At 38.1% G+C, this 72,089-nt stretch overlaps 1 pseudogene; it reads left to right on the top strand.

Annotated features, from left to right (window-relative positions):
* Window positions 1–36,859: 36,859 nt before the first annotated feature.
* Window positions 36,860–37,763, top strand: LOC101969727 (L-aminoadipate-semialdehyde dehydrogenase-phosphopantetheinyl transferase pseudogene; annotated as a pseudogene).
* The last annotated feature ends 34,326 nt before the right edge of the window (window positions 37,764–72,089 follow it).

Consider the following 72,089-nt stretch of genomic DNA (forward strand, 5'->3'; position numbering starts at 1 on the left):
ATCTGTATTTCATTAATTATGTTGTGATGTTTCCTTTTTCAGTGCAAATTTTAATAATTTGAGTTTTCTCTTTTTATTTATAAGCTTGCCTAAGGGCTTATCAATTTTATTTATTTTTTAAAATAACAAACTTTGTTTTTTCAATTTTTTGATTGTTTCTTTTGTTTCAATTTCATTTATTTCAGTTCTGATTTTAATTATTTTCTGCCTTCTTCTGCTTTTGGTGTTGATTTGTTCTTCTTTTTCTAGGGTTTTAAGATGTAATGTCATGTTGTTGACTTTTTTTTTTTTAAGGAATGAGTTCAATGAACGTTCCTCTTAGCACTGTCTTCATAATATCCCAGAGATTTGATAAGTTATATTGGTGTTCTCATTTACCCCTAAGTTGTTTGTTTGTTTTTTTTCATCTCTAATTTTTTCTGCTATCCATTGGTCATTTAATAGCATATTATTTAGTCTCCAGGTGTTAGAGTTGCTTGAATTCTTTTATTTTACTGTTGTTTTCTAATTTCATTCCATTATAATCTGATAGAATGCAGGATATTAACTCCATTACTTTTGTTTTTGTTAAGAATTGCTTTGTGACCTAAAATATGGTCTATTGGTGAAGGATCTGTGTTCTGCTGAGAAGAAAGTGTATTGAGTCTTTGATCAATAGAATATTCTATATATGTCTCTTAAGCCTAAATTATTAATTGTATTTTTTAGTTCTATAGCTTCTTTATTTAGTTTTTGTTTGGAGGATCTATCCATTGGTGAGAGAGGTGTGTTAAAGTCACCCAGTATAATTATGTTGTGGTCGATTTCATTCTTGAAGTTCAGAAGGGTTTGTTCGATGTACATAGATGCCCTATTGTCTGAGGGTATAATTATTTACAATTGTTATGTCTTGTTTATATTTAATTCTCTAAGCAGTATGAATTTGTGCCTTCTGGTTAACTTTGGCTTGAAGTCTATTTTATCTGATTTGAGGATAGAACCCCCAGTTTGTTTACAAAATCCATGTGAATAATATGTTTTTTCCCATCCTTTTACTTTCAATCTGTGAATGTCTTTGCATGTGAGGTGATTCTCTTGGAGATAGCATATTGTTGGGTTGTTTTTAAATTCAATCTGTCAGGCTATGTATTCTGATTGAGGAGTTTAGGCCATTATAATCACTGTTATTACTAAGATATGATTTTTATTCCCTGTTATTTTGATTTATTTCTGGTTTTTAATTTGAATTTTTTCTCTTTTGTTTAACTATTTGTTTAGTGTAGTTCCTCCCTTTGCTGTTTTTCACTTTTACTTTTCATTTCTTCTTCATGAAATAACTTATTGAGTATGTTTTGTGGTGCAGCCTTTATAGTTGTGAATTCTTTTAAGTTGTTTATCATGAAAGGTTTTTATTTCATCATCAATTCTGAAGCTTAATTTTGCTGTGTATAGTATTTTTGGTAGGCTTCCATTTTCTTTCAGAGCTTGGCATATATTATTTCAAGACCTGCCAGCTTTGAGGATCTGGTTTGAGAAATCAGCTGAGATCTGGATTAATTTTTCCCCTCTAAATGTTACCTGTCATTTTTCTCAGGCAGGCTTTAAAATTCTATTCTTATTCTATATGTAGGCATTTTAGTAAAAATGTACCTTGGTGTGGGTATGTTGTACTATTGTGTTTTTGGTGTCTTGTAAGCCTCCCATATTTGATTTTCCATTTTATTCTTTAAGTTTGGGGAATTATTTCATTGAAAAGATTGTGCCTTCCTTTTGTTTTATCTCCAAGCCTTCATGTATCCTGTAAATCTTAAATGTGGTCTTTTCAGGTTATCCCATATTTCTTAGCAGTTCTGTTTATGGTCTCTTAATGTCTTTTCTTCATAATCAACTTTGTTTTCTTTTTGTATATTTTTTAAAAAATGTTTTAATTGACTTTTTAAAAATAAATGACAGTGGAATGGATTACAATTCTTATTACACATATACAGCACAATTTTTCATATATCTGCTTGTATATAAAGTATGATCACACCAATTCGTATATTCATAGATGTACTTTGGATTATGATGTTCATCACATTCCACTATCCTTCCTAACCCTCCCCATTCCATCCCTTTGACCTATCTAGAGTTCGTCTATTCCTCCCATGCTCCCCTTCCCTATCCCACTATGAATCAGCCTCCTTATATCAGAGAAAACTTTCGGCATTTGGTTTTGGGGGATTGGTTAACTTCATTTAGCATTATCTTCTCTAACTCCATCCATTTACCTGCAAATGCCATGATTTTATTATTCTCTTTTATAGCTGAGTAATATTTCATTGTGTATATATGTCATATTTTTTTAATGTATTCATCTACTGAAGGGTATCTAGGTTGGTTCCACAGTTTAGCTATTGTGAATTGTGTGGCTATAAACATTGATGAGGCTGCATCCCTGTGGTATGTTGTTTTTAAGTCCTTTGTGTATAGATCAAGGAGAGGGATAGCTAGGTCAAATGATGGTTCCATTCCCAGTTTTCCAAGGGATCTCCATACTGTTTTCCACATTGGCTGCATCAATTTGCAGTTCTACCAGCAATGTATGAGAGTACCTTTTCCCCACATTCAACTTTGTTTTTAAGATTATATGTTTTTTCTTAATTGCCTGAAACTCTGTCTTCCAAGTGATCAGTTCTGTTGGTGATGCTTTTGATTGAATTTTTAATTTGGTTTATTGATTGCTTCCTTTTGAGGATTTCTGCTTGAATTTTTTTTTCAGAATCTCTCTTTATCAAAGTGATTTTTCACTGCCTGTATTTTTTCTTTGATTTTATTCCTTATATAATACTTTATTTCACAGATCAGTTCAACTCTGTACATTCTAAATTCCTTCTCTGACGTTTTTTCCACTGTGGTGTCAGTGGATTCTATTATTGGAGTATCTTGCGTCATTCAAGTCAATTTATTCCCTTGCTTTTTCATGTCGTTTTTGTGTCTATCCATTTTACTATACAGATTTGAGGCAGTAGAGTTTCTACCTTGTGGATTTATAGTGTCTCTGAAGGTTTCCAGTGCCTTGCTGTTTAAGGGGAGATGAATAAGCTCAACAACTAATGCAAACAATATATAGCATTAAACCAAATAGTTCCTGCTCAGATGTCTATAATGTTAATTGTCACAATAAATAGAAATTATATGATCAGTTATTGCCTACAATAAAAATAGTAAATTTTCAAAAACAATTACATTTTTGAATGGTGAAAGAAGAGATAACAGAAGTGACATAGGATGGTGATGATGATTATAAGGGAGGAGGAAAGAAGATAGAAGTAAAAAATTAAAGGAAGAGTGAAAGAGAACAATAGAGATCAGCTGTCAGCAGAAAAAAAAAGAGAGAAAGGGAATTGAGGAAATAGGGGAGTGAAAAAAAAAAACCAAAATAACAAAAACAAAAAAAAAACTCAATAAAAAAGAATTATTTCCATTGGAGTTCAAAAGATTCTCAACAGTGTTAGGTGGAATCTTCTGGAGTGTGATCCACTCTCTGGATTTCTGGAATAAGAGAGGCAATCCCATAGGCAGAATTCCTGGAGGAGGGGGTTTAGGAGTAGGTGGGCTCTTCACTGATTGCCAATTGGTCTAGAGATTTTAAATAAGCACACCTTCAGGATTCAGCAATTGTTGATCCATTCTGAAAGTGCACTCTAGGGGTCTCCCCTGGGTTCTACTCATGTGGTAGAGGAGCCAATTCTTCATCCACTATGTCACCTGTGGTGTGGACTCCACATTTACTGGTCTTGGGTTCAGTCTGTAAACTCAATTTCTCCTGCCCCCACCTTTTCAAATTCCTGGCCAGGGGCATCTCTCCCAGCCAATCCTGAAAGCAGCTGTATTGCAGGGGGAGGAGGAGAACCTGGTGGGTTTCCACAGTGAGTTGTCCCCTGTGTAAACCTTTGTCCAAGTTGGATTTTCTGCTGGCCACTTAGGCATACTGTATGTTGTGCAGTGTGGGTTTTCCAGGCCTATATTCTAGGCCAGACTTGGGTTTGCCAGGAGTCAGCTCCCTCAGTTTCTGCTCCCTGTGCTGCTGCAAATTGGTTTCTTCCCTGTCCTCTGCATGCAGCCTGAAGAGGTGGCAGCTTATTTCCTGCACATGGATATTGTGTGGCATGTCTTTCCATTTATTTGGGCAGTGTCTTTGATCTTTAAACTCTCCATACCCAGACATGCCTCAGTCTTCCTAAGAATCTGGGTTTTCTTTAATTCCCTTATTCCTTCACTGTGCTCGTGGAAGGACCACTCTGGCTGGTGCCTATGGCCACAGCAGTGGCTGTGGTGCTCGAGATTTCTTCCTCATTTTATTATATTCAACCTCCAGACTTCCCGATCTGCTTTGAGTGTCCAGTATTAAATTCCAGTAAAGTCCCTTTCTTTCTTTTTTCATTCACTCATCTTAGTGAGAAGCTGCCTGTCTGCTTTCTTGGCTTCACGCCACAGAGCAGCCAGGAAAGCATCCTGCTCTATTCTGCCATCTTGAAACGTCCTAAATTTATTTTTTATTTAAATACAGGTTCTCACCAAATTGCCCAGTCTGTCCTTGAACTTGCAATCCTCCTGTCTCATCCTCGCGAGTAGCTGAGATTACAGGTGTATGCCACCACACCTACCTCAAATCCAGCTCTATTTAAGAGCACTCCTCAAATTTAAGAGCAAAAGTTGCTGTTAACAACCATCAAGGGCATTTTGCATTTCGGTTTGAATTTTTATATATACCTGACATTTCACCTGTATGAATTTGTGCATGCCCTGATTTAAAATGTAGACTTCTCTACAATCTCTTTTCTCCTTTCTAGAAGAGCAAGAATTCTTGAGCTGGTGTTGCCACCTAGTGGTCAAAATGGGGGAATTGGCAAAGGCAATACTTCCTTCCTCTCATGGAAGTGGAGAACTTGTTCACACAGTCTCAGTCCTGCAAAATCTACTGAAGGTCATTTCTTTCCTACACATTGTGGGCAGATGCAGATACTACCAGCACATATATACTCACACACTCACTCAGCCCTCTTTTCTCCCAGTCATTTTTAATCTTTTCGATCTTGTGGTCCCACACATGGCAATTCAGTCATTTTCATTCTCCTCCGTGTGTGTGTGTGTGTGTGTGTGTGTGTGTGTGTGTGTGTGTGTGTGGAGAGTGTACTGGGGATAGAACCCAACCACTGAGCCACATTCTCAGCCCTTTTTATTTTTTTTTATTTTGAGACAGGGTCTTGTAAAAGTTGCTTAGTTGCTGAGGTTGGCCTTGAACTTGCAATCCTCCTGCGTCAGCCTCCTGAGTTGCTGGGATTACAGGAGTGTGCCACCACACCTGGCTCTCCTCCTCCTTCTTGTTCTTAATTTGTAAGCCTCCCCCCCACACACACTTTTAAGCAATGTATTTGCAGGAGTAGTTAGGCATACTGAAGCCAATGTTATAAATTTTACAACTCTTGTGGAGTTAGGCAGTAGAATTGTCCTTTCAAAATTTATAAAAGTTTTAAAGAGAATTTTTTTCTTATCTCTCAATTACAGCTGGTTTTTCTTAATCACCAGCAATTAAGGCAAAATTAAAGTGATTTAATTTTTTTCCTAGTGTTACTGGGGATTAAATCCAGGGGTTCTCTACTGTTGAGCCACATCCCCAACACTTTTTAATCTTTATTTTCAGCATAGGGCTTGCCAAAGTTATTGAGGCTGCCATCCAACTTTGATCCTCCTGCCTCAGTCTCCTTAATTGCTCAAATTATATGTGTTTGCCACAGCATCTGGCTTCAAGTGATGTAATTTTAATGAAGATGTTTATACACACACATACAAACACGTGTGTGTATTTACTTAGATTTGCCAAAGGAAACTGTTAGGATACACACAAAAAAACTGATAAAATCATCTTCTGTAGGGTATGGGAAAAATACAGGGTTTGGGGCAGGATTGAAAGAGTAATAACCATATTTTTTAAAAGCAGCTTACTAAAATTTATTCATTTAAAGCATACAGTTCAGATATTCTTTTATTAGTAGAATGACAGAGTTATAGATCAGTACAATCTAATTTTAGAGCATTTTCATCAGGCCATAAAGAAACTTTGCCCTCCTGTGGCAACTTCCCACTCCTCAGCCCCAGGCAACCCCTAATCTACTTCTGTCTCGAAAAATTTACCTTTTCTGGAAATTTCATAAGTGGTTGTAAAATAACTGGTTTTCTTTGTTTCTTTCTTTCTTCCTCCTTTCTGGGGATTGAACTCAGGGCCTCTTCTATACCAGGCAAGCAAGCAGTTTACTACTGAGCTACATCCCAGCCCATGGAAATGTCATAAGTACCAACATATAACATGTGGTTTTCTGTGTCTGGCTTCTTTCATTTAGCATGCTATATTTGAAATTCATCTATGTTTTTGCATATTTCAGTACTTCATTTTTTTCTCCCTTCCTTTTTCTTCATACTTTTTTCCTCTCTCTTTCTCAAATTAAACTGTAGGGTATGAAAAGCAGAGTAAATTTACAAGCTGGGTATGTGGTTCCACCTGTAATCCCAGCTATTTGGAAGGCTGGGTTCAGTCTGTAACTCAAACTTGTGAGGCTAGCCTCAGAAACTTAGCTTGACCCTTAAAATAAAAAGGATTGAATGTGCAGTTCAGTAGAATGTGCAGTGTGTGTGTGTGTGTGTGTGTGTGTGTGTGTTACTAGGGATTGGACCCAGAGCTTTTAAGTTTACTCTCTCTCTCTCTCTCTCTCTCTCTCTCTCTCTCTCTGTGTGTGTGTGTGTGGTACTTTATGAAATTCTGGGTTCAATCCCTAGTACCATACACATACACACACACACACACACACACACACACACAGAGAGAGAGAGAGAGAGAGTAAACTTAAAGAGGAGAAATCTGACAAATGGTATCTCAACCCCAATGCAATTAAGGTTTACATAAATAATGGTGTCATATTGAGAGTATGTACCCTTCATATGTTATGATCAAGATGGTACTTAACCTCTTTTGCTTTCTCCACCAAACTCATAATCCTTACACATTCATGAGGAAAAACATCAGGTAAATCCAGTTGAAGGACACTCTTCAAAGTACCTTAGCACTACTCCTCAAATAATGTTATTAAAAAAAAAAAAGCATGAGGACTGGTGCTGTGGCTCAGTGGAGAATGCTTGCTTCGCATTTGTGAGGCACTGGGTTTGAACCTCAGTGCCACATAAAAATAAATAAACAAAATTAAGGAATTGTATCCCTTTACAACGAAAAATATTTTTAAAAAAGCACAAGAAATTTTCATAGCCAAGAGGAACTTAAGGAAACACAACCTCTGTGTGTAATGTGATATTCTGAATGGAAGGTTGGAACAGAAAAAAAAAAAGATGCTAGCAAAAATCTAAGAAACTCAGAACAAACTATGGACTTCAGTTAATAATAATATATTCACATTGGTACATTAATTGTAAGACATGTACCACACTAATCTTAGATATTAATAATGAAGATTGGCATGACATAGAAACTTCTTGCTGTATTTTCAATTTTTTTCTATAACTCTAAAACTGAAAATATAAAAAGTTTACCTAAAAAAAAAGCTATCTTTTTTTTCCCATTGAATTGCATTTCTGTCTTTGTTAAAAATCAACTGGGCATATCATGTAGGTCTGTTTCTGGATGACTTTGTCCTTTCCAACAATCTATGCATTTATACCTCTGCCATTACCATACAGCTACATAATAAATATTGAAATTATATAGACTGATTCTTCTTCCTTTATTTTTCTTATCTACATTGTTTTAGCTATTTCTTTCTTTTTTACTTATTTGTTTATACCAGGGATTAAACCCCAGGACATTCAACCACTGAGTCACATCCCCAGCTCTTCTTAGTATTTTATTTAGAAATAGGGTCTCATTCAGTTGCTTAGAATCTCACCAAGTTGCTGAGTCTGGCTTTGAATTTAAGATCCTCCTATCTCAGCTTCCCTAGCCACTGATATTACAGGCGTGTGCCACTACAGCTGGCCTATTCTTTTTATTTTATTTGTATTTTTTGCAATACTGGGGCATTGAACTCAGGGGCATTCTACCATGGGGCAATATTCCAGACCCTTTTATTTTTAATTTTGAGATAGTGTCTTGCTAAGCTGTCAAGGCTGACCTTGAACTTGTAATCTTCCTGCCTTTGGCTTCATAGTTACTGTGATTAAAGATATGTACCACTGTGCCTTGCATTTTAGCTATTCCAATTCCTTTGATTTTCTATAAATATGAAAATAATGTGCTATATATCAAATACACACATACGTATACATATGTGTATGTGTATGTATATCATATGTGTGTGTGTGTGTGTGTGTGTATAAAATAAGGCTTGGATTTTGGTAGGGTTTCCTCTTCGTATATCAATTTCATTACCTGTCTACTGGTTGCAGAGAATTGACACTTTTACTCTATTTAGTCTTTCAATACATGAATAGGGTATATTTTGTATTGGGTTGGTTACAATAGTGTTTTTCAAGAAATTGGTTCATCTTTATTTTCAAATTTCTGCATGTAGACTTGTCTGTAGTATTCCCTTCATACTCTTCTGATGTCTGTAGAGTCTGTATTCGTGTGTATTTCATTCCTGATATTGGTAATTTGCATCTTTTCTTTTTGATTCTTTGTTGGTCTTGTTAGAACCTTGTCATTTTTTTCTGAATTCTTTAAAAATCAGCTCTGTGTTTCATTGATTGACTTATAGTTACTAACATTTATACGAAATCTGAATCTCACAAATCAAAACTACATTGAGATGAAAATCTCACTCCAGTTAGCATGGTAATCATCAGGAATACAAGTAACAATAACCACTGGAAAGGATGAGGGTGTTGGAGACACTCACAGGCACTGTTGGTAGGAATATTAATTGAGTGCTGCCACAATGGAAATCAGTATGGAACTACCACATGATCCAGCTCTACTATTCCTATGTATTAATCCAAAGAATTGAAGTCAGCATACTTAAGAGATACATGCATACTCATGTTTTTTGCAGCACAATTTACAATAACCACATTATGAAATCAACCTAGGTTTCCATAATTTTGAGTGAAATAAGCCAGACTCAGAAAAGTATGTTTTCTCTCATATGTGAAAACTGGGAGAAAAAAAATGGGGGGCAGGGGGAGAAAGGAGGCTATGAAAGTAGAAGAGAGATCTTTAGGATAGAGGAAGTTGAAGAGGTATTAGGGAGTGAAATGCACCAAATTATGTTTTCATGTGTATATAAATATGAGACAATGAAACTCATCATTCTGAATAATTTATTTGTATCAAGAAAAACCCATTACTCCTACATTTTAATACATTGTATCTTATATGGAATGCTTTAGCTGCATATAACATTTAACTGATTAAAATGACTTAATCTAAAGTAATACTAGTGAATTATTGCACATTATAAGAATTTGGAGAAAGATGGTTTCAGTGGTTTTTTTTGGGGGGGGTATTGGGGATTGAACCCATGGGTGCTTAACCACTGAGCCACATTCCCAGTCCTTTTTTATATTTTATTTAGAGTCAGGATCTGCTGAGTTGCTTGGGGCCTAAGTTGCTGAGACTGGCTTTGAAATTGTGATTCTCCTACCTTAGCCTCCCAAGGTGCTGGGATTGCAGGCATGAGCCACCTTGCTCACTTCTGTGATTTCAGCTTTGATGCAGTGATTCAATGATCTCATCAAGTACCATTTTCTAGATTCCTGCTGTATTATACTGAGCATATTGGTATTTTGCTCTATGCTCCATTGCATCCTTAAAGAACCGTAGTCAAGATAGTAAGTGAAAGGAGCACTATGGGGCAAGAGCTTCTCCTTTATTTTCCCCCTTAACAAGGAGGGAGGTTTCCTAACAGCTCTCCAGAAGACTTCTTACAGCTCATTTTTCACCTTCTCTGAGATCAAGGGATTTCTGCTCTCTCCATGAACAAATGAACAAACAACAATAAAAAATCAGAGCTCTATATAAAAAAGGAATAATGAGAAGGAACAGATATTTTGTAGTTAAAAAACCACAATATCTGCCATAATAATTATATAAGTTTAAATCAGAAAATGTCAAATAGAAATGTTTGAAATAAAAAATAGGATATCAGGGCTGGGTGTGGTTGTGCATGCCTGTAATCCAAGTGGCTCAGAAGGATGAGGCAAGAGGATCACAAATTCAAAGCCATCCTCAGCAACTTAGCGAGGCTCTAAGCAACTTAGTGAGATCCTGACGCCAAAACAACAACAACAACAACAAAAAATGGGAGTGTAACTCAGTAGTGAAGTGCCCCGGGGTTTAATCTTTGGTTCCATCTCCACCCCCATCCCTGTCCCAAATAAAAAAGGGTTTTGGGAGCAGCTGGGAGCTTTGGTTGGTGGTACAGCTCATGTTTAACAGGAAAAGGCAGTGGATTCAATCTCTAGTGTGCATACGCACACACACTCACACAAACCCAGATATATGATATAAAAAATCGCTTTATATCAGTAGGTATGACAAAGTTGAAGAAATTATTAATGACTTTGAAGATAGTTCCGTAGAAATCAAAACACCCACATTAAAGAAAAAGAAAAGAAAACCAAAGAGAGGATCCAAGAACTGTGTGGTAATATTAAATGGTCTATATACGAAATTAGAATCCCAGGAGAAGTGGGAGGTCAAGGTGGAGGAAAGAGATCAGGAGATGTTTGAAAAGATAATAGCTGAGAACTTTCCCAAAATAATGATAGATATCAAACTACAGATGCAAGGAAATACAGATAACCACAAGCATGATAAATGTAAAATGAAAATAATAAAACCCAAAATGAAAAGGATACAGAAATTACATCTAGATAAAACATAGTTAAGCTACTGAACACCACAGATAACAAGGGATTCTTGAAAGCAGTGTGAAGTAAGATACATCACATATAGAGGAGCTATGGTAAAATGTACAGCTGTCATTTCATCAAAAATGAAGCAAACATAAAACTCAAGGTATCCTCTTTAGAATACAAAAAAAAAAATTCTACACTCAGTGAAAACATCTTTTAAAAATGAAAGCATTTTAAAAGTGGTACAAGCCTGTAATCCCAGGGACTAGGGAGACTGAAGCAGGAGGAATTGCAAGTTCAAGGCCAGCCTCAGCAACCTAGTGAGATTCTGTCTCAAAATAAATAAATAAAAATAAAACAAAATGAAATAAAAAGGGCTGGAGTGTAGTTCAGTGGTAAAGCCTCATTGGGTTCAACTCCCAGTACTTGAAGAAAAAGGAAGGAAGGAAGGAAGGAAGGAAGGAAGGAAGGGAGGGTGGGAGAGAGGGAGGGAGAGAGGAAAGAAGGAAGGAAGGAAGGAAGATTGATTTTCCAAACAAACCAAAGCTGGGAGAATTCATTACCACCTGACCTCTGCTACAAAATATTAAAGAAAATCTTCAGGCAGAAGAAATATAAATCCAGATGGAAGCTTTGAATCCAGAGAAGCAAATAAGCACCAGAAATAGCAGAAAAGAAGATAAAAACAAAAGACCTTTCCTTTTCTTTAGTAATTAGTAACACTGTGTAATTGAGTTTATAATGTATGCAAAAGTAAAATGCATGAAAATAGCACAAATGATTTGAAAGAGGAATTGGAGGGAATGAGTTGAAAGATTTCACTCTATACATGAAGTGGTAATATATTGTTTGAATGTAGACAGTGATGTTTAAAGGTTCAGAGTGCAGACACTAAAGAAACTATTTTATAAAGAGATGTAACTAATGAGCCTACAGTGGAGATAAGGTGGAATCATCATAAAACCAAATAGTTATAATTCTCCCGATTGGTCAACTTGACTACTCCATCATGTCTCTATGCATGGTCTCCCTCCTGGAGCTTCTGCCACCATGTTGCTGGGTGCACACTATCATCCTGCAGCAGGAGGACGCCTGAGCATAACTCCCCTACCTAAAAATCAGACCTCCTCAGTGTTCTTTTGTTTTATCTTATATCCCCCACTCCACAAAAATAGACCTTCAGAGCTGCAACAGAATTCACAATGAAGACCAGCTCTACCTTACAGTGCAGGGCAGCTGAGCAACTCCATTTCATCATCCAGAGCTGGACTTTGCCATTATTGTGTACACTCATAGATCTAATAGGTGTCTTTACCCAAAATAAAGAGGCAGTCAAGAAATAGGAACACTTCAGAAGATTTCCACCTTGCTAACCATCAAGGTTTCCAGTGCTGGTAGTTTAAACAAGCCCTAGGGTTATAATGATTAACCCTAAATTTGAGACCTACTGGCATCTGAGATCCACTGGCCTCAGAAGAGGAAGGGAAGATGGGTCCACTCTGTGAGACAGCATGATCAGAGAGTTTCCCCCTGGGCAAATTGGGCCTTTTAAATAAAAGCTCCGTAAGTTTTCCTGATTCACGTGTCTGTGAACAAAATGAGAACATTTTGCCTCGAGGATGGCAGTGGTTAAGCCTGAAGCTTTGGAATTGCATTCTGAGCACTATTGTTTATTACCTGTTCACGTTTGGCAAGTTGGTTACCCTCTCTTTGTCTCAGTTTGCTCATCTGAAAAATGGGGCTCATGTTCATAGTAACCACTCTGTAAGAATGTGGTAAAGATCAGATGGATTGATCCAATCCTCTCAACAACATGATAAACACTCAACACTTGAAAAAAAATAGAGCCTTATTTTAGTTAGAATCACAAAAGTAATTTAACGTGATAATTTTTTTAATTATTTATTTTAAATTTATTATTATTATTTGTACTAGGAATTGAACACAGGGGTGATTTACCATTGAACTCTATCCCCAGTCCTTTTTTATTTATTCATTTTGAGACAGGGTCTTGCTAAGCTGCTAAGACTGGCTTTAAACTTGCATTCCTCCTGTCTTATCTCTTGAGTTGCTGGGAATACAGCCAAATATGTATCACCATGCCTGGATAATAAATGTTTATTAAAATCTATTTATAAATTCATCTTAAGTCAATATATAATATCTAGATTCCTGTTTAAATCCAAAGAGTTCAAAACCATGAGACTTGCCCCATCCCCCTTCCCTCCAAGTAATGGGGATTGAACCCAGGGCCTTGCACTTGCTAGGCAACACCCCACCACTGAGCTACATCCCCATCCCTTCTGTTTTATTTGAAATTAGGTCTTGCTAAGTTTCCCAGGTTGGTCTGGAATTTGTGATCCTCCTGCTTCAGCCTTCTGAGTAGCTGAAATTACAGGCATACAACACAGTGCCCAGCACTTTGAGAGGTTTTTGAAGCAGGATGTGTGATTCTATTTTGGGGACTTTCTTATCTGTTACTAATTCACATGTCTATTTTTACTAGGAAGTCAAGTTTTAGGCATTCATTATATCCTCAGGATTGAAGTGCTAACATAAAGTTAGCTTTGTAAAGCATGCAGTTTGTAGCAGATGCATGACTAAGAAAATAACTAAATCTCTTAAGATAACGATTTTTGGATGATCCCATGTCCTCCAGAATTCTTATCTGATTTATGTTTCTTAGTAAATCAAAATATTTGTTCTAAGGTTGACAACAAGTTTTTAACAAATGGAATCTTAAATGACTTGAGCTATTTCAGATTATGAAACAAAACAAAACAAAATTAAAAAAAAACTATACTGTCCCTGGAGTTTTATAAAATTATAAAAGGAACTATTGTTTGTTCCATTATAGATTTCTATCAAGCCCTATTTACAAGAATACCTCTGAAACCAGCATTTATGACATGCTGAAACACTGTATGTATGATTCAAGTGTTATACCAAAAGCTATTGAGTGCAGTTTGTTTTATACCAAAAGCTATTGAATGCAGTTTGTTATCAGGAGTATGAGTGCTTTTTGATTTTGTGCAGTGATTGCTTTTGTTGATACCACCAAGGCTGCCACCTTCTTGATCTGCTCCTCCCCTTGATCAAATTGTACAGTGAGATGGAGATGAGAGGGAAAAAGCAAAGTATTATGCTGGCTCTCCCTAATAACAGCCTGGTGACAAACACAAGGGATCTCTATCCAAATGGATGTCTATGCTATTATTCCTCCTGTCTGTAATGCTCCACACAATCTATAAAAATATTCTTGATAAAGCTCAGGAACACTTCTTAGGCGCCCACATGTTTAATAATTAGCATTCTTCCTCTTCTCTACACCCTTATGACCAAGCAAGATTTTCAAATCACTTAAATTGAATAATTGATAATTTATGTGAGACATCCCTAAGTGCCTTAGGCGTGGGTTTGTTCTTCCACTGAGCTCTCAGGTAGGATCACAAGAGAAAGTGCCCTTTTAGAGCTTGTCTCAGTTTTTTGCTGCTGTAACAGAATATCACAGACTGGGTAATTTATGATAAATAGAAACATACTGGCTCACAATTCTGGAGACTGGAAAGTGTAAGATCAAGGGGCTGGCATCCAGCAAAGGCCTTCTTGCTGTATCATTTCCCCATGGTAGAAGGGGAGAAAGAGAGAGAAGGGGGCCAATTTCATCTATTTATAAAGAACTCTTTTCTCTGATAACAAACTCACTCCTGCAATACTGACTTTAATCCACTCATGGTGGCAGAACCCTCATGATCTAAATACCTCTTAAAGACCCCATTCCCCAAGACATCCATATTGGGAATCAAGTTTCCTATACATGAACTTTGGGGGACATTTTCAAACCATAACAAATCCTTATGACCTAGAGTGAAACTGGTCTTTAGGATTGGAGAATGAGCAGGCAAGATGAATAAGCAAGCAAAGTATTTGAACGGCCCTTAAAGATTGGCATTCATTAGGATTTCTTAGCTGCTTTCTCCTCCCCAGGGCTTTTATTCTTATAACTACAGTTTCTTTCTATATGTTGATGACTTTAAGTTCTACAATTTCAAGCAAAGCTCTCTGCTGAAATTCAGATATATATAATCAACTATTTGTCTTAGTCAGTTTTGGCTGCTGTTTAAGTCAGCTATTTTGCTGCTGTGACTAAAGGACCCAACCAGAACAATTTTAGGGGAGGAAAAGTTTATTTGAGGGCTCATGGTTTCAGAGGTCTTAGTCCATAGACAGTTGGCTCCATTCCTTGGGGCTCCAGGAGAGGCAGAACATCATGGTGGAAGAATGTGGCAGAGGGAAGCAGCTCACATGGTGATCATGAAACAGAGTTTCCACTCTCCAGATACAAAATATATACCCCATAGCCACACTTAATTCCCACCTCTGCCAGCCACACCCTACAACTTCAGTTGCCATTCATTTAATCCTTATCAGGGGATTGATTCATTGATTGGGTTAAGACTCTCACCACCCAATCATTTCTCCTCTGAACCTTCTTGCATTGTGTCATATATGAGCTTTTGGGGAACACCTCACATCCAAACCACAACATTGCTATAACAAAAATACCATTGCGAAGGTGACTTAAACATTAGAATTTTATTCCTCACAGTTCTGGATGCCAGTAAGTTCAAGATCAATTTGCCAGCCTATTCCGTTTTCTTGAGGTCTTACTTCATGGTGCACAGATGACCACCATCTTGTTATATCCTCATGTGGTAGAGAGAGATCATCTCTCTTGTGTCTTATTTTTTTTATAAGAGCAATAATCCCATTTATGAGGGCACTCCTCTTATGAGCTGATTATATTTGAAAGACCACACCTCTAAAAATACAAAGACATTGGAAATTATTCTTCTCCATAAGAAATTAGGGGAGGCATACATTCAGATCAGGGCATTATGGGACATATGATCTTATCACTTGGTAACTGTGGAATTCATCATTCTTTCCCTTCCCCCCTGAAGTGCTGATGATTTAGAAAGTATTTCTTTTCTTAGAAAATGACACAATGATCCACTGAATTTCTCAAAACAGAAGCCAGACTTGACTTTTCCTCCCCTTAACCATGCCCCCATTCATAAGTATACATCCATTCACTCCCTTCCTTAATGTATCCAGAATCCATATCACTCTGTTCCTGTCTGCTGCCACGGTCTTCATCTTCACTGCCCCTCTAAAGCCTTCCTCTACATCTCCTGGCCTCTAATTTGACCTTTTCTAATTCCCTCACTGTAATTAGAACTTTCTAAAACACACACTGCCTCTCCTGCTCTCTCTCTTCCCAGGGTTCTCTACTGCCTTCTAAATAAACACTAACTCTGGTCCCTGACGTTCCCACTGCCCTCCCACCCCACCTCACCCCACCCAGCCCCCTATCCACTTTCACCTGGTTCCCTGTTATTTAACTTTAGGGTTTGAATTTGTTACTTCCTTTGGGAAGTCATTCCGGAATTCCTGGACCAGGCTCAAGTATCCAAGGCTCTTCTGTTCCCACAGTTCCTTGCACTTATCCTTTATAGCATTACACAGTTTTACCTTTACTTCTTTTCTTCACTTGCTATAAGTTTCTAGACACAGAGAACTGTGCCTAGTTCAGCATTGTAATATGGCTGCTTAGAAAGTGTTCTGAAATCCTTATTGAATGAATGAATGCATCGATCCACCTGAATGAAATCATTAATTCTGATAAGTAGTTCGTATATGTGTGTATACACCACAGCCACTGAATAAAACATAAAGTGGAAAGCTTTATGAGTATGATTTTGGGACTGTGAAGAACAGAATTGTGAATCATAAATGGAAGCACATGATTCTTGCTCTAATCATAAAGACATGGAGTGAGGCATATGAAAAAGTAAGGTGATATATTCACTCATTAAGAAATAAGAAATGATGCTCCTATATGCCAAGAGTTGTGAGGGGCGTTGGAAATACAGAGGTGAACGAAGCTTGGCGGCAGTTCTGCAGGAGTTCAAAATTGAGTGGGTGAAAGATGTGCAGAATAGCACAAAGAAAATTCAATCCAGCCCCCTCATTTTATGATGATTTAGATGATTTCTACAATGCCTTCCAAATTACTCTATAATTGCATAAAAGAGGATGGTTTTCTCTTTACACACCCACACTTCCCCCATCTTCAATTAATTTACCTCCTTTAAAGAGGAAGACAGTATCAGTGAGCTCTGAGATCACAGCCAACATATGTTCAGCTTCGAAGGACAATTGTGTAGGATTCACCAAAGCTGCTCCACAAGGATGATTTCTACTGGCTTCATAAATGCTTTTTTTTTTTTTTAACACTCTGGAGGTTAAACAGATTGGCCATTGATGATGGTTGCTGCATGATTATACTATTGCATACATATGCATATGATTGTTAAATATATATATTATTATTACAAATATGTATATTACATATACATTATTACAGATCATTGTTATAACCACTGATAGCAGTTTTATAAGTAAGTCAGACTATTTCCTATCTGCATGAAAATGTTAAAAATGTTCATTAATTAAAAATCATTGAGCTAGGTTAGCAGGATATGGAAAGAAATTGATTTCATAATCCTTAGACTCAAGTATCTTGTTGACTAGAAACGACTTTTAAAAGAGATTGATCATGGTGGTCCTAGTATGCTTGAATTCGTTTTTCATGGGCATTTTAGAAGTTACAGTAAAGTGAACCATTTATGCACATTTTAATATGTTGATGTCAGTCAAAGATAGGACAATCAAGCCAGGTATAGTGGCTCACACCTGTAATTCCAGCAGCTAGGGAGGCTGAGACCCGAGGACTGCAAGTTTCAGACAAGCCTTAGCATTTAGTGAGGTCCTGAGCAACTTAGCAAGAACCCTGTCTCAAAATAAAAAACAAAAAAGGGTAGGTCAACTAGTTTGCCCCAGGTGAGATTGAGGAAGTGGACTGTCAGAGGCTGTTTTTCTTGGATGAAACAGGCCTTATTCACAGGGTGTGTGCTGCACCAGAGACACAGGAGTAAGGCAGCCTAGAATTAAATGGTTGAAAATATCCACATCTTCAAGTCAGCAAACCAAAAATGTTCACTTTATGGAGGACAATTGGTGCCTTAAATATCTTGATTTTACTCACATGCCACCTGTTTCCTGGAGCTCTGAAAAACCATAGGTGGGACTTCATATGTGCTATTTTTGCATTTAGAGGGTCACTGACCTTTAAAGACCTCCTATGTGCAAAAAGTTACACTGTGTAGGTTAAGCAGATTGGCCATTCATGATGGTTGTTACATGATTATACTATGGCATACATATGCATATGGCTGTTAAAAATATACATATTACTACCACACATATGTATATTACATATTCATTATTACAGATCATTATTATAACCACTGATAGCAGTTTTATAAATAAGTCAGACTATTCCTTAGTCAAACTTGGGAGCATGACTTTCCTGCCTTTTTGATTATATAGTCCATGGCCAGGAGGGAGAATTTTCTCTCTCTCTCTCTCTCTCTCTCTCTCTTTTTTTTTTTTTTTTTTACTAGAGTGAAAATGGTACTGTTTTCTCAAGTAGAAAAGTCAAAAGTTGCACCTCATCTCAGAGATCCAAACAGCTTTTAATTTATATGTTGATCTCAAATGATCCGAAATGCAATGGAATTTAAATTAGGCATGTTCACTGGAGAAAGAACAAAATACCCGGCATTTTGTAATTATATGCGCACTCCGGCTTGGATGATGGATGAGGGGGAAAAATCTCTAGGCAGAAATTGTGATGTGCTTTCTCATTGCTCACAGCACTTATTTCCTGTAATACATGTTTTAAAGCATTGCCTTCCTTGCTTCTGATGCTTCCCAGACCAGCTGTGATTCTGATCATTTGCCCTCTGTGGTTCTCTACTTGTCTCACGTGAGGCTATTTCCTTTTCCCACTTGTCAGCTTCTAGAGATGGGGACTAATATTATATATGGAAAAGGATAGAATGTTCTATTATTATGTCTTGCATTTGAGGCTGTATACTATGACATTTTGTGTTCTAACACACGTGGTGCGTATGTATGTGTGCGTGTGCATAAGATTAATGTGTTTACAAATACATCTGCCTCAGTTTTGGGTTCATTACCCCATTTTCACATTTTGGGGGACAGCTGTTTACAGCGCTTACATAATTTGCTGATTTGTTATGAGGCCAGGAAGCCAGACCCTGACTGCAGAGCTTGTGTCCTTTTTTTTCCTTTATGTTTGCTCTGAAGGCTCTACCCCTCCTGCAGTCCAACAGAGGACTCGACCTACAGTGATAACCTAGTAAGTACCTGTGGAATTGAGGTGCGCCTTGCTATAGATGGATGCTCTGTAGAAGGAAAGGCCTTCCCAATAAGTAGAAAGCAAGGCAAACAAGTGGACAAAGAAGCGCCACTTGGGACCTAAATACCACACAGGGCTTCATTCACCACTTTCAATCCAAAGGGAAAAGACTTGAAAATGACCCCAAATCAATTCTGCATAAGTGGGACCAAGAATGCAAAGCAAATATTGCCAACTCACTTGAGAGATGACTATGAAAGGATTTGGTTCCAACTGAGCAGAAATTCAATTTTGGCATCCACTCAGCTCAGAAATAAGGTCAGTTGTTTAAAATTGTGTCCCAAGGAAAACCTGAGTGTCAGAGGTGATTATCTTCAAACTTCCCCTGCATGCCAAGGGGACCCAAGATTAATTTTTGAGTGCTTTCCCTGAGAGTGTTTACATCATGGTCAACTGTCCTTGTTCCCAGCAGGGTTCTTATATTCACAGGGTTTACCACAGTGCACCATACCACCAGGTTTCCCTAGGTTATTTTAAAAAAATCTCATTTCCTTTCAGCAGCTGTTCTTTGTTTGTGTTCCTTTTGCATATCCTTCTTGGGGCAGACAAGCCATCATTCTTGTTGTTCTTGAGGAAGCAGTCAATTATGGATTTTTATAATTAGGATTCTAAAACATGGCATTTGAGACAGGACCACTTTCATCCAGAGATCCCTAGGGTATAATCTAATTACCAACAAGGTACAATGCCCACTGTTGGTCCAACAGTCTTGCTGAGAACTCAGGAGTATAAGGCTTTATATTGACCAGAATCATAAATAACGGACAATTAGCTCATGAGCCAGCATTTGCTGAGCACCAAAAAGTATCAGGCGTGCCACAGGATGGCAACACAGGGATGCAGCTTCTCAAATGATTTCCCCAGTGGCTGGGTGGGTGTTGTGAAGATATAAGGGACATTCCTGCTCACGTTCCAAGGAACACAAACAGACCTATTTACACCCTTTCACCAGAGGAGCAACAAGTTCCCTGAGGGGGTGGAGTTGAGAGGATGCCTGTTTTAAAGTACAGAAGAAAGGAGAAAAGGTCAGTTATGAGCTGCCCAGGATGGGAGTTTCCTGGATGGGAACTGGCTTGAAGGTCAGCTCTGTTGGGGGCCAAAGTCTTAACTTCATGCATCCTTCAAGAAGTTTCATGGAGGCTGTTTCTCCCTAGTCGGAGTTACTCAGCTCTTTACCTGGACCTTGCTCAGTACAAGGGCTTTGCCTATTCTTATCTTGGTTCCCCTTGGAATCCAAACGTGTAACCTTCCTGAATCTGGTTATCCCTGATATAGGAAAGGCACAGTGTGTTTGCCCTTTCCTAGAATAAATCTGGAATTAGCTCTCTGTTATGTGGGGTGGTATTGGTTTTTTTTAAAAAAATAAGGTCACTTTGAGCCTTGATAGTTCTGGTGTGATCCACTGAGATAGATGCTAAGTACTGTTGAAAACTGATCATTTTGTTGAGTACAGCTGTCAATCATTCATTCATTGAACCAGTATTTATAGAGTGCCTGTCATGTTGTTCTGTCCTAGGTGAGCAATGAGCAAAACAGACAGAAATCCCTGACCTCATGGAGACATAAAAGTTAAATAAAAAAATTAAATAGTGTGCTAGATAGTGTTATGTGCTAAAGAGATAAAAGGCAGGGAAAAGTGAATAGAAAATGTATGTGTGTATGAGGAGTAGGGCTGCAGTTTCAGAAAGGCTACCCAGGAAAGGACTCCTGAGAAGACAACATTGGAGTGCAGAACAGACGAGGTGAAGGAGTGGGTCAGGAAGGCCATGTGAGTGACGGGCATGCTGGGCAAATGAAGGTGCAAGAGCAGAGATCTGAAGGTGGGCATGACTGGAATAGTCCAAGAGCACCAAGGACGCCACAACAGCTCAGTTGAGTGAGGCAGGGGGAGCGGCAAGAAATAGAGAGGAAATTAAGGGGATGGAGAAGAAAGCAGTTGAGGAAGGGCTGAGTGGGCAGGACTTGTAGGCCATTGAAGGAATTTACTCTGAAGGAGGAAGATGGAAATCACAGGCTGATATGATACAGGTGTTCTTCATTAACACAGGCTTCCATGAACAGATATGAAGAACAATGCTGTAGTTAAGTATCTAAGAAATGAAAATGACCAGTGCCCGTTTCAGTACATATCCTTTTCTATAAATAGACCATGGTATTTATTGGTTTCGTATTCAAATCTTGCCTTTCCTTCTCAACTTAACATGACCCGTACATTTGATTTACTCTCATGTCACCTATTAAGAGAGGCCTTCTCCGAGATGACATGTCCCATTACCCTCTAGTTCTGCATCCTCTTTTCTTTGTGTCTTAATCTTGTTATTCTGTACATTTTTCCCCTAGGATTGTTTAAGAAAAGATAACACGTACACTTATAACAAACAACCTGGTATACACACTTAAATGGACAAACAATATTAACATGCATATAAGTTCTTCCAGATGAACTGCATCCTATTTTATTTTTCTTCAGAGTGCTTAGAATGAAGGTTGCTGTAGTACTGATGGGAGTCAGTGTGGGGTGGGATTTGAGCAGAGTGAAGTGGTTGGTTTTCTACTTTAACAGCATCATTCTGGTTGTGGTGTTGAGAACATATCTACAGGAAGTAAGGAAGAAACTGGGAGACTAGTTATTGCTGATCATTGTTTCCCATTGTTGCTATATATTTGACAGTTCATTTAGAAGAGCGTGTATGCATGTTAGTATTGTTTATCCACTTAAGCATATACACCAGGAGTTTGTTATATGTGTATGCATTGTCTTTTCTTAAACACTTCTAAAAAACTTGTACAGAACAACCAGATAACAAGATAAAGACACTAAGAAAAGACTAGCATCCTAATTGGAATAAGCTATCCTCCATGTATGTATAATATGTCAAAATATACTCTACTGTCATGTATATCTAAAAAGAACAAACAGAAATTTAAAAGACACTAAGAAAACATTCCTCTAAAGTGAGCAATAGCATTGTGCTAAGAATAGATACTTACAGATTTTGTAACAAAGATTAGAGAAGGACAGAATTTTTAGAGTCAATTCTTCTGCATTTCTTTCTTTTTCTTTCTTTCTTTTTTTTTTTTTTTTTTTTTGCAGCATTGGAGATTGAACCCAGGGACTTGTGCATGTTAGGCAAGCACTCCACCACTGAGCTATATCCCCAACCCTTTTATTGTTTTATTTTGATGCAGGGCCTTGCTAAGTTACTGAGGCTGGCTTTGAACTTGTGATCCTCCTGTCTCAGCCTCCTGAGCCACTGGGATTACAGGAGTGCACCACTGTGCTCAGTTGGCCTTGAACTTCTGATCTCCTTGCCTCATACTCTGGAGTAGCGGGGCTGATAGACATAAGCCACTATGCCATTCACACATCACTCATTTACTCAGTTTCTGGGACAGTTGACACTTTCGGCCCTGAGGACCTCCCTGAATTTGTCTTCCCTTTGTTGGGTAGAAGCAAAAAGGAAGACTCCCTTCATCAGATGGTTTAGCCCTGCCTGATCTAGAATGGGAAAGTAAAGCTTTGCACCATCAAAAAGTCTTGCATCTACCTGTCTCAAACACTGGAGGTGGGTATCATCAGTACCAGGTAGCGTAGTGGATGAAAACATAGATTTCAATTCTGCTCGATTGCTAACTAGTTCCTAATGATGGACAACTTAATTATCTCCCTGGCCCTTGATTTACCCAACTTTAATCAGGGGAAGTTAAGTTTTTTCATTTAATGAAAAAACCAGTTGCAGAATAATATGTCAAGTATAGTCTCAATTTTTTTATTTTAAGAACATAAAAGATAATTTTTTATAATTGTGTTACATGTCACACATTATGTATATATATATATATATCCAAATATATATCATATAGATATCCATAGAGGATATATATACATACACAGATACATAGGTGCATATATACCTACATTTACATGGAGATACAGATATACATATCTGGATAAAGACAAAGAAAGGTCTTAACATAAGTTACTCCAGAGATACAAGCAGAATGCCTGGATCTTTGACCCCTGAGTCTTACTTTGCAATGCTGTCAATAATGTGACTGGGCCATGGGCTACTCCTTCCCTGAGGTTGGTGGTGGAGGGTGAGCTTCACTCCTACACAATTTCTCACACATGCTAGCAAATAAGGGTCCTGGAATTCTATAAACAGCAGGCATCCAATTTACCCTTTTGGTACCTAAGCTCATACATGCTTCATTTTCTTTTCTTTTTTTTGGGGGGTGGAGGGGCTACTGGGGATTGAACTCAGGGACACTTGGCCACTGAGCCACATTCACAGCCCTATTTTGTATTTGATTTAGAGACAGGATCTCACTGAGTTGTTTAGTGCCTTGATTTTGTTGGGGCTGGCTTTGAACTCATGATCCTCAGGCCTCAGTGTCCCAAGCAGCTGGGATTACAGGCGAGCACTTCTGCACCTGGCCATGCTTCATTTTCAAAAGCATCTCAGTGCTTGCTCTGTAAATAGGAAGAGTCCCCTGGAGGTGCGGGTGGGGGCGTGGTGGACAACCTGTGATATGTCCTATTGTTCCTAACTCGAGTTTGTCCATGATCAGAAGAGAAGGGGCTCCTCTAGCTGCTTCCCTTCTGTCCTGGGTTCCAGATTGCATTAAATATCACCGGCTAGGACTTACGAGCTCTTGACACTCACGGTATTGATGTGAAAATGGAGGTGGGGAGTGTTTGCTGGGGAGTTCGAATGGAGGCGCTGAAAGGAGAGATTATTTTCTGTTATTTGTGTTAGAATGATTTTACTTGATAAAATGAGCATATGTCTATAATTTAAAAACCTAGCCAGTAGAGATAGACACTAAAAGCATCAGCATAGTTTCAAAATGCAAAATATGACCATAAAAAGTGGCACGCTGCCTGGCTGTGCAGGGTCTTCTTATCTATTAGCAGCGCTTGCTCAGGCACTTGCCTTTCACTACGCTGGCCCCATTGATGGTTATAAGATTTAGGCCATTTCTCCAGACTCACTATCAGATTCATAAATTAAATTGAATTTTTAAAGTCCCCCCAAATTGAAGTAATTTTAGAAGGAAATTAAAGTTTTGGGGTACCCTAACTGAGAATAAATCTGAACAATTTAAAAAGTTATTGGACTAAAAGCAGACTGTTTGGGCTAAGGGAAAAGAAAACAATATGACTGTGGAATATTCTGGAAAATGTCTGACCTTACAGTCCATCGATCACCCCTCCAGCTTCTTGTCCTTCTGCCTTGACTTTTCAGGATTACATAATTTACAAACCAGCTCTGACCTTGCAACTCTGCATTAAAGGGAGAAGAAAGCAAATGCCTTTCTTACATGCTCTGTGGACCAATCCCAGACATGAGAGAGCATGTGGCTTTTGTATTCCTAACATTCCATTCAGGCAAGCCTCTTTTCCTATTCTTAATGGCCTCTTGAGATATTAGGATAGTATTCTGAAAATGGACCGATTCTCTTCTTAATAAAAGGCGATTGGGTTATCACATCTCATTTTTTTTTTCTCACAAAGCAACATGCATAGCCATGTAGGGCATTGCTGACTTTCCAGATAGCTTTGGAATGAGATCAATTTTATTCTTGCCTCAAGTTGATTATAGAAAGTGCTTGCTTGAACTTTATTTATTTATTTATTTTTTGTACTGGGGATTGAACACAGGGACACTCAACCACTGAGTCACATCCCCATCCCACCCCCTTTTTTTGGTATTTTATTTAGAGACAGGGGCTCACTGAGTTGCTTAGTTCCTTGCTAATTTGCTGAGGCTGGCTTTGAACTTGCAGTCCTCCTCCCTCAGCCTCCCCAGCCACATGGATTGTAAACCACATGTGCACCATCATGCCTGGCTTTTTTTTTTTTTTTTAATGTGGTGCTGAGGATTAAATCCAGAGCCTCACATGTGCTAGGCAAGCATTCTACCATTGAGCCAAAACCCCAGCCCCTTGCTTGAACTTTAAAAACAAAGAATTTTAAAAAAAAAATTTTTTTTCAATACTAGGGATTGAACTCAGGCAAGTGCTCTACCACTGAGCTACCCCCAAACCAGAAATAAAAAATTTTGGAAGTGGAAGGAAGGAAGAAAGAAAAGAAAAGGAGGAAAGAATAAAAAAAGTAAGGGAGGGAGGGAGGGAGGAAAAGAGGGAGGGAAGGAGAAAGGAATAAAAGAGATCTTATTTGACCTATATACTTGGAGAACCAAAAGCACTCTGAAGTTTAAAAGACCTTTAGTGTAGCCTTCTCAGCACTTTTTTTTTTTTCCTTTTTTCTTCAGTACTGAGGCCTGAATCCAGGGACACTATATCACTGAGCTACATCCCCATCCTTTTTTATTTTTTGAGACTTTGTCTCACTAAGTTGCCTCGGCTGGCCTCAAACTTGAGATCCTCCTGCCTGAGGCTCCCAAGCCATAGGCATTACAACAGGTGTGCACCACCATACCTGGTGTCAGCTTTTTTTCAAATACTCATTTCTCTGAATTCAATTTCTTACTTTCTTTCTTTTTTTCCCAAACTGAAAAACACAATCATGATCACCACTTAAAAACATATTTTAATTTTTTTTTAAAGAGAGAGAGAAAGAGAGAGAGAGAGAGAGAGAGAGAGAGAGAGAGAGAGAGAGAGAGAGAGAGAGAATTTTAATATTTATTTTTTAGTTTTCGGCGGACACAACATATTTGTTTGTATGTGGTGCTGAGGATTGAACCCGGGCTGCATGCATACCAGGCGAGCTCGCTACCACTTGAGCCACATCCCCAGCCCTAAAAACATATTTTAAGACTGAGATAGTTACTGAGCTTTTCAGCTACTGAGATTGCGACCAGAGGCAGTCAGTTAACTTGATTCTGTCGCCAAGCTGCCCTTGAGACTTTGTGTAGGGAAATGCACTAACGCCATTGAATCGAAAGATGAGGGCATGACTCGAGAAATAGGACTGAACCAAAAAGGTCTGCATCTTGCATGGTCCCCACTGCTCGGGTAAAGTAAGTCAATAATTAATGTTGTTTTCATTTAGCAAGTCTTCTCAAGGGATTTTAAAAAGACTTGTCTTTAAAAATGTGTATATGTGAGTTTTAATTCAAATGCCAAGCAATCAACATGGGTTATGTAAGCACAGCCTTCCTGTAGTAGAAGTTCAGAAAATTAACATGATGTACTTAGATTGTTCCTAAGGACTCTTAAGAACAGCCTTATCTGTCCTCTCATCTTTCCCCTTATTATTTGAGACACATTTTGGTAAAAGTAAAGTTTCATTTTCTTATCTCTTTTGTATTTTTTTTCAAGTGACTGTTTTACATGTGACTTATTTATATTGGCTATCATGTTTCCCAAACATCACAAGGCTTATGTTTATGCATTTCAATCTTCTGGGACTTCAAGAAAGAAATTGCTTTCATTGCATTCAATATTCATCCTTTCCATACCAGTGAGTTTCTAGGAGACTTTTCACAAAGCTCTTGGAGCCAGTGTGTTTTCCTGCAATTTTATTTTGGAATGATTCAGGACTTGAAAATAGTTGTAAAAAAGAAGTAAGGTAGGCTGAGGTTATGGCTCAGTGGTAGAGTGTTCACCTTGCATGTACAAGGCCCTGGGTTCAATCCTCAGCACCACATAAAAATAAATAAAAGTTATGTACAGCTACAAATAAATAAATAAATAAATAGAGTAGGGGAATTGCGACCAACTACAACTAAAAAATAAATATTAAAAAAAGAAATAAAGTAAGAGAGATTAATCTATAGAATAATTTGAAATCATTAAAAATCAGATGGGCTTTAAAAGATAATGTTCATCCATAAACTTTCTGTAATTTTAAAAAAAATTAGAACACAGTATTTAAAGTTTTGTTATTTGTTGGATAGGTATTATATAGAGGGTACAAATGTGCTGTAAAGCAATGGCCAACTTTTCCAAATCACACCTCAGTTCACATACCTGGCAGAAATAGTTGGAGAAATCTGTCTTTTATGGGCTACACCTAAAATTATGAAATATCAAGTTTGTTTGTTTGTTTTTTAAAGTATGTGGTTACTGGGGATTGAACTCAGGGATTTGGGCAAGTACTCTACCACTAAATTATATTCTCAGCCCCCAGTGTCAGGATTTCAAGCTATTAAAGTGGTGGTTTGATTTCATCATACTAATTCCTTTCTTTAATGTCTCATTTAAAAATTCTTCTCTAAAATTTACTCTTCTTTCCTTACAGAGGGCTGAATTAAAACAATTAAATATCCATACATGTGGTCCTTTCAAAGACTTCAAATCCAAGGGTTGTTCACAACAAAAAAATAAGCTAAGTAGTATTTTAATAATCTATTCAAATATAAACCTATATATTTCTGCTTTCTCCAATAGAGAAAAATTACTGAAAACAAAAAAGCCTGGTTGAAATTTATGTTGAAAGACCTGAGGGGCTTGGGGTGTAGCAGAGAAAGGTACAAAGTTTCCATCTGCAAAGAGTTTTTGAGTGACCTTGACCAGCTAAATTCTACAAACTGAATAAGTTCTAGCAGGAATGAAGACAGTTGATGTCTGTCCCTCAAATAGTCACTCCCAAATTATTGAGTCTTAATAATAGGGTCTTTTAAAGATAGTGTTGCCATTTATAATTTGTGTCCTTGATTTGCATAAATATGTTCATGTTTCATGGATTCTATATACATAAATTTGCTTACTTAGCATAGTTTATGTGCAAGCCCCAAAGTATTCTTCATCATGCTTCTGAGGTTATTTGCAAATGTGCATAGAGTTGTGAAAATGCTGCCTGATATCCATGTTATCTGCTAAGGTTGAACGAGGCAATGCTGTGCCTTCCTATTCCTGCTCTTGAACTGTGAGTATCCTCTTCAGTATCTACCTAGTGCTACATCTTCCATAATAATTATGGTTTAGATAGGAGGTGTCTCCTAAAATCTCATGTGAAACAATGCAAGAAAGTTTAGAGGTGAAATATTGGTTTATGAGAGTTCTGACCTAAACAGTGCATTAATTGGGATTAATTGGTGGGAACTGTAGGCAGGTAGTGGGTGGCTGGAAGAGGTTGGGTATGACTTTGGGGTATATATTTGTCTTTGGTGAGAGAAGAACTCTCTGTGCTTCCCGGTGCCATGTCCTGAAGCCACTTTCCTCCACCATACTCTCTGCCATAATGTTCTGCTCCACCTTGAGCCCAAAGCAAAATGGAACTGGCCATCTATGAGCTGAAACCTCTAAAACTGTGAGACCCAAAATATAACAAAATAAACTTTTCCTTCTTTAATTGTTCTTGTCAGGTCTTTTGGTCACAGCAGTGAAAAAGCTAACGAAAACAATAGTTTTATCCTCTTATTTTTTTTTCTCTGTATTGGGGGATGGAAACCAGGGGTGCTTTATCACTAAGCTACACCCCCATCTCTTTTTGTTTTTTGTTTTGAGACAGGATTTTGCTAAGTTGCTGAGGCTAGCCTTGAACTTGCAATCCTCCTGCCTCAGCCTCTCCTTTTGCTAGGATTACAGGCATGCGCCACCACACTCAACAGTTTTACGCTTTGTCTCAGTGATTTTGCTCTTTCTGATGCTCCTCAGCAGAGGAAAGTTGTGATATGACTTTCAGAGAAAATATGTGCATTAATTATTTTTTATAAATTATAAAAATACTTACCCATCTAATGAGAAAATTAAAAGAGAAATCAGAAGTTCTGAGAATAGTAGCAAAAAAGTCTTATAGCTACCTCATAAAATTCTCAATTAACAAGATTTTGTTTTGTTTGTTTAATTTAATCTCTCTTTTCAAACATGATACTAAGAATTACAGATAAAGTGAAAATTCTTCTTATTCCATTACTTTCCTCCTTAGAGCAACAGCCATCATGAATTTATTGTGCGTCCTTTATCCTATACTTATGCATATTTATGCATCTATGAACTGGACATGCTCATAATTAACCTGAAAGTATTTTCTAACCACTTGCTATTTTCTACTTAGCCCTTTGTTTTTGGCATCTGAATAAACATCTGTCTTAGTCTTTTTAATGGCTTTATAGTATTCCACCATACAAATAATGAGTTTTTATCATTCTCCTATTGATGGGTTCTTCGGTTATTTGCAATTTTAAAAAACTATTTTAAGCAGGGCTGGAATGAGCATCTTTGAATTTTTCTCCTTGTATACACATGAAAAAATTACAGTGGCACACACTTGTAATCCCAGCAACACAGGAGGCTGAGGTAGGAGGATCACAAATTTGAGATTAGCCTCAGCAACTTAGTGAGGCCGTAAGCAACTTAGTGACACCATGTTTCAAAATTGAAAACATTGGGTTTGTGGCTCAGTGTTAAATACCTCTGGGTTCAATATCCAGTACCAAAAAAACAAAAAACAAACAAACAAACAAAAAAACAAACAAAAATTTTTTAAGCATATGTCAATGCTAGATAAGGGAATATTTTTATTCTCATACTCAGTCTCTGAGAACTTGGAATGAAATTGCAAAATATCTGCATTTGACTCTCTGGAGATGTTTGAGTAGAACCAGGCTGGAAATCCTTTGCCTTTTTTTTTTTTTTTGGCAGTGTCTAAATCATTATATTTTCTTTTTTAAAAAACATCAGAAATTTATTAGTTGCTCAAAACATTACATTGATCTTGACATATCATATATTTAAAGGTGGAGAGTGAGGCTCCTTGTCTGTCCCAGAGGCTTCTAGATTTTACCATATAAGGCTATGAGCTAGGTAGCCATTAAAATTGAATTTTAGACACTTTTAAGACGTGGAAGATGTTCATAGTGTAATGTAAAGTTTAAAAGGAGCAAGACAAAAATTTGTTTTATACCAGATCCCAATTTTGTTAATGTGTTCTTATTCAGGAAAGGACAGAAGAAATATTAACAGTAATAACCGTGATTATTCCTTCTTTATTATTTCATTTTCTAAATTTTCTTAGAAACTGATTTTTTGAGGAAGTGAAATGTTAAAATAAATCATGTTAAATAAATGATAAACTTCAAGTCTCTACAAAATTACCAAACTCCCATATTTAAATCAGTAGAATCATATAATTACCACCTCTGCTGTTTAGTTTGGAAAGAATACATGTTCAGAGGTGGGTCATTATTAGTTATCATTGGAGTCCCTTTTTCTACTCTTACTCCAGTGGTGGAAGGGGATGATCATATGAGTCTCAAGGATCTACCTTAATTCCATGTCACATTTCAAGGTTGAGTACCAAACTGATAACCAAGAACCCATTTTACCAGACTAGCACTGTGAGCTGTAAGACTGAAAATTTTTCTAGCAAAAACTAGGAATTGTCTATCACTAGAGGACTAACTAAATAAATGACAAACGACTATCAGATTAAAAAACATTATGTACTCCTAACACTGACATGCAAATATCTGTAAGTTATAATTTCAAAAGAAAAGCAAATTTGCAAAACATAATTTAAGAGTATGAAACTGTTTCAATCAATATCTATCTATCTACAAACCATGCACAGAAATGCACAGAAAATTTTGGTAAGATATTCTTCAATTAGTGACTAGTTTTCTGGAAGAGAAGCAAGATTTTTGACATGTATTGAAAGAAGATTTTAGCTGTGTGGTGACACACATCTGTAATCCTGGATATTTGGGAGGCTGGCAGGAAGATCACTAGTTTGAGGCCATTTTCTGCAACTTAGCAAGACTGTCACAAAAGTAAAATTTTAAAAAGGGCCTGAGAGTGTGGCTCAGTGGCAGAGAGCTTGCCTAGGATGCATGAGGTCCTGGGCTCAATCCCTAGTACCACACACAAAATCATTCCACCACCATAAAACAAATCAAAGAAAAAGAGGACTTTAACATTTTAATATACTTCTAAATTTTACAAAGTCATTTATAGTGAAATGTTTTAATTCATAATTATAATACTTTTACTTCTTCTTTTTTTTTTTTTGGTACTGGGGATTTAACCCAGGGCACCTTACCACTGAGCTATATCCCCAATCCTTTTTTAAATTTTGAGACAGGATCTCACTAAGTTCCTTCGGGTCTCATTAATTAGCTGAATCTGGTTTTCAACTTGTAATCCTCCTACCTCAGCCTCCTGAGTCACTGGGATGAGTCAGTGATATGGGCCACTGCACCTGTCTCTAAAAGCTTTTGAAAGAAAAGAAAAACACATTTAAAAATATAATAAAAGTACCTCAAAATCTCACAGAGAATTAGCAAGAGAAAAAGTTGGAAAAGTGTATGAGAGATGAGAAACCAGGCTTAAAATGAGACAGTACTCAGTTGTTCAAAATATTATTAGTGCCTTTATTTATTAAGACACTTGAAAGATGTCAAGATGACCCTACCTTGTCATTCCAATCTAAGTGATATCTCTCTAATAGGCTGCATAATTGCATAATTTACTTATCCCTCTCTTTGGAGTCTTTTGTGTTCTTTGCTCTGTACCATCTGCCTTTTAAGTGTTGTTTTCTGTTGTCAGAAATGTTCAATATTACTTGCATCTGGACCTCAATCTCTCCAAGTGTACTAGTTAAAACTGAAACGTAAAGTGGAATCTATTAACTGTATTTAGCTTTAAGCTGTAGCTACTAAAGAGATTAGTGAATTTCCCACATGTTAAGATTGTTCCTGACTTTTCCCTTTGTTCTGTGAGTTGCAGGAGACAGCTACCTACCTGGGAAAGGGCTACTACTTAACAAGCTTTTCCCTATGTCCCACTTTCTTCCTCTGAACTCTGAGCTGTCTCTGGTATTCAGCAACAGTAGAGGTAGTTGTAAAAGTTCCTGGGCCTTTTGGATTAGAAGAGTTTTTTCCAAGCTGAGTCTCAGACTCTGATTATTTGTTTCCCATAATAAAATTCTTCTGCAGCATTGGCTGCTCAGGACTACCTGAGCCTGACCACTTTATTCTAAGCCATTCAAAAGGACTCAAGTCGTCTCTTCAGATTTTCTGCTAGTGTCATCTATTTGCCAAGGAGAGCTGAGATGTCTACTGAGATTTTGCACATCCCTCCTTAACCTCACTCTCTTTTGGCATCCACTAATCTTGGCTGCCTGGAGCTTGCAGGCAAGGTCCCTTAGGACGTTGGTAATAACTATGTGCTGTTTTATCTATCCTCATTGCCCATTCTGCACTCCTGATCTCTGTGTAACTGTTCCCCCTCTTTTTCCTTATTACCCGGGTGGGACTCTCCTCCCCTTTTATGCACTGATGATCCTACAACTCAAGCAGAGGTGATCAGAGTCCTACTCATGGTTCATGTATGGGCATATGGAAAGGAAGTCCCCTGTGTCTGGACCTCAGGCAAGAGCTCCCCTAAGCCGTCTTCTTTGCCTGTGGAGCAGCTTGTGTGTTCAATGAAACCAGGAGGATCAGGCAGGGATGGATGATGCAGAAAAAGAGAAAACAAGTCCTGGTGTCATGCCCTTCCATTCTGCAGGTTCTGAGGCCTGGATCCTTTCAGTCATGTGTTTCCCCAGCTTCCTTCCCAGATGTGTGAGTCAATCTGTTTCTTTCCTCCCCTTAGACTGGCTTGAATTGGCTGTCCATCTCTCGCAACCTAAAGAGCCCTCACTAATACAGTCATCCCTTACTAAGTTGGGCCATCATTTCCTGTCCCTTCTGTGAAGAGTCCAATTTTCAGGTAATTGCTTATTACGCTCTTCCAAATCCTTCCCTAGTTGGACCTATTTCTTAGGGTGCCTTTTCTCAGACTCTTCAATCTGTTTGAAAGGGCAGCTAAGATAATCACAGCTGGTACAGGTTTCCTTACAGGAAGGGATCTGCCATTGTTGATCTGAAAAAAAGAGAAATAGTCTGCAGAAAACAGGGGAAAGGGTACCTGTTGCTCCAAGGCAGAAGAGGTAGGGAGAATAGGTAGTGGGGCATTAAAGAAAGGTCTGAGAAATGTAAGATTGCTCAGAGTCACCACATGTTAGGGTATGAACGATGATTGTGTGGATACTGTTCAGGGGCTAGACATTCTGTGGCTTAGCAGCACATATAGATAGCTGGTGGGAGAGAGACCAAACCCAGAAAATCTTCAGAAATATTGAGATCTACTTGCATATGTATGCAGATTTAAGATTCGAAACAATTGAACCAGATAATTACTTGGCAGCCAAATATCAGAAACTTCTCTGATTTTTATTTTATTTATTTATTTACTATGTGTTACTGGGGATGGAACCCAGGGTATCAAATGCTAGACAAGCACTCTTACCCCTGAACTGCATTCCCAGCCCTTTTTATTTTCTTATTTTGAGGCATGGTGTCACTAGTTTCCCAGGCTGACCTCTTACTTGCCTTCCAAGTAGCTGGGATAACAGGCAGGCACTATCATGCCTGACATGATATCTTCTTTTTTTTTTTTTTTAAGACATCTTGTAAAATTTTACTTTAATGATCTTATAATAGGCTATGTCCTGGTATTAGCTTGAATTTGTTTTTAGGGGCAAGTTCTCTAAGACAGTAACTATATCTGTTGATAGGTAAAAGTAAGCTGTTAGGATTAATCCTGTCAGCAGAGAAAAATATAGTATTTACATGACCAATAAATTGTGTGTGTGTGTGTGTGTGTGTGTGTGTGTGTTTCCTGGGACCAAATCCAGGGCCTTGCATGTTCTAGGCAAGCCCTCTACCACTGAGCTATACCCACAGCCCATGATGAACTCAATAGCATCCAGAAACCTAAGGCAAGGAGACACATTTGATTCTTTCCAAAGTGGTACAAAGGTTAACTGACATATCTCATGCTATTGTATTGAAGGTATTGAGATAGAAATTTGGGAATAAGGGAAGAAATCCTGAGTCTCAAAGGAAGTGCCCATGAATCACTGAATTGTAAAAAGTGCCCATGAACAATTGCAGCTCCTGAGCAACATGCCCTGTGCCCCTTGCCCTTGTAACATACAAGTGCAGGAAAAACTGGCAGGAAGTTGTGGAGCTCCACCCTGGCCTCTCATCCAGCCCCTAGCAAACCTCCCCTTGTAAATGTTCACACTCCACACGAGTCCAGTTGCTGCCTCTCCCTTTGGAGGTAGCCCACTTTCTCTATGGAACACACATTCCTTGCTTGGCCCCAAAGGCACCTCTCTTGATATCACCCCCATTGTCCCTTGAATATGTATCTACTTTCCTAAATAAACCTCATTCTGTGTCTTTTGCTGGCGTGTGTCGAAGTTCTTTCCCTTCATATGTGCCACAAACCCAGGTGGTCCTGAGCTGAGTTCCACCTTCTCTCTAGGAACTGCATGGATCCTTCTTCAGAGACTTGGCCTCTCTCCTGACAGTACCGTGTGTCTATTTGCCATTTACATTGTCAAGTACATGTGAACAAGAAGAGGCTAAGAGAGAGGGACTAGAACAGAAGCGCTTTATCCCAGTAAATCTACTGTTGGCTAACACTGGGAAAAACCAATCTGGCTCATGTCCATTGTTTATATACTGTTATGCTGTAAAAATATGCAATCACAAATCCCACCATTATGTACAATTAAGGTGCATCAATAAAAATGAAAAATTAATAATAATAATCATAAAATTTAAAAGTACTGCCCCCTCCAAAAAACCAAACCAAAACAAACAACAACAACAACAAAAAAAACCCAAAACCCACACAAGTCCCTGAAAATTGAATCAAATGAGTATGAACAAATGGTTAAGGATTTCTTTGGAACATACAAAAAGAGAATATTTGGGATCATAAGAATTTCATGAGAATGATCAAAAGAACATATTATCTTTTCTATCCTTAAACCCAGACTTAGCGGGGTTCAGTAATACTTGAACAGGTTAGCTATTTTTATATGCAGTTCTGTTTTTTATTTTATTTATGCCCAAATTTCCAACTCAAGAAAACCACATCCATGGCAAAAGTTTCCTGTTTCTCTAGGAGCTTAACCAAGCCCTGTTTTCCTGATGTCAAGGGACCTTCAGTTGAAGCAACACAGCACAAGAGGAAACGTTTTTGGCATTACATTAACAACCTAAAAATATGGTAATGGTGCTATGCTATACTCCCACTCCCAGACACCTTGGCTCTTTTCCTGTTTTCCTTGTGACTCCCTTTTCTTAAATTTAGGTGTATAACAGTGTGGGAAGCTGGAATCTAGAGGAACCATAGTGACTTCGTTTTCTAGCCAAACGGAGGAAGAGCATGCCTGCTTCCCACGATGCTTCCAGGTGGCCACCTTCCCAGCACCAGGGTAGCTATGAAAGTGGGGGCCACGGAGATTCCAGAGGAGCACCTTGCAGATGTCCAGGCTGACAGCTGGACGCTTCCCGCCAGTGTCCTCCAGGGAAGGCTAGCCTCTGAAATCCCTAGCACTGGCCAACAGAAATAAATTGAATCTACTCCAAAGATGGATCACTTCTCACTTTAGCTAGGGGGCTGGTTTACTGTTAAGTAAATGTGGGAGTTTGGGAGAGTAAAATATCATGCATAAAGACATCTGAGTGGAATAGAATCGGCACAGATGGGCTTTGGAAGCAGCAGACAGCAGTGAGCTCAAATCCAGCTTTCTCCACTTATTAGTGAAAGTATTTATCATTTGTTACAAAGGAGACAAAACATTTTCACAGGATTCTAAATGTTTTAGAATTCCTAAAAATGCCTTTCGTTCACTTCTGGAATCTTAAAGTTCTTGTGCACCCTTACCACTGCAAGATTTTCAGCCTCTAAACTACTCATCACAGTTACTCTCTATACAAACCATTTTGTTAATACATCCTGCCAACTACCATATTTAGAATTTTCTCTTTCCCATGATTAGAAAAATTAGCTCAGTAAGGGCAAAAAGAAAAGACCATGTCATAGATCTATTGGAAAAAAAAAATCCTGAGACTAGTTAAATTGAACAAAGTGTTTTTCAACAAGGAAAAAGTTCTGCAGCCAGGTATCCTTCTGGACTAAAGATGGGTTGGAACACTTCCCCACACACAGTTTGGTGAGCTGTATTTATAACCAGAAAAACAGGAAATGGCCTACAGAGATTGCCTGATTGGGGCAGTTGGGTGTTTGCCTTATTTGGGGCATAATTTGGCAGCCAACAGTCTTGCCTTGACTGAAAGTTTAGTTGTTATGATTGGTTGAGGTTTGCTTGCCTGTTACCAGGTTTTATTTTCTTTTTCTGATTCTTTTTTTCTTGGAGTACTAGGGATCAAACTCAGGGTCTTGTGTATGCTAGGTCAGCCCTCTATAATCTTAGCAACCCTTTTTATTTATTTATTTTTGAGACAGGGTCTCTCTAGTTGCCCAAGCTGGCCTCAAACTCTCCAGTAGCTCCCCCTGCCTCAGTCTCCCCAGTTTTGGGATTATAGGCATGCAATAGCACATCCAGTTTACCAGTGTGTAATATTCTTTGGAGGATACAACTTGCTTTCACATTAAGCTAGGGTGCAGTTTGCTATGTACAGAGGCCACTTTGAGCCACATTCTATCACCCAGGTATGAAGCTTGTTTAGACCAATTTAATTCAATTTAACACTATCTTCTTTAGCATCGAAAAGTACTTCACTATTGGGATTCTACTGACCATTACAGGATGTTTAGCATCTTTGGACCTTCACCCTCAACACCAATAGTACCTGCCAGTCATGGTGACCCCTAAAAATGCCTTTAGAAATTTCTAAAGATCTCCATAACCTTTGTCTGAAAACCACTATCATCATCCATCAGGCCCAAGGTGGCGGTGAAATCTGTGTTTAGTGTATGGTTTTCCCAGCCAACCGGTTCTGCTTGGTGCCATCTATGGAAGGCATGCATTGGGCCTTTTCCTGTGGCACTTGGCTGCCGGGCCATGCAGAATGGCTGCTGGCAGTGTGATCCATCCAGCACGAGAGAAGGAACGCATTGGCCAGTTGTCTTTGCCCGGGACGATAAGGCAGCCACGGCTGGTCGTCTGATAATAAGGAAATTAGTTACAGAGAAATTGAATATCCCTTGGAATCATATCCATTTGCAAAGAACTGCAAAAGGGAAACCAGTCCTTGCAAAGGACACATTGAATTCTTACCCTAATTTCAACTTTAACATCTCTCATCAAGGGGACTATGCAGTGTTTGCTGCTGAACCTGAGCTACAAGTTAGAATTGATATAATGAAGACTAGTTTTCCAGGCCAAGGTTCAATTCCAAAGTTATTTCATATTATGAAAAGAAAGTTTACCAACAAACAATGGGAAACAATCAGAATCAGCTTTAAGGATGAAGGGACTCAGCTGGATATGTTTTATAGGAATTGGGCGCTGAAGGAAACCTTCATAAAAGCTATTGGTGTTGGACTGGGATTTGAATTGCAGTGGTTTAAATTTGATATATCGCCATTAAAATTTCTTCCTCTCCTGGATGGAGAGGAAGAAAAAGAATGGGCATTTGAGGAAAGCAAAATAGATGAACACGATTTTGTTTCCGTAGCTCTTAGGAAACCTAATGGATCTAGACATGAAGATGTTTCATCCCATGATGATTCTATACCAACCCAGAGGTAGTTTACTATTCTCACCTTTAATGATTTAATATCATATGCTATTCCCATGACACCTGAAGATCCTTCTTTTTGGGACTGTTTTAGCTTCACAGAAGAAATTCCAATCCGAAATAGCACAAAGTCATGATATGATTCCCTACATAATAAAGGGAACTGAAAATTGTAATCTTCCATATTCACAGAAAAAAATCAATGCCTGATCAAGTTTTATTTCACAAAACTTTTTTTTTTAACTGAAAACTTTTACTATTCAAAAAGCAGACTTCTGGTATAATATGTTTACCTCTTCCTGTCTGAAATTGCATTGAATTGATTAAAAAAAAGGGCTGGCAGAATTTTACATGTTCATTGTAGAAAAAAATATGAAAAAAGGGAACATTAGGATCCCATATTTCATAGATAAGATAGTATTTAAACCCCGAGTTATCTTTCCAGACTTTTCTTAGCCATTGAATCCATGTTAACTTTTTTTTTAAATGGGAACATACTGTTTTGTAAATTTTTTAAACTGTTTATAATACCTCTGTTACATAAGCTTTTAGTGGTTCTAAAGTACTCTCTTCTATGACTAATATCAGTTAAGATGCTTTTGACTAGAGGTAACATTGTCCAAATGGCTTAAGTAACCAAGGATATTTATTATGTAACATATAATAAATGTCAGAGGTGTCATTAAGGATTTTTTGTGGGGGGTGGCCTCAATTTATTGATTTTGCCTTAGGCTCATCTCATTCCCCAGCATAATGCTGTAACTTCTAGTTTTATATCTTCCTAAAATTGCATCTACAAGGCAGGAAAGACCATTTTTCCTGTAACATTTATTTTATGGTAAGGAAGATTTCTAATAGCCTCCAAACTATTTTCCCTTATTTTTCATCAACTCAGATTTGGTCATGGAGAAAGCTAACATCTGGTATTTTTTGTCTCTGTTAGAAGTAGATTCTGTTGGAAAGGAAAAAGCTAAAGGAGGTTTGGGATTATGGCATTGAGGTGAAGCCCACTGCCTGGCATAAGAAAGATGTGCCATAATGTACTTATTTTCTTTTGTGTTAGGCATTTTGATTGTCTGCATTATGTTACTATAAGTGGTGCAGTGAATGTCCCAGTACATTTTGAGGCACATGCTTAATTATGTCTTCTAAGAAAGTTTATAGAACTGGAGTGACTGACCAAAAGGGCTTAAACATTTTTAGAGCTTTGGTAAGTATTAGCATATTGTTCTTCAAAAAAGCTCTCCAATTTACACTGCCATTTAGTAATGTATGTGTGACCATGACTATCTGTATACTCCCTGGTCAACTGTAGGCATTAGCTTTTATTTTTTTTCCCCCGTATTTAATCTTTGTCAGTTGAACTGAAGAATGTTGTGTCATTTAAAAAAAATTGTGTTTCTTGCATTACAAATGAGGTTGATTAAAAAAAAACATTACTGGTTATTTGTATTCCTTTTTTTATGATCCTATTGTTCATCATATTCAATCTGTTTTTATTTTAGTTAATAGAACTTAATTTAAAATGTGAACATAATATATTAAAATTCCAAGACCATCATATTGATGACAGAATCTACTATATGGTTGTAGTGCATGTCTTTGGAAGTTAGTCTTATTGTTAAATATCAAATAATTCCATTGTTTCTATTGCTAACATTGAAAGTGGTATGTAAACTGTATAAAAATAGGTACTTTTGTTAATTAAAAATCTTGGAATGTTTTATAATATTTTTATTTTATTAAGTATGCTCATTTATTCCAAGCATAATAAGTAAGTAATATGTTTAAAAAGATCAAATAGCATTTATAATACATAAAGTATTGTTATCCCTATCTTGAGTGTAATGGTGATATGAAAAACCATTTGTCTTGTCATTATTATAAAAAAATAATTAATTAATACTAAAAAAAAATGAAAACCACTACCATGTCCAGTAGATGATAAGTATATGTCTCTGTTGCATATAGGATTGTTTTATTAGTTGCAGGAGGAAAATTTCTACACAATGTTTCTTTTTCCAACAAAAAAGCTCAAGAAATTCCTTCATTAGATATTTCTTCAATTCCAATTCCAATTATTAATCCTGTTTGAAAAGATCTTTGTTTTTTATGTTGAAGGTTGCATTGCCTAAGGCAAAGATCTGAAAAAGATATTTGTATGTGGGATGTTTATTTGGGAATGCTTTGGGGATCAATATTTGTGGAAGGAAAATGAAGCAGGTTGAAGCAGAAGGTGAAGTTGGAACGTAGTGTAGTTTCATCAAAGGCCTCAACTAATCCCAGAAGGACCTCTGAAGCTGAGATGGTCCTTCAGACTTGTCCCAAGTTGGAGCAAGAGAGCCAGACTTTAACACTCCCTGTCAACCAGTGATTGGGTGTAAACGGATCGACAGATAGGGCATGACCTGGCATGAGGCAGGTATCATCAGTTGAAGTGGGTACCAAAGAGAGATGAAAGCTGAGGGCTCTATGTGGGCACTGCTCCCAGAAGCTGATGGATTAAGTTCATCAATCCTGAATGGGGACATTGGAGAACATTGGAGGTGTATCATCACAGCATGCATTACAGTATGAATTAACTTACCAGTAGGCAAAGAAGATTCCAAATCACAATGGTTTTAAAAAGTCAGAGGTGAACTACTCTTTTATATAAAATGAATCCAGAGAGAGGTAGACATAACTCTAAATAATATCATGTTTCTCTACTAAGGAAAAATGAAATGGATGTGATGATCTGAACGTTTGTTCCCCACCCCAACTTACATGTTGAAATCCTAACCCTCAAGGTGGTGGTGTTAGGAAGTGAGGCCTTTGGGAAGGGATAGGTCATGGAGGAGGAGCTCTCATGAATGAGATTAATGCTCTTATGAAAGAGACCTGGAGAATTATCTAGTGCCTTCTGCCATGTGAGATTTCAGGGAGACACTTCCATCTACGAAGGAAGCGGAACTCGGCTGTGCTGGCACACTGATCTTGGACTCCCTTGTCCTCTGGAACTGTAAGAAATGAATTTCTGTTGCATATTAGCCACCCAGTAAATGGTTATTTGTTATAGCAGCGTGAACAGAATGAGACAACAGATATTAGAGGGCAATAATATCTAGGAAGCTTTATTAGATACTTTTACACATTACATATTCATTTGTCAATGGGTATTTAGGCGAATTCCATACCTTGACTATTGTAAATAATGCCACAATGAGCTCAGGAGAGCAGATATTTTTTTGACATACTAATTTCATTTTCTTTGCATATGTACTCAGTGCTGGAATTGCTGGATCATATGACAGTCAAAAAAAATTTTTTTAGAACCTTCACGCTTTTTCCATAATGGTTGTATTAATTTACAGTCTCACCAGTAGTGTTCAAGAGTTCTGTTTTCTCTGTATCCTTGAAAACACTTATCTTTTGTCTGTTGATAATCGACATTCTAATGGATGTGAAGTGATATGTCATTGTGGTTTTAATTTGCATTTCCCTCATGATTAGTGATGTCGTGCATTTTTTTAATATACCCATTGGCTATTTTCATGTCTTCTTTTGAGAAGTATTTGTTTAAATCTTTTGCCCATTTAAAAATTATGATTACTTATTTTCTTACTATTGAGTTGAGTTCCTTATATATTTCGTACATTAACCTCTTATTAGATGTATGGTTTGCAGATATATATGTGTGTATATATTTATTCCATAGTGTTTCTTCACTCTATTGATTGTTTCCTTGGCTGTGCAAAAACCCTTTAGCTTTATGCAATTCCATTTGTCGATTTTGCTTTCCAATTAATTCTTTAATTTTTTTTTAAGTTGTAGATGGACACAATAACTTTATTTTATTTATTTCTTTTATGTGGTACTGAGGATCAAACCTTGTGCCTCACACATGCTAGGCAAGTGCTCTACTACTGAGCTATAACCACAGACCTTCAATCAATTCTTAAATTGTGGCTTTGTTTGATGGTTCATAATCTCAATAGGTCTAAAACCACATCTGTTTTACTTATGCCTGCATCTTCAGAACTTTATTCAGGGCCTGATATGTAGCAAGAACTCAGTTAATATTATTTGAAAGAAGGAATAAATAGAAGCATACATATACATTAGGCATTTAATTTAAAAAAACACTAATAGCCCAAATTCATCAATTGATTAGTAGGGACTTATTGTTACACAGCTATCATCTCTTAATCCTTAACAGCAATTCCAAGAGGTAAGAACTTTTGCTGTCCTATTTTATATTGAGAAAACTACAGCTCAAAGAGATTAGTAACTTTCCCATTATCACTCTGCTGATATTTTTTTCTTGCTTTATGTCTCTGCCTAGAACTACTGAAAGTTCTAGGCAGAGACATAAAGAATAGATATCTTACCTTATTCTTTTTTGAGGGGTGGATTGGAGATTGAACTCACGGGCACTCGACCACTGAGCCACATCCCCAGCTCTATTTTGTATTTTATTTAGACTCACTGAGTTGCTTAGCACCTTGCTTTTGCTGAGGCTGGCTTTGAACTCACAATCCTCCTGCCACAGCCTCTCAAGCCACTGGGATTACAGGCATGAACCACCATACCCGGATTCTTATCTTATTCTTGACCTTAGATCAAAACTATTCAGAATTTTACCATTATATAAGAAATCAGTTGTAGTTCTATTCTTCATTTACCAACAGATTTTTTTCCACTGAATGGTGTTGAATTTATCGAATTGTTTCCACATCTATCAGGCTGATCATTTAGTTTTTCTTTTGTCAGCTTGCTAATATGATAAATCACACTTATTGCTTTTCAATATTAAGCTAAACTTGCATTCCTGAGATAAACCTCATTTGGTCATAGTGTATTATCCTTTGTTTTTTTTTCATTGCTGTATATACTAAAATTTTGTTAAATATTTTTACACCTTGTTTGTAAAAAATACTAGTCTGTAGTTTGCTTTTCAGCAGTGGGGATTGAAGCCAGAGGTGCTTAACCTCTGTGCTATATCCCCAGAAGTCTTTTTACCTTTTATTTTGAGACAGAGTCTTGCTAAGTTGGTGAGGGTCTTACCAAGTTGCTGAGGCTGGTTTTGCACATGTGATCCTCCTGCCTCTGGAATTGCTGGGACTACAGGTGTGAGCCACTCTGCCCAGCTGGTTTTCTTTTCTTGTAATGTCTGTTTCTTGTGTTGGCATCAATAAATTGATGGCCTCAGAATAATAGGAAGTTTTAGTACATGGTCAGTTGGCTCCATTGTTTATGGGTCTGTGGTGAGGCAGAACATTATGGCAGAAGAGCATAGTAGAGGAAAGCTGCCCATCTCATGACAGCCAGGAAGCAGAGAGGGAGCATGAGGAAGGGCCCATGGACAAGATATACCCTTCCAGGGTCCATCTCCAGTGACCTACTTCCTCTAACAAGGTCCTACCTCCTACAGTTTCTACCAATAATGCCATCAAATTATTAGCCACTAATGAGGTCAGAGAGCTCAGGATCCTATCATTTCTCCTAATCCCTGCCTCTCAACATTGCTGCACAAAGGATCAAGCCTTCAGCACATAAACCTTTGGGAGATATTTCATATCCAAACCATAACAGTATCTTCCAAGGAATTTTTCCATTTTATCGTTGTCATAAAAGCATATAACTTTTCCTTTGTTGTTCTTTAAAAATCCGTAGGATCTATTATATTTTACTCTTAGCTTTTTGACATAATTTGTATTTTTGGATCTTTAGAGTACAGTAAAATTGAAGTGTACTTCTCAAAGAGCTATCTTTTTGTCCCAATTTTTCTCCATTGTTTTCTATCTTATTGTTTCTTATCTTCATTGTTTACTTTCTTCTGTTTTTTTTTGGGGGGGGGGAATAGTTACTTGTTCTTTTGTATCCAGTCTCTTAAGCAAGGTTTTTATTTTATTTTTCTAATGTAGATTTTTAGCTAGAAAATTTTCTCCTAACATTAGTTCAGTTTTATCCCACAAATTTTGACAGATTGTTTTCTCTTTGATTTGCTTTATTGTATTCTAATTTTTATTGTGACTTATTCTTTGATCCATGGTTATTTCGAAATGTGTTGTCTAGTTTCTAAATAATTGGAAACTTTGCAGATATCTTTCTCTCATTAACTTCAAGTTAAATCTCATAATGGTCAGAGAACATACTTTGCATGGTTTCCATTTTTTAAATTTGTAGAGATTTGTTGTATAATCCATGACATAGTCTATTTTGGTGAACATTCCAAGTGCACTTGAAAAGAAAGCATAAAATCTTGCTGATTTTATTTCCATTTGTTTTTGTTTCATCAGTTATTAACATGAGGGTGTTAAAATCTCCAGCTCATAATAATGCATTTGTCTATTTCTCTTTTACTGTTTCTTCCATTTTTATTTATAAGTTATTACATGCATGCATATTTAAACTGTTATCTTCTCTTCATAAATTGAAACTTTCATTTTTATAAAATAAACTTCTTTATGTTTGGTGATAGTTATTATTCTGAAATATTTTTCTGATATCAATGTAGTCACCCTAGTTTGCTTTAAATTTATGTATGGATCTTTTAAAATCTTCTTAACCTATCTGTGTATTTATATTTAAAGTTTCCTATATACAACATGTGTGTGTGTGTGTGTGTGTGTGTGTGTGTATTTTAATCCAACTTGTTTTTTAGTTGGAATGTTGAATCCTTTTATTTAGGGAGAATTTTTTATATGTGGGGTTTATATTCACCATACTGCAAGTTATTTTCTAATTGTCCCATCTGTTTTTGTTCTATTTAATTTTCTTTTCCTGCCTTGTTTTGGACTAATTGAATATTGTTTTTTAGCATTCTGTTTTATTTCCATTTTTGGTTTAAGTTTATTTGTTTTAGGTTATTTTTTTAAGATTTAGAGTAAACATTTTTAAGTTATTACAATCTATCTTCAAATATTATACCATTTTAAATGTTGTGTAAGAATTTTCATGCTTTTTCAATGTAATTTACCTCTATATGTTATGAACTATACATTATAATTGTAAAATTTAAAATACACATTTTCATTCTACAATTTATAATGTATGCAGCAAATATCAGTATAGGTTTACAGATTCTATATTATTCAGCTATGGCATAAATTATTATTTACAATTGTAATATGCAAGAAGTAATATATCATTATTTTAAGTAATCTCTTTAACATTGAAAATTGAGAAAAAGTCTTTATATTCATTCATATACTTATGACATCTGATGCTCTCCATTCATTTATTTCAATTTGGATTTCCATCTGGAGTAATTTTCTTCTGCCTGAAATGATTCTACTTCTTGTATTGCTAGTATTTTAGAAAATAAATTCTTTCAGCTTTTGTGTGGGTAAAAATGTCTTTGAACATTTATATAAAAGCTTTATTTCTTCTCATCTTTTGAAATATATGTTTTGTGTATATGGAATTCTAAATTCACAAGAGTTTTTTTCTTTGTAAAATTTAAAAGGGTTGCTCAACAGTCCCATGAGTAATTGGCCATTTTGACTGGAATAGTCATTGAAGCTCATAACTAATGTCTGATAGAAATTATCAGGTAAATATCCTGCCTTTCTCCTCAGTTGGGACAACTCTGTGGCCTGGTCTGCATCATTTTCCAGAATTTTCTAACAAGATGAACTCTAGTTATCCACATCAGCACTTGTTCATTGGATTGTCCTCTGTTCTCTTCTTTTCCCTATCATATTTCCTCATTTCTCTCTGGAGTTTCCTGGCATCACTTCCTCAATTAACTACTTGCACCCAAATCCTTTTTCAGGGTCTACTTCTTGGAGAAACCACATCAAGATAATAACAGACAAAAATTATCCTGGTAGTACACATATGCCTGAAATTTGAGAAGGAATGAAATAATAAAAGATGACTTGAAGCATGTAATTAACCTTGATAACAGAAAGCTCAAAGAACCTGGTATTAATATATGTGCTGAATATTCTCTGCTGTGATATGTTAACTGATGACATATAGTAAGGTTGGATGAGGTTGACTTGACTCAACAATAATTTATGAAGTGAATACCACATATGTACCCTGGCATCTCTACAACTGTCATACTGTTGACCATAAATTCCTTTACACTCTGACCTCTTGGGTTTATTTCTCCTCTCCTTCTTCATAGATGTCATGGAAATCTGTTTCTTATACCTTACAACCCTGTTGAGTAGTGATTGTTCCTTAACTGTTTTTCTCTAAACTGAATCTGAAAAAGGTGTTTTTGTTTCCGTTATTCTTCTGTGATGCTTCTATATTATCACCACCCTAGCATCTACCTTGTTATGTATCATCTTTCCCTCTTGAAATCCACATATCAGGTCATTGCTTTCTTTTCAACCTCCCTTCCATCATCTATCAACTTCTAAATAATTCTTCCACATTCCTGAAGGGCTTGACCATAGCCTCCTTCTGGAAAACTCATTTTACCCTTGGAATCTGTGAACTGAACTTTTCTTTTTATCCCTCATCTTAGTTCTTTCTCAATGCTCCTGCTGTCTCTTATGCTTCTAGCCTATTAAAGGCAGGTATTTTGCAGGGTCCTTAATGCAGCCCTGTGTCTTTTTTATGTGTGTGGTGCTGGGGCTTGAACCCAGGGTCTTAAGCATGCTAGGAAAACATTCTACCACTGAGCCTCAAGAACAGCCCTTTGCTTTATCCCTCTCCCTTCTTTCCTGGGGACCTTCACATTTTAAATGAATATTACTTTTTCAGATCTGTATATGTTAGTCTACTTTTGGTAGCTGTGACCAAAATATCTGATAAGAACAACTTAGAGGAGGAAAGCTTTATGGGTCAATGCCATCGTGCTGGGCCCACAGTGAGGTAGAACATCACAGCAGAAGGGCACTGTGGAAGCCAGGTATGGTGGTGCACACCTATAATCCCAGTGACTTGGGAGATGAGAATTGCAAGTTTGAAATCAGCCTTAGCAACTTATTAAGGCCCTAGCAACTTACTGAGACCTTGTCTCAAAATAAAAAAGACTGGGGATGTGGCTCAGTGGTTAAGCGTCCCTGTGTTCATCCCTCTTAAAAAAAAAAAAAAAAAGACCAGCACAGTGGAGTACTGGTCCATTCATGACAACCAGAAAGCACATATAGCCAAGGAATGGACTGCAGGGAAGATGGAACCTTCTAGGGAACACTCCCAGAGACCCACCTCCTCCAGCCATGACCCACCTGCCAACAGTTACCACCCAATCTGTCCATTCACACTAGGATGAATCAATTAAGTTACAACCCTCACAATCCAGTAATTTTACCTCTGAAAATCCCTGCATTAACACAGGAGCTTTGGGAGGGCACTTCCTATGCAAACCATAACATTGTCCTTAAGGAAAATTACTCTGCGGGTGTTTGGAAGAAACATTAATCTGAGGATATACTAAAGCTAATGTCACCCCTACAATCTCTTCAAACTTATTCCCAATATTGCCTTCAGAAAACTCCTTGAAAAACACAGCCTTAATCAAGTTTAATGGCCATCTTTGGTTTTTCATTGCCTATATGATACTGACCCAGTTTTCTGAATTTAAAATAGAAGACTGCATCTGCTATTTAACTCTTACACGTTGTAGAGAATATGTCTATCATTTATCCAATCAACTCAACAAACACTTTTTTCCTGCTTCTTATTTTCCAGGCTTAGTTCTAAGTGCTAGAAAGTCATTAATGAACACAGGAGACCAATTCCTCTTTCCCCAAAGATCTCATTAGAACATGGGTGGAGTAGACACACAAAGAACAACAGAGATAATGAATAAATATATATATGTATTAAAAGGTAATAAATAATAAGCAAAAAAAATGCATGATGAATGAAGAGCAGAGTCAGATGAAGTAAAGTGCTAGGAAGTGGATATGTGTAATGGGCAGTGGGGTGAGGTAGACAGCAAAGATTGGGAGATCAGAGAGTCACATGGATAGCTGATTAAGATTGCAAAGGGAGGGCTGGGGTTGTAGGTCAATGGTAGAATGCTTGCCTAGCATGACTGAGGCAGTGGGTTCAATTCTCAGCACCACATATAAATAAATAAAAATAAAATAAAACCCTTTAGGTATGAAAAGTATTTAAAATATATTATACTTTGAATAATATATTTATTTATTTCAGTATTTATTATGACAGGGGTCAACTGAGGGCAAATTGTAAAGTATTCTAAGTTCAGGCTGACACCACCACATGCAGGTAACTCAAGTTTCTTACTTCCTATCTGTTGCCCCTGGGCATATTTTTATTCTCAGTTTCCTTATTTGAAAAATAAGAGAGATAATATTTTTACATCCCTGACAAGTGCGAGGATAAACTGGAGTTAATATGAGCAATGCTTGAGCAGAGAGGCAACCATAAATGTTAGTGTTGGAGACTGCAGGTTGTCTCCTCTTGTGTCCTCCACTTGGGAAGATCACTGAAAACTCTATTCATAGGAAGGCCTGGTGGAAAGGATAGATGTGGAGCATTTGAGGAATAAAAGAAAGGCTGATGTTGGCAGATAGTGCATCAAGAAAAAGGATGGATAGGACAGGAGGTTGGAAAGGTGGTAGGGCCCACAAGGAGGAAAAGAACTTCAACCAAAGTGGTGAGGTTTGATTGTAGTACTTTCAGTCTACTGCAGTTGGTAAAGGAGACTCAAAAGAAGGACGCTTGTCCTCAAGCAGCCCTGTGATAAAGTTACAGAGCAGGGTCTGTGAACACAGGGTGTGAGACACCAATGCTAAGTGCCAAATATTTGACAGCAGCAGTATCCAGTTTTTAGAGGAGAAAGCGGTTGGGTGCTGATGACATAACCATGTTCTGAGGGTCAGAAGGCCTTGTTTCTCTTCGATGCTCACTCACCAACCAGCTGCCAGACCTTAAACAAGTTGCTCTGCCATTCTGGGCCTGCGAACTCATCTTGGAAATTCAGATGAGATAACTTTTCTAACCTTCCCATTGCTTTATAGTTGTACAGGATAAATTACTTATGGTTCCAGTGGTACAGTAGGTATTTGAGAAGAATGTAGGATGTAAATTCAGTATCCAATTCCAAATTCAAACTATCTAAAAAATTTGAAGACCTCCTTCCAAAGAAGCGACACTCTAAGCAAATTAGTTTACTAGAACTGCCATAACACATTATCACCACCTTTGTGGTTTAATGCAACAGAAATACATTCTCTCATGGTTTTAGAGGCCAGAAGATTAAAACCAAGGTGTCACCATGTGTGTGTTCCTTCTGAAGGATCTAAGGGAGAATTTTTCTTTACTTCTTTCAGTTTTTGTTAGTTCCTGGAGTTCTTGTGGCAGTGTAACTCTATTCTCTGCCTCTGTCATTACATGGCTTTTTCTTCTTTTCCATATCTTCTGTCTCTATTAAGGACATTTGTCATTGGATTTAGGGCCCATCAAGATAATCCAGGGTGATCTCATCTCAAAGTTCTCAAAGTCATTAGTTTAATTACATTTATAGAGACCCATTTTTCCCCTATTCACAAGATTCAGGGGTTAGGACATGAACATATATTTTGGGGGACCACTATTTAACCCACTGCATATGGTTATAAAGGCAAATGTCCAAGCTTTTGTATATAGATCAGATATGCTAGCATTCACAAAGAAAGACCTCTGATGTGAAATGTAATGCTGCCTATAGGGGAGTGTGGGAATTTGGAAAGTTTTAATGATTGCAGTTACTGCTGGAAGAGTGGGGTCTGAGATGCTCCTTGCCTTGCCCTGTGTGGGACAATCTTGCATGAGAAGGACCATCCTTTCCAATGTTGTCCTCAGCTTGCATTTGTCTCTAAGGACATTTGCGTAGGTGAAAAACCTGTTTATATTTATTGGGGATGAGACATGTCTTCATTTTATAAACAAACAAGAGTTTGTATCATCGTGAATTTCATTACAGGTTAGTGAAAGGGACCTCACAAAATATTATTATAAAAAGCGAGTGTTGGCTTTAGAAGAATAGAAACTCGAAGAGGAAAAAAAAATCCCCCTAATGTATTTTTCTCAGATCTTCATTTAAGCAAGTTATCTAGGAGGTAGCATATTATGATCTTAGTGGCTCCTGGCAGTGTTTTGTATTTTCTAGAGCTCCTGGGATTGGACCTGGGATCCTATTCAGTGAGATCTCTTTTTCCCAGTCCTGTTGGGTAGCTTACTTTCAGTAAGTAACCTTTCTGAAAATTAATTTTCTTGTCTGGGAAATAGAAGAATGTCATATATCCAATGATTGTTGCCTAAGTCTACATCCCACAAATAAATCATGAGGATATACCTAAACACTAACTGGATACTAGGAAATAGGAGCCCACTGTACAGGAATAAAGCTCACCAAGGTTGGTGCTCTCTCTGTTGCACTATCCACCAGTGTAGGTGCTTGGTGATAAGAAGGTGGAGGAGGATAATAGCCCACACTTCAAAGCTGAGGCTCTGATGGTGCTCCTCTAATTAACTTCATTAATGAGAGGCTGTGTCCCATGCTTTTAACATCTGTTCTCCTACTCTCAGATTGAGTGTCAAAGCAATATCGTTTGAAAGAATTGGAAGGAGAATGCAAGGGAATGAAAACCTGAAATATGCAAGTCCTGGTGTATGATGGCCTTTGGAGCAATTCCTATTACAGCCTAAATAAAACGCTCTATATAATCTAGCCTTCATGTCCTCCCACCCAGCCCCCTCTGTTCTCATTATCTTGTTCTGGTCCTGGAAGTGCCAATCACGCTCCACTGACTTTGTTCCCACAGGGAGCTTTCTTCTCCCATATTTTCTAATTTCTGACAATGTACTCAGTGACTAATCAAAATGTTCCTTCCCTTTGTCTTGTCACTTATCTAAAAATTTATCATTCCTCTGATGAGATGCTACATAAGTTCAAGTTATAACCAACCCTCTGAGTTCCTCATCCCTTTCTTAGTTATTCCCATAAGAAAGCAGGACACCCATGCTAATAAACTTCAGTTTTGTCTTCCTCTTGTGAATCTGTCTTTTGTCAGTCCAATTTTCAAGGCTCCAACCAGAGAATTTATGAGAGTAGTAGGAAAATACCTTCCATTTCCCCACCCCAGCATAATTACTAGTTACTGGTGTATAAATAGAAGTCAATGAGGGTAGGGATCTTGCCTGTCTTGCTTAGCTCTGTATCTTCAGGGTTTTGAACAGTGCTTACTATGGTTGGGATTCAATAAATGTTTTGAAACATTCAGTGAATGAAAGAAGTAATTTTGCTGATGGAAAGAGGGAAGGGGGAACTCTGGGAAGTGATTCAGGTGATATTTCCCACATACATGTCTCTCCTTCTCATTTCTATTATTGCCAGAATAGTCCAGGGCTCTACCACTGCATCAGGGAGAGAGCATTGACAACGGCATTCCAGGCTTTAGGGAGCTTATGATCTGAGCTTCTTCCTTGCCAACTATGTTGCTGTAAGTGCTTCACTCCACCGAGCTGCATCTTAGCCTAGGAGGCTCGCTGGAATTTCAGTTATGAAGATGGAATTGAAACCAGAAGCAGCAGGTCTGGATGGAGTTTCCATCTTTTATTTTCCATTCTGTTTATCCTTCTCTTTCAGAGTGCCTGGAGGATGACAGATGGGCGTCACTTAATTACCTCACCAGATAGGAAGTAAGAGGGACAAAAACACGGTTCTGATCCATAGTCAGGCAAAGTGGCATGTACTGTTCCCTCCACCTACTCATGTCAGCTGTGCTCTGCCACTCTGAGTAGGCTCATGGGATCCTCGACCCAACAAAACCAATTAATAACATAGTCTGGAATTTGTCGTATAGTCACTTTCTTGGCCTCACCTGTCCATTAAGATGATAGAAATTGAATCTGATTTCCCCACATTTGGACATAAGCATTGGATGCAGGAATCTGAAGATCTGGGTCAAGTCCAGGTCAATCATATTTTTTTCTATTTGTGATTCTTGACTTTCTAGAGTCTTGGTTTTCCATCTCTAAAGTGATCACACTCTTGTGTTCCCATACAGATGGAGTGTGGTTATCTCTAGTAAGCCCAGTACTCCTGTGATCACTTGAAGAACACCTTTCTTCACACATGGACTGTAATCTCCACAAGGACCAGGACTGTCCATCTGTCTGGCTGAATCCTCGAGTTGGAGTAGAACTCAGGTTGAGTGTGTTGCATCCTGTGGAGGCTCAATAAACACTACTCAAATCAACGAAGAAATGAAATATGTGTTACCTCACTTTCCTGAGGAGGCTGAAGTCAAAATGCTTCAGAGTCAATGCACATGGATGAAAATGACATCTCTGACTTCCTTGACCTTCCAGAAACTCAGGACTGTGCTTGACAAGGAAGTCAGAGAATAGCTGGTACTGTGACATCACACCATTCCTTTCCACATGAGTTGTCACTATGCCACATGCAAAGTGTATGTGTACTATCCATTCTCCTGGATCCCTGGGTGTTCTGTGAATGCTTCTCTCACTGGGAAGGGCTTCCTGGTTTACCTTTATATGTTCCCCAAAGCTAGTGTACTTTTTTTTTTTTTGCAGCAATGCAAATGTAAAGTCATCTTCACAGTGAAGATCACATTATCTACCTGAAGAGGAGCACCAAATTGCTTAGGCCTGAAAAGTCTGGGCTGGGAGAAAGCATTCATAGAACCCTTTAGATAATTTGTACTTTCTAGAAAAGTACTGAAATATACCCCTAGATATGCAGCTGTAGAACTAGCATTATCTCAGAGAGGTCATTACAGTACTTGTGATGAGGCAGTGGAACAGAGTGCAAGGCTCTTCTTCCTATTTGTTTTGAGTAGGTCTGGTCTTGGTCCTCTGTTTGCCCAGTTGACCTGAGAAATGGGTGTGTGAGCACCACACCTTCCCACAAGACTCTAACTTTGACGTCAGCAAAAGCTTCATTAGCTGCTGTTTGTCTAACCAAAGAGAACAGAGGGTGGAAAGTATCTTAATTATCTGTCTGCCCACATGCCAGGTGCCACTCGCCCAACATCCAAACCGAGATTGGCATCAATAGAACTGCCAAACAAGAAACACAGAACAGTGGAAGGAAAAGGCAGACGAGGAACCCAAGACTGCTGATTGAGCAGAGCTCACTGCTGTGTGTTGGGCAGGAGTGGCAGAGACACTGCATGCCTGGGATGTGGCAGACTCAGGCTCATACTCCAACTCCTCAGCTGAGGGTCTTTTTGCAAATTGATTAAGTGCCTGAGTCTTATTTCCAACATTAGGATAGGGACAATAAAACAAAGCTTTTAGCATTGTTGGAAGGATGAGAGACATCTATATAAATCATAGGCCTCACTGGACCCTCAAAAACTGACACGAGCGTCGGGTGCAGTGATACGTGACGGTATCCAAGCAGCTTGGGAGGCAGAGGCAGGAGGATTCCAAGTTCAAAGTCAGCCTCAGCAATTTAGGGAGGCCCTAAGCAACTTAGTGAGACCCTGTCTCAAAATAAAAACAAAAGGGACTGGGGATGTGGCTTAATGGTTAACTCCCCCCTCACCCCCCTACTTCCTCCCTGGGTTCAATTCCTGGTACCAAAAAACAAAAATGAACAAACAAAAACCTAAGATGAGAAAAAGAGCAACGCTTAATAACACCTATGTAAGCCCAGGCGGAAGAAAATAATCCATTTTTTACTTTATATGCTAAAAGAAACCACTGTCTACTACACTGACTAATAACAGATTTTGAAGATGAAATTTTGCTTGAGAAAGTAGCCCCTTGTTTCCCCTACCCATGGGTTTCATTCTATTTGGTTTTGCTTTTCTCCTGAAGCTTCTTGTAACCACACCCTTGGCTATAGCTGAGGTCACTGGAAAAGAAATGAAATGCAAATATGCGTTGTGCCTATGGGTTTTCCTTCCATCCCAGGCACACGCTGATGTCACACTCCAAGGCTCATGGCAGCTTGCAGAGGGATGCCCTAGAACCAGAATGACAACACTAGCACTTGGATTTTCCCCCCTGGATTGCTCCTCACCCCAGTATCCACCAGGCTTCTGTTTGGTGGAAACCAGAAAAGCACATAAGGTTCTCTGGAGCAGGCAGTGAAGGTGCAGGCATCAGGCAATCCAAGTTGGTGTGACTGTCTTTTAGGCAGAGTGTTGAGGGTGATTAGCATAGAACCCAGAACAGGTAAAAATAGGACTTTTACCAAAACCATGAATGGAGAACCCCAATACACAGGGAAAGAATTGAAAAGAAAAAGAGAAAGAGGGAGGGTTAGCTAGTAGATTAGCCAAGGTCTCATCCCATGTATTAGCTGTTAACTTTGGTCATGTTACAGAGGGATACCCTAGAGTCAGAGTTGCCTAACCTAAGCCTTATTTTTCCACAGCTATAAAATGGGGATAATGAACACCTACCTCAAAACTTATTATCCTGATTAAATAACCCAGTATTGGTGAAGCTCCTTGTAGATCACCCCGTACTTAATGAGTATTTAAAAATATAATTTGCTTTCTGCAAATCTTCTTTTTCATTTAGCACACTGGAGCTGTGGTCAATTGTGTGCATTTCTTCTCCACTTCATGATCAAGGACTTCATGTTGGTAGTCTTGATTCACACCATGGAAATTGGCAAATTATACAAGCCAAGGCTTCCTCAGTATTCTTCCACTCAAAAAGCTGATTTTTTAAATATTAATCAGTATACTAGTAAGAATTGGTCAGATAATTTGACGTCTTTGATCCTCAGTTTCCTCAACTTTAAATAAAGGAAAACAAAACAAATTCTTTCTATTTCACAGAAATTTTGTGTCAACTAAAAAATGAAAAATAGAACCTGACTGAGAGTATTAATGATTCATATTAATGTTAGCTAGAAAAGGTATCAGTGATACTTCTTCCTGGGAAATGCACTCAACACATTCAGTTTTTCTGAATACCCTGGGGAAGGTAGAAGATCATAAAGGTAGACATCTCAACCAAATTCACTCAGCCAGCATATGTGTCTGAGGCCCTATGCTAGATGCCAATGATAAACCATTAGTGAAGATGGAGCCTCTGCTTTAGGGGGCTTATTACCAAGGGGGAGAAAGCTAGCAAACCAGAATACAGAGACTATTAAGTCTTGAAATGTTGGTTAGCCCAAACTGACATATACTATAAATGTAAAACTCATACCAGATTTTTGAAAATTTAGCATTAAAGAAATAAAATAGGCAATCTCATTACTAATTGTATTATATTACATTAAGAAGAGCTTGACATAGGCAACACAATTTTGAAACATATTCTCGTCTTAGAATGGAGTTAACTCTGGGTCACTCTGACTCGGTTTGACCAAAACCCTAAACAATATACTCCATCATCCTAAGAAAGGAAATTGTTATCTGGGACTGAAATACCGAAAAACACTTTGTTCCTTATGAAGGTAACATCACAGGGACCCTTCCCTGACAACCCCCTAGCAATTGGCTTAACTGCAAAATTCACCCCCCCACACACACACTTCCCTATATCTATCCAGGCTGTAAGCAGAAGATGGTCTCAGTCTGTACCAGGCCCCCTCTGCAGGTTTGTCTTGAATAAACCTGTGTTACTATTAATCTGCCTCTCCTATCCTTATTTTCTTCATGATGTTCTTTCCTTACAGGGTACAGGTTAAATTTTAACATCTTATTAAATAAAATGCATTATTTAAGTTAATTTCACTTGTTTCTTTTTAAATAGCTATTAGATAATTTAAAATTATATATGTGGCTCACATTGTACTTCCATTGACCATTTGCATATCTTCTTTAGAGAAATGTCTATTCAAATCCTTTGCCTATTTTAAAATTGGATTGTTTATCTTTTTGTTGTTAAGTTGTAAATGTTGTTTATTATTATGGACACTGTACCCTAATCAGATTAATGATTTGAAAAAATTTTCTCCCAATCCGTAAGCTGTTTCTTCACTTTTTTTTTTGTTTTGGTACTGAAGATTGAACTCAGAGTCACTCAACCACTGAGCCACATCCCCAGCCCTAATATGTATATTTTATTTAGAGACAGGGTCTCACTGAGTTGCTCAATGCTGAGGCTGGCTTTGAACTCATGATCCTCCTACTTCAGCCTCTGAGGCTGCTGGAATTACAGGCATATGATGCTGTTCCCAGTTTCTTCACTTTCTTAATAATGTTATTTTCAGATTATTTTGACTATTCAAGTCTCTTGCAGTTCCATATAAGTTTTAGAATTAGTTAATCTATTTCTGTAAAAGACATAGTTGTAATGTTGATAGGGATTACATTGAATCTGAGGACCAATCTGGAAAATATTGTCATCTTAACAATGTTAAGTCTTCCAGCCCATGAATGTTTACTTTCTGCAACATTTTGTGGTTTTCAGTGTACAAGAAACCTGGTTAAATCTTTTCCTAAGAGTTTTATTTTTTTTGTGCTATTATAAATGTAATTGTCAAACTGGCATGATAGTAATTTTATTATAACTGGCTTTGTTTACTTCCTTGATCTCTCTGTTAAAACTATTTGACTCCTGGTATATCACACAGCTCTTAAGCTCCACTAATTCTAGTTGATTGCTCTATATCTGCATGTTAGCTAGCTTCACAGTCTGATCCAACTAAACTTTGGCTTATTTTCAGAGGTACCTTTTGAGGCAAGTGTTTGAGGTTTGTTTTAACCCCTAGAGGGCTCTCCTCAGCTAACTCTTTGCTGGTTCTTTTTGGTAAAATAGTTGACCTGTGATCCAAATTGCTATTGTATAGAACTACCAGCTTCCTCTTAGTTGCTTACCACCAAATCTCCATTGTTTTTCAGAGTTATCTAGGCTTGAATCTCCCCAAATACAAGTCCATTCCTTTGGGATGGCTTTAAAATTCCCTATTCTTTTTTTCTATCTTTTTATTGGTATACTATAATTATGCATAATGGTGGGATTCATTGTTACATATATATGCACATGTTATAAGAAACAATTTGGCCAATATCATTCCTCAGTATTGAACTTTTTATTCTTTGGACTACTTTTCCCTCTGGACAAAATAACCAAACCCTAGCTTTGGAGTTAGAGAAGGAAACAGTGGGACACTTCTCTTGGAGCCATATTCCTACTTAGCAAATAGGGTGCTGAATGGGGATGATAGCCTCTGTTCTTCTTAGTTTGCCTCTTCCAGCATGGAATCTGTCTCATGAGTAAGCATGCAAAAAGGTTGCTAGGGCCTATATTTGCAGCTCATCACACCTGGGGACAGTCCTCTGCCCCATAAGTTGTAAGATGGATGGAGGAAGGAAACCTTTATTTTTTGGCCACACTTGGCAGGAATTTAGCTTCATCACCTTGGAGCTAGAGGGAGTGAGAAATGCTGCTCTCCACCCCTCTTGGTGAGCTACTGTTTTACTTGATTGGAAGCTGAAAGAACCGGGACTTTGTTTTCTTGGCCACATTCACCAGGTTAGCACTTCCTTTATTGCACTGAGACATGGATGAGGGAGGAAAGGAGCCATGGTGTTCCTTCTGAGATGTAGCAAATTTTCTTGAATAAGTGTTTCTTCATTTGCTGTATGCATTATAGATAATTTTCAGAGATTTAAGTGGTTATTGTTATAGGATTTTTACCAATTATAGTTGTTTACTGGAGAGTGAGTCCTCATAGCTCCTTGGTCTATCAATTTAGAGGTGGAAGTAGAGGGAGTGTGACCTTGAATCCATGCCCTTGAGAACTATGTTTTGTCTCCAATCCCTTCCTCTTTCTCCACCCATCATGCCTTTCTACCAAGACACTCTGCCCCACCCAAAGGACACAGCTAACCTTGAACCAACACCTTCAAAACTGTAAGCCAAAATAAATCTTTTCTCTTCTAGGTTGGTTTTCTCAGGTGTTTTATTCCAGCAACCCAAAGTTGACAAACATGTTATCAAATGCTGATCAAAAAATGGGGAAACACAAAGGCTATGCATTGCTGGTGAGAATATAAGCTTTTGGAGAGCAATTTGGTGGATATTTAGTGAAATTAAGTACATGCTTAGCCTATCGCTCAGGAAATCTCATGCTTAGGTCAATATCTTAGAAATTTTTTTACAGAAAAACAAAAGGAAAGTGACTCACAGCAACATTGCTACTAATATTCATCAGAGCAAAGATTTGGAACCAACCTAAATGGCCATCAATAGGGAATAAATGAAAATGGTGTATATTATCAAATATATCATTTTTTTGGTAGTAAACTGGGATTGTTCTAGGTTTTAATTCAACCAAAGGAAGTGTAGTTTGAGGTGTTGGTTTATGAGGGATGAGGCTCAGTAGTTGAGTGTTTCAACCAAAAAAAGAAACTAATATACATATATCATAAGAATGACTCACAAACATAATATGGAGGATAAGAAATAAAAAGCAAAATAAAATGTTAAAATATTGTAATTTATGTAAAATGTGAAATAATACTTTTAGTAGTCCACTGTTACATAAATTTGTGAATATAGATATGGATGGTGGAATGATCTCATGAACTATGAAAACATGAGTATGTATGGTGGGAGAGAAAGTGTCAAATGCCATTGGGTATAAGAGGTGAAAATAAAATGGAATTAAAGAAAGGATTGTATAGGTTATATGATCTGGTTGCTATAGAAATGTGCTGAGGAGTATGTCCAGTTCTATCAATGCGATTCTGTATATGAAAGCTTTACAGTATTAATGATGATGATAAAAAGAGATCATTATACATAATTGACTAACAGTGCAACCAGCCATAGACAGTTCTTCTTTCCTTTCTGACTACCTTACAGGGTAGCACCAGAACTAAGGAGATAAGTATTCAAGATGGACTTTGAAGATCCCAACAAAAATTATAGTTTGGATTACTTTAGTAAAAACTAGGCATGAGTTGCTATTGTAAAAGTTACTATTTATTTGTTTAAACTCATCAGTGCCTCAGTCAAGTGGAGAACAACTGAGAAAACAGAGTTTAAAAGGAAATATTTCAACAAGACAAGCTGTTAAGGCTCATATGAATTATCCATGATAAGTGAAAAATTAAAATTTTGAACAAAATCCCTAAGACTTGAAAGATGGTCCAAGTGGTACCATCTGCTCATAAAATCATACAGAGGTTGTGGAACTTTCCAGCACTGGGTTGGATTATCTCCACAAACCTGCCTGGACAAGATCCTGTGGAACCAGATCATCAGGAGAGTTTCCAGGTGAAGAAGGCCATTAATACACTTTCATTCTCCATGCTTTATATATTTATATGTAACAATTCCCAAAGTAATTTTTTTTAACCAGGAATTGAACTCAGGAACACTCAACTACTGAGCCTCATCCCTCATAAACCAACACTTCAAACTACACTTCCTTCAGGTGGTATAGCAATACCAGATTTCAAACTATACTACAGAGCAATAGTAACAAAAACAGCATGGTACTAGTACCAAAACAGGCTGGTGGACCAATGGTACAGAATAGAGGATACAGAGACTAATCCACAAAGTTACAACTATCTTATATTCGATAAAGGGGCTAAAAGCATGCAATGGAGGAAGGATAGCATTTTCAACAAATGGTGTTGGGAAAACTGGAAATCCATATGCAACAAAATGAAACTGAATCCCCTCCTCTCACCATGCACAAAAATTAGCTCAAAATGGATCAAGGACCTTGATATCAAATCAGAGACTCTGCGTATGATAGAAGAAAAAGTTGGCTATGATCTACATATTGTGGGATCAGGCTCCAAATTCCTTAACAGGACACCCATAGCACAAGAGTTAATAGCAAGAATCAACAAATGGGACTTACTTAAACTAAAAAGTTTTTTCACAGCAAGAGAAACAATAAGAGAAGTAAATCGGGAGCCTACATCATGGGAACAAATTTTTACCCCTCACACTTCAGATAGAGCCTTAATATCCAGAGTTTACAAAGAACTCAAAAAATTAGACAATAAGACAACAAATAACCCAATCAACAAATGGGCCAAGGACCTGAACAGACACTTCTCAGAGGAGGACATACAATCAATCAACAAATACATGAAAAAATGCTCACCATCTCTAGCAGTCAGAGAAATGCAAATCAAAACTACCCTAAGATACCATCTCACTCCAGTAAGATTGGCAGCCATTATGAAGTCAAACAATAACAAGTGCTGGAGAGGATGTGGGGAAAAGGGTACTCTTGTACATTGCTGGTGGGACTGCAAATTGGTTCGGCCAATTTGGAAAGCAGTATGGAGATTCCTGGGAAAGCTAGGAATGGAACCACCATTTGACCCAGTTATTGCCCTTCTTGGTCTATTCCCTGAAGACCTTAAAAGAGCGTACTACAGGAATACTGCCACATCGATGTTCACAGCAGCACAATTAACAATAGCTAGACTGTGGAACCAACCCAGATGCCCTTCAATGGATGAATGGATAAAAAAAATGTGGCATTTATACACTATGGAGTATTACGCAGCACTAAAAAATGACAAAATCATGGAATTTGCAGGGAAATGGATGGCACTAGAGCAGATTATGCTTAGTGAAGCTAGCCAATCCCTAAAAAACAAATACCAAATGTCTTCTTTGATATAATGAGAGCAACTAAGAATAGAGCAGGGAGGAAGAGCAGGAAGAAAAGATTGACATTAAACAGAGGCATGAGATGGGAGGGAAAGAGAGAGAAAAGGGGAATTGCATGGAAATGAAAAGAGACCCTCATTGTTATAAAAAACTACATAAAAGACATTGTGAGGGGAATTGGAAGAAAAAATAAGGAGAGAAATGAATTACAGTAGATGGGATAGAAAGAGAAGATGGGGGGAGGGGGATAGTAGAGGATAGGAAAGGTAGCAGAATACATCAGTCACTAGTATGGCATTATGTAAAAATGTGAATGTGTAACCTATGTGATTCTGCAATCTGTATTTGGGGTAAAAATGGGAGTTCATAACTCACTTGAAACTAATGTTCGAAATATGATATGTCAAGAGCTTTGTAAGGTTTTGAACAACCAATAAAAAAAACCAAGCAAACAAAAAAAAACTACACTTCCTTTTGTTGAATTAAAACCTAGAACAACCCCAATTTACTACCAACACCTGCCCACTTCATAATCATTCTTCAAATTTCATCTCAGCTCCAAGAGGATAGAATGAGCAAAAGTATTGAATACAGACACATCTGGGCACAAACCTAGACTTAACTCCTTATTTATTAGTTGCATGATTTGGGGCATGGATTAGAATCTCACTGTGTTCAATTTCCTGAGTAAAATAGGGGAAATCATATCTAACTTTTGAGTCATTTTGAGAATTGAAAAATGAGAGCAGGCACACAAATCAATATTTATGCTGTACTAGTCTTCGTGTTCCTCTACTGCTCTTGTCTCTCCTCATCTCTCCTCCGTGGAACTTCCCCATCACGTGCAGGTGCACCTCAATAATTTATTGCTTGATTGTAATCTCATTTCATGGTGTAAGTCTTATCAGGAAGAGCGGAAGAGCTTGACATGATGTTCTTTTCTTTCTTCTGACCTCACTCTGCCTCTTCTCTCAATTTCCTCCCTCCAGTGTCTAGAAAAACTGGTGCTTAACAAATCCTTGTAGACATCCTGGCTAGAGGGTTCTCATCCTTCCTACATGCCTCCAGGATATATCTCAGTTAAGTGCAAAACGTCTGGACAATGAGCAGGAACACTTTATTGCCAGATAGTGAAGCAAATATCAGAGTTGGACAAGTGATTTGATGGATGGTGCCAAGTATTTCATTGTTTCCAGAGTCACCTCTTTATCCTTACAGGGCCTCCCTCAAACCGGCAACTGGATGTCTCCAATATGGGCTCTCTTTTCTCTTCTGCTGATGATCCCTCCCTGCATGGGCACCTGGCCTTAGGCCTGAGTGTAAGCAACCCCATTTTAAAACTCCACTTTGAAACCTGCAGTCTCACCAGGCACTCCTACAGAGGCCTCCAGATGGCCTTCCGGCATAAACAAGTCACTTCTCCCTACCCTGAAAAACTCAGAATGAAGTCTCTGGTGTGTTGTCCTTGCCCCATAAGGGGGAAAGGCAGGAAAATCAGGGTGAGGACCACCACAGCAGATGCTTTAACCCCAGGGTAAATGACGTCACTGAGAGACCCGGTGTCAACTGACAGGGATTGAAAGGGTAGTCAAAAGCTCCAAAATTTAGTATAAATGAAGGAGCAAATGAACAGACATTCAGCTAGCCGACACTGATGCCCTTACACTGGAGAACCTGATGAGGACCTGGACTGACATCCCAACTCTTCTCATCGTTTGCCTGATCCTCTGCATCTTCCTCATCACTCTCAAACTCTATAGGCACATCTTGACCCCGTTGAGAACTGCAACTTCTCCCTGTGTCCCCTCTCCAGCCACCAGCTCCTACCCAGGAGAAGCCTGCCTTGGTTCCTGATCTGATCACTACAGTCTGAGTGAGTGTGCATCTGCTGGACTTAGAGCCTAAGCCTTGAGACTTTTGATCTGACACTTAAACTTTGCATGCAGAGGGAATATCTATCATGAGCTTGTCCTGATTAAGTGTGTTTGCAGTGCTTAAAATTAATCTAGAATTGTTTGCTGTGAATTGATTATGTCTCTTGCGGTGTCTAGCATTAAGGATTGTCATTTTCTTGATTAAGAACCTATAAAGTGATATTGTATTGAGTTATTTGAGTGAATAAACCATTGACAAAGAGTGTGTAGACATTCTTTATTTCTCCCCCTCGACTTGCATAATTCGCACCTTTTGCCATCACGACAGACACTTTTTTTTTTTAAAATGGGGATTGAACTCAGAGGCACTTGACCACTGAGCTATATCCTCAGCCCTATTTTGTATTTTATTTAGAGTCAGGGTCTCACTGAGTTGCTTAGCACCTCGCTATTGCTGAGATTGGCTTTGAACTCTCAATCCTCCTGGACAGGCACTTTAGACATTGTAGTGAATCCTGCTCAGAGAATAACTTGATGGTCTTGATCTGCTGCTAAAGCCTCTCTTTCTTAATACCTTACACTTTTTTTTTTTTTTTTTTTAGTACTGGTATTGAACCCAGAGGTACTTTACCACTGAGTCACATCCCTAGTCCTTTTTATTTTGAAACAGGGTCTTGCTAAGTTGCTCAAGGCCTTGTTAAGTTGCTGAGGCTGTGTTTTAGTCAGTTTTTTTTTTTTTTTTTTGCTGCTGTGACTAAAGGACCCAACCAGCACAATTAATTATAGAGGAAGAAAAGTTTATTTAGGGGCTCAAGGTTTCAGAGGTCTTACTCCATGGAAAGTCAGCTCCATTCTTCAGGGTTCCAGGTGAGGCAGAAACAACATGGGTGGAAGAGTGTGGTGGAGGAAAGCAGCTTGCATGACAATCAGAAAGCAGAGAGAGAGAGACTCCACTCTCCAGATACAAAATATATACCCCATTACCCTTCCCCCAATGAGTCACTTCCTCCAGCCACACCCCACTTGCCTCCAGTCACTATTCAGTTAATCTCCATCAGGGATTCAATCCAATGATTAGGTTAAGCCTATAACTCAATCATTTTTCCTCCAAACTGTCTTGCTTTGTCTCACGGGTAAGTTTTTAGTGAACACCTCACATCTAAACCATAACAGACTGCCTTCACACTTGTGATCCTCCTGCTTCAGCCTCCTCAGTTGCTGGGATTACTGGTATGCACCACCACACCTGGCTCTGTACTGCCTTATTATAAAACAAGTCTTATTTATTAACCACTTGTATTTAAGTCTAAGAAGCATGTACTGTTATTACCCCCACTTTACACACAGGAAAACTAAGACACAGAGAGTTTGCATAACTTGTATAAGGTCTGTATCAAGCAAAACTTTACTGCTAGCCAGGTGTAGTGGCATATGCCTATAATCCCAGAGGCTAAGGCAGGAGGATTGCAAGTTCAAAGTTAGCCTCAGCAATTTAGTGAGACCCTATGCAACTCAGTAAAACCCTGTTTCTGGCCAGGCTATAAGGGCAATGACCAAGCAGACTCCATTTTACTCTGAGACACTATTTCATGTAAGAAATGCTTCTCTCATGGGAAAACTCCTGCCCCTGTACCCGTCAACAGTTGCTTAGCATAGCATGTTTGTCGACACAAAATGGCAATTCTTATACAATGTAAAATTGTTCTCTCCTTGGTTCTCATTTTTCTTGACAATATACCCTGCCAGAGAATGATTGTTTAGATGTTAGAAACCGTTCTTTAACTTGTACTCAACTGGAGTAATTTTGACCCAGTTCCCCTTCTGCTTACGATTTTAGATCTCATGATGTTTCTTTATCGTTTTGAATCATCTCAACAGCCACTTATGATTAATGTGGTTTTGGACAATAAAGATATACTCTAACCCTTGGAAGGGCTTGAAAGATGTAGATTTGCAGCCTGCCCCTTGGCCTGACAGCTGATGAATAAAGATGGTTCTGTCCCCTGCTTTAAGATCCACTTGGTGATTTATTGCAATCTCACCATAACAAAATAAACTATAAGAAAGGGCTGAGGAGGTGGCTCAGTGGTTAAGTGCCCTTGAGTTCAGTCCTTGGTAACAACAACAGCAAAAACAAAAACTAAACTTCACTGCTGCCACCCCGTAGTTAAACAGGTGTGAGGAAAATAGGATCCTGGCCGGGCACAGTGGAGCATGCCTGTAATCCTAGCAGCTCAGGAGGCTGAGAAAGGAGGATCGTGAGTTCAAAGCAAGCCTCAGTGGTTTAGAGAGGCTCTAAGCAACTCAGTGAGACCCTGTCTCTAAATAAAATACAAAAAGGCTGGGATGTGGCTCAGTGGTTAAGCACCCCTGGGTTCAATTCCCAGTACCAGAAAAAAAAAAAAAAAAAGGATCCTGCTCTGCCCCACAACTCTTAATACATAGAATGCTTCCCTTAAATGTTCCTTAGATTTCCCAGTAAGTGGGTGGCATAGGAGTCTTGTTTTCTATCTGATTCCCTAAAGAGAATTGGTTGGGATTAGGGCTTGCCCAGCAAGGATATTTTCGTAGGCTTTTCTTGGCCTTATGTGGTCGGTAAGAAACCCAGAAATCTTGAGTATCTCCATAACAGTACTTCTAGGAAGCTTCATAACCAGTTAATCTGGTTATTACAAAGCTGAGAAAAAAAAGACTCATGTAACAGGTATTAAGAAAAGCCCTCCTTGCTAGACACAGTGATGCACACCTGTAATTCCAGATACTTGGGAGGCTGAGGCAGGAGATTGCAGGTTCAAGGCCAGCCTCCGTAATTTAGCAAGACCCTGTCTCAAAATAAAAATAAAGACAGGGGAAGTAGCTAAGTGGTATAAAGCACTTGAGTTTAATCCCCAGTATGGCAGATAGAGTGGGGTGAAAAATCATTATCAGAAGGAAGAACAGAGGAGGATGTACCATGCATCCAGCCTGTATGCATTCCCAGGAAGCAACTCCAGAAGAATTCTCATTACAACAGCCTGATTGTTTATCACGAAAGAGCCATGAATAGGTAAGGATTTAGCTGAGCCCTGGATTTCCTTTAAAATACCCCATTGCCTGTAATTGGTAGAAAATAAATAAGCAAAAAGTGTTATCAGAAAAATGCAGGTAATCTTTCTTTTCTCCAGATAACATAGCAGCTCTTATTGTCATAGGGATTCTCTTTTCTAATTTGTTTGTGTGTTTGTGGGTACTAGGGATTGTACCTTGGGTCTCATACGTACTAGGCAAGTGCTCCACTGCTAAACTATATCTCCAGTCCTTTCTAGTTAATTTAAACTTTTGCTATCATGTAGACCTACAATGATACACCAAACCATAAAAATAGGTCTGTTTCATCCTACTATTTCCAAACAGGAAAAAAAAAATACAAAAAAAAACCAAATGTAGTTTTACTGGTGAGTGAGTATAAGTTATACTTATAAGTTCCAAATAAACTTTTCCTCCTCTAAAATTGTTCTTGTTAGGCTTTTGGTGACAGCAATGCAAAAATTGAGTAAACATAGAAAGATATGTCATATGCCAAATATTAGGCACACAGTAGGCACTTGATATAACCTTACATTGACTGGGCATTTACTCCGAGGTAAAGACCTTATATAATACCCCATTTCATCCTCACAACAATCCTATTAAGTTGGTAAAAATTATTATCCTTCTTTTACAAAGACTTTGAGAAGTTAAATAAATTTTGAAGATCATGGAGCTTGGTAAAGAGGAGAACTCAGGACTTAAAAGATGGACTATTTGAGATTTTCCTCCATGGCATAGTCCAATGCCATTTAAAATTTCTTTTCCTAAGGACCACCTGGTACATTGTTAAAAATGTACATCTCAGTATTCAGAAATCCTGGGATAGGATCATGAATCAATATTTCCTACAAACACCATAGATGATTCCTATGATCAGCTAAGTTTGGAGGTGATATAAGTTATAATGCTTCTTATAAATACTGAATAAAGATTGAACAAAAAAATAAGCTAGCTAAAAATTCTGGTTTGGAAAATCAGAAAAATGTGTAGAATTCTGACAGAAATAGCAAGAAAGAACATTACTAAAGGAAGGAATAACATGAACAAGGGTAAGAGTCTGAAATGTACGGGCCTTGCTTGGGTGTTGCAGTAATGAAAGCTAACATTTAGCTTGCACTGAGACCAGGCACTGTCTTAGTAGGTTGCATATATCATGTTACTTAATCTTCTCAAACAACTTTGTGAGGTGGGTACTATTATTTTCTCATCTACAGATGAAGAAACTGAAGCGCGAAGAGGTGATGTAACTTGTATAAAGTCCCATACAAGGATCCAGACAGGACTTGAAACTAGCCAACCTGATGCCACAGCCTGCCTCTCCTAACTTGCATGCCACATGGCAAGAGTAAATCTTGGGAGGAAATTGTGGAAAGGCAGACAGGGGCAGAAGCTGAAATATTGGCTCTTTACTTTGTTCCAACACTTTCTATGAGCCAGTCTTGCCCTAGGGAATCCCAATGGAATTGCATTGCTTCTGATTCTCATAACAACTGAGCTAAAGTACCTGAAGCTCAGGGAGTATATAGAATTTGTCCAGCACAGTTATTCTGTCATGGGAATCAAATAGAAAACTTACTTTTTCTATTCCCAAATATATATATATATATGTGTGTGTGTATATATATATATATATAGTCTTTAAAATTTATATAGTCTTTAAAATTACCTGTTTCATGCCCATTATTCATTCAACAAAATAGTCACGGAAAACTTCCACACATTGAGCCAAAGCTAGAGATAACTAAGGCATACTTGTGTCCTGAAGGGGATCACAACCTTGTGTGGAAATGCAAAGAGAAGCACTCAATTCTAACAGTAGGAGAGTATAAAAAGCACTCTTTCTCGAGAATAAGGAGGACTAAATTCCACCCCAGGGAGCAGAGAATTGGAGATGCATTAAGCAGACTTGAAGAACCAGCTTAGGAGACCTGCTGGGGATGGAGACTTAATTCTTCAGACAATGGTATACAGTGAGTGCAAACAAACCAGCATTTAAGATTAGTTGAGGCTGGGGTGGAAAACTGATAGAGAGGAGATAAATGGTTAGTTCAGTTAGGAAACTATTCTAGTAGCTTAAGGATAAGATAGAAGAGACACTGGAGTCCTAAATTAGGGTTGTGAAAATGGAGATAGGAAGGCAGGGAAGGAAGCAGTGGAGAATATTGTGCATGGTGAACATGAAGATGTTAGGTCTTTCTCTGTGTCCTATACAGGGCAGGAGGATGTATAGAGGGAAAGGCTGTGAGGCACAAGTTTGAATCTTTGTAATTTATTCCTTGATCCAGGGGGTTGAATAAAGTATTCTGCGCATAAAGTATTCTCTCATCTCTCCCACATATATAGAGTTCTTTCACTTTCAGGAAAGTTAGAAAGTTACCCTTCAGCAATGCTACCACTTTTGGGATAGCACCTGATGTCTGGGAGGCAGCGAATGAGAGGTTAAAATAAATTTTTCCAAAATTTTAATTTTACTACGCCCTCTGCAGATACTTTGTGAGTAAAAATTCTAAAACTGAAACTCTTATTATTATTAAAGATACTCCTTTCCTTTCCATGTTTGCATTAAATAATCGAGACTCAATTCTAAAAATAAGGTACTAGCATTTACAACTTGACTTTTCTTCTTCCTCTCTCTGTGTTCCTTCAACAGATTTGTTCAGAGACATCAAAGTTAGACATCAGCTGGACATTCCCAGACATGATTGTCTTGAATACCTTTCTGTGTCTTGTGGAAGTCCAAACATCACCCCAAAATGATTCTATCTCCAGAAGGCTTGCAGGATGTTCTGATCCAAACTCATATTTTCCCTGTGTTCCTACATTGGTTGATCACCTGAAATAGCTCTGCATGCCATTCCTTCTTCTTGGTTAACAGGGAATTCAACTCCTTTCACTTCAAGCATGAGATACTGGGCTCACTAAAGATGGAAGGATGTGGGAGGAGCGTGTATGCTGCAGGAAGACAATACCTTCAAATCTAAAAAGTCATCAAGCCTGTAAGCAGTCGCTAGCAGTGACTTCCCATTGCCCATTTCTTATCCAGAATAGATCCCCAGCATGCTGCTTTTCTTTTCTCCTTCAGTCTTTCCTCCTATCTCAAAGTTCTCCTCTTTGCTTTCTGAGAAAGTATCTAGTTCCCAGCAGCCTGGACTCTGGAATTCATTGGATAGCAAAATGATTCAAGAGCTCAACAGAAGTGTAGGGGCTCTTGTCAATAGAATCCAGCCTCTGAGATGGCAATTTGTGGTGATAGTAAGACTCCGTTCCTTCCCTCTCCCATCTATTGTTCCTGTATATGCTATCTTCCATTATGAGATTTATTAGGAATAAAGCCTAATAAAGATGTGTACAAAGTGCCCAAAGGACACCAGTCAAGAAACTTACACCCAAAGGACTTCTGCATTCATCTTTGCATTTCCCAATTTTAGTAAGAATCATACTAAGTCAGTTTAACCTGAACTTTCACCCTTGATCTCTTATCTAATTTCTCATCCCCTGCTGAATGCTAGGTCATGTTTAATTACCTTGGCCTGACTTCAGCAAGAATTTTTTTTTTTTTTTTTTTTGGTACCAGGCATTGAACTCAGGGGCACTTAACCACGGGGCCACATCTGCAGCCCCTTTTTTGCATTTTATTTAGCAACAGGGTCTTGCTGAGTTGCTAAGTGACTCACTAAGTTGCTGAGTCTGGCTTTGAACCCACGATCCTCCTGCCTCATCCTCCTGAGTTGCTGGAATTATAGGCATATGCCATCCACTGCTCCCAGCTTCAGCAAGAATCTTTTTAGGTCAGTTGAGACAGAATCCTTCCTTATCCCTGATGATTCCTCTCAGTAATTTTCCATCACTGATCTCTTCCCTTCTCCTTGGTTATAAATTCCCACTTTTCCTTGTTGTATTCAGAGTTGAGCCTGATTTCTGTCCCTCCCTGTGAGATCCCATTGCAGCAGCCCTGCTAGGTACCCATCACAATATTTCCACTAGAAGAAAGTCTGTCTTACTGTTAGTTAGCAGGAGCAGTGTGTCAGAATGGAATATAAATATATATATATTTAACACTATCCATCCAACCAACTAACAAACACTGAGAGCCAGCTAAATGTCAGATACTGACGAGTCATTGGGTATATAGTCATGAATGAGACAGCAAGGGCTCTGCCCCACCGTGGTTTAAATTCTAGTATAGAAACATGGATTTTAATTTATGTCTCCAAGAAAGGATTGGAGTTCACTGTGCTGTAAAGGAGTCAAAATAAAAGAAGATTTAAAAAAAAAAAGCAAAAGGCAGGAAAGAGCACAAAATATAACTAAACTGCCAAGAAATTTAATATGGATGACTTATACTAAGTGTGGTAGGAGGTAAGGATGGAGGAGATGAGGCAGTGCCAGCCATATCCATAGCTGGAAGTTTCTCCTGTGGCAAGGGGAAAGTTTGAGAAACCATGCAATGTCTCTACCTTTAAAAAAATAAACTATAGTTTATATTTATATTTTTATAGCTGTGCCAATAACATCTGTAGTCACATTATGTTTCTAAAATTTTAAAACTTTTGAATCTTTAAATGGCATAATAACCATATATATTTACAGGGTACAGTATGATAATTGGATACATGTACAGTGTGTAATTATCACATCAGGGTAGTGATCATTACACACTGTACATTTTCATCTCCTTAAACATTTATCATTTCTTTCTACAGTGAGATTTGGAACTCTTTTCTACTTCTTTACAAAATACATAATAAATTGTGAACTGCAGCCATCCTTCCCTCTGCGCCGCAGAACACTAGAACTTGCTCCTCCTGATCTGCCTTTCTTTTTTCTGCTGTTGTGCCTTCCCCCTGTCCTCTGGTCAACATATGCCCTTGTCATTCCCACCCAATGAGCCAGATAGGAACATTAATTTATTTGAGCAGACATGTGTCAAGATCATTTGGAGAAAAGGCACCAGACCCATTACATACACTCAAATAATGCGATTAAGTCTAGTTTAAAAGCAGGAGTCCTCAGTCCCTCCTAATTAAGTCCTGACTGCTGCAGCCCACTCTGTTTCTCAGCTTGTGTCCTTAGCAGATTTCCACTTCCCTATCTCCCCACTCTTCATTCCTTACCCTTCCGCCCCCCACACACACACCCTGTCCATCTTATAGGCTCTCTCTTGCTGCCATATTACGTATGAGGAGTTTTGATATTCACTGGATTTCCGTAAGTGGAAGGGATAAATTCTTAGAACCCATATCCCTTAATGTGGGGGAAATTCCTATAACATGAAACATGTTGTAGTAACATGTTTCTTTTTATGTCTTTATTAGATTCATGGAGTTGTAAAAAGCAAGAACCTTAGAAATTGTCTTATGGAATCCAACTCCCAGTTTTTCATCACTGGGACCAAAATACCTGATATGAACAACTTAAGCAAAGAAGATGTATTTTAGCTGAGACGTTTTAGGCCATAATCAGTGATCACCATTGCTATAGGCCTGAGGTGAGGCAGAATACTATGGCAATAGAGTAGCTCTATTCCACCACACCTAGATCATGGCAGCCAGGAAGGAGAGAGAGAGAGAGAGAGAGAGAGAGAGAGAGAGAGAGAGAGAGAGAGAGAGAGAGAGAGAGAGAGAAAGGTCTAGGGGGAAGATAAACCTTTCCAGGGCATTCCCCTAATGACCTACCTACTCCTTTCAACTAGACCCCCACATCTAAAGTTTCCACTACTTCCTCGTAAGGCCATCAGATTATCAATCCATCAGTGAATGAGTTCACCAATGAGGTCAGAGCCCTCTTAGTACAATCAATTCCCAAAAGCTCACCTTTGAGCATCGCTACATTGGGGAAACTAAGCCTTCAACACAGAAGTGTTTGGGGGACACTTCCTATCCAAAGTATACCAACATCTTACAGTTAGAACATGTTATTTTTGAACGAACCACAACTTAATTTTGATTGTAGGGAGAAACTATAGTACTCCTCTTCTCTCCCATTTTTAATTTCTGACAGCTTTCTATCTCCTTATGTTTCTCTTCTCCCTCTAGAACTCAAACATTATTCTTTTTGGTGTTGTTCCATGAATCTCATAGGCTTTCTTCACTACTCCTTTTTCTTCTCGGATTGTGTGTTTTTAAAATAACTTGTCTTTGGGTTCACGTATTATGTCTTCCTGATGAGTTCTGCTGTTGGTGCTCTCTATGGTATTTTTTTAATTTTAGAATAGTAAATGGCTCTATATGAAAGTCAGAGTTTAACTTATTTGTGAAATAGTCAAGGAAGTAGGATAAAATTTCAACCCACTCTATTCATAAATCAGATCTAGAAAAGGTGTCTTTAAGGTACACATATCCATTGTGCTCATTCTTATGAATTCTTTATTTAGCATTACTTTTAGTGTTGAGAAGAGAGATGGCTGAAAGCCTTGCCAAGTGACAACCACATTGTGGTTAAATGTAGGGTTTAAAATGTTTTAAATATTTCAGTGAAATTACTAATTTCAAGCAAGGTTTGGGTGTTTCTGATACTTGGGAAATGATTTCAGGTACAAGCATAATTATATGTATAAAATGTCCCCCAAACTTTAGTTCAGTGTTAAGCTTTAATTACTTCAAAAGTATACATGCTTCAAAAAACAGCACAAAATCCTTTGAAAGTATTATTTCAATTTCTTTATTTTTATGCATTTTGGTGAAATTTGAATAATTTTTTTGTTTTGACCAGTGTTGTTTGGTGTCTTCAACTTGAAAGACAAAAATTAAAACTGAACTGGGGCTCAGTGGCAGAGCGCTTGCCTAGCATGTGCGAGGCACTGGGTTGGATTCTCAGCACCGCTTATGAATAAATAAATAAAATAAAGGTCCATTGACAACTAAAATTTTTTAAAAATTTAAAACTGAATACCTATTATTAAAAAAAAATCATAAGGGTGTAATAATCATAGATGAGATTTTCGACATGCTACCCCCAAATACAGTATATTGGCATTCAAGAAAACAACAGAATCAGGAGATCCTCTCTGATTTTCTTCTGCTCTTCTCCTCTGAA

The sequence above is a fragment of the Ictidomys tridecemlineatus genome, chromosome 8 (assembly GCF_052094955.1).
Source record: "Ictidomys tridecemlineatus isolate mIctTri1 chromosome 8, mIctTri1.hap1, whole genome shotgun sequence".
Lineage (NCBI taxonomy): Eukaryota > Metazoa > Chordata > Mammalia > Rodentia > Sciuridae > Ictidomys > Ictidomys tridecemlineatus.